The sequence below is a fragment of the Acomys minous genome (assembly GCF_964271855.1).
Source record: "Acomys minous genome assembly, chromosome: 2".
Taxonomy (NCBI): domain Eukaryota; kingdom Metazoa; phylum Chordata; class Mammalia; order Rodentia; family Muridae; genus Acomys; species Acomys minous.
This window is the reverse complement of record NC_140484.1, coordinates 136673555-136734502: the sequence shown is the minus strand read 5'-3', so window position 1 is coordinate 136734502 and position 60948 is coordinate 136673555. Positions and strand designations below refer to the sequence as shown.

At 42.5% G+C, this 60948-nt stretch overlaps 5 protein-coding genes across 13 annotated transcripts; 3 read left to right on the top strand and 2 right to left on the bottom strand.

Moving 5' to 3' along the window:
* The first annotated feature begins 557 nt into the window (after positions 1-557).
* On the top strand, positions 558-22972 carry FHIP1B (FHF complex subunit HOOK interacting protein 1B). Of its 8 annotated transcripts, none has more exons than XM_084752183.1 (13): positions 559-720; positions 5298-5355; positions 11254-11582; positions 11714-12352; positions 12666-12824; positions 13004-13090; positions 13287-13454; positions 16157-16236; positions 16428-16591; positions 17011-17802; positions 19981-20159; positions 20318-20480; positions 22453-22972. In XM_084752183.1, the coding sequence occupies exons 3-13, from the start codon at positions 11445-11447 to the stop codon at positions 22809-22811; spliced, it is 2928 nt and encodes a 975-aa protein (XP_084608309.1). In that variant the 5' UTR covers positions 559-720; positions 5298-5355; positions 11254-11444; the 3' UTR covers positions 22812-22972. The 8 variants fall into 8 exon arrangements, with proteins under 8 accessions (XP_084608310.1, XP_084608309.1, XP_084608311.1 ...); XM_084752185.1 differs by having other exon boundaries at positions 16428-16633; positions 17011-17208; XM_084752178.1 differs by having other exon boundaries at positions 16428-16633.
* A 115-nt stretch (positions 22973-23087) lies between these two features.
* LOC311580779 (uncharacterized protein C11orf42) lies at positions 23088-30407 on the bottom strand. 2 transcript variants are annotated; one of them, XM_084752479.1, is made up of 3 exons: positions 26705-30407; positions 23630-24521; positions 23088-23323 (listed from the first exon to the last, which is right to left on the bottom strand). In XM_084752479.1, the coding sequence occupies exons 1-3, from the start codon at positions 26774-26776 to the stop codon at positions 23169-23171; spliced, it is 1119 nt and encodes a 372-aa protein (XP_084608605.1). In that variant the 5' UTR covers positions 26777-30407; the 3' UTR covers positions 23088-23168. The 2 variants fall into 2 exon arrangements, with proteins under 2 accessions (XP_084608605.1, XP_084608606.1); XM_084752480.1 differs by having other exon boundaries at positions 23148-23424; positions 23684-24521; positions 26705-30402.
* Positions 30408-30529: 122 nt separating this feature from the next.
* OR52W1 (olfactory receptor family 52 subfamily W member 1) lies at positions 30530-33912 on the bottom strand. The gene has a single exon (XM_084752503.1). It carries the CDS (start codon positions 32323-32325, stop codon positions 31270-31272), a length of 1056 nt encoding a protein of 351 aa, XP_084608629.1. The 5' UTR covers positions 32326-33912; the 3' UTR covers positions 30530-31269.
* A 13939-nt stretch (positions 33913-47851) lies between these two features.
* On the top strand, positions 47852-48820 carry OR52B2 (olfactory receptor family 52 subfamily B member 2; the record flags this gene model as incomplete). Its single annotated transcript, XM_084752591.1, has 1 exon — positions 47852-48820. The coding sequence occupies one exon, from the start codon at positions 47852-47854 to the stop codon at positions 48818-48820; it is 969 nt and encodes a 322-aa protein (XP_084608717.1).
* A 10164-nt stretch (positions 48821-58984) lies between these two features.
* On the top strand, positions 58985-59948 carry LOC311581124 (olfactory receptor 52B2-like; the record flags this gene model as incomplete). Its single annotated transcript, XM_084753152.1, has 1 exon — positions 58985-59948. One exon carries the CDS (start codon positions 58985-58987, stop codon positions 59930-59932), a length of 948 nt encoding a protein of 315 aa, XP_084609278.1. The 3' UTR covers positions 59933-59948.
* Between the last annotated feature and the right edge of the window lie 1000 nt (positions 59949-60948).

Genomic DNA, 60948 nt, shown 5'->3' with positions numbered 1-60948 from the left:
AGGTATAATCCAAGCTGCGTGCACCCGCCTGGCGAAAATAAAGTACGTAGCTGGGGGCAGTCAGCTTTTCCACAGGCTCTGCTCACAGACTGCCTCTTGGCCTAGCCTTCAGTGAAAGCCCCGCCCACTTGACGCTATAAGCACCGCCCAGGACCTGTGGTCCCCGCCCCAGCGCTCTTCAGCCCGGTGCCTTGCAAGCCCAGTCTTTCCCAGCCTCAGAGCCTTGTCCCCTCGTTGGTGGAGTAACCTTCTGCCTTCAGGTTCGAATTTCTCTCCTTAGGCCCCGCCCCGGACCGCAGGCCTCCTCCTCTTCTCAGGTCGGCCCCTATGAAACCCCAAAATCCTCAGTAGGGCGGAGTCTGCGGCGCGAAGGGGCGGAGCCTGGGAGTGTGGCGCCGCTCCTTCCTTGGAATGCGGACGGCGACCCCGCCCCTGCGCTCGGCCGTTGCCAGGAGACGAGCGTCGACGCTCCTGCTGGGGCCTTGGCCTGGCCAATGAGCTGGCACGCCGCTGGCCAGCAGTGCGTCGCTGGGCGGTTGCGTGAGGTGCGCGGGGGCGCGGGCTGCGTGTGGCGCGGGGCGGGGCGCGGCTGGTGCGCCTGAGGAGCGATGGCGGCGGCCTGAACTCAACCTAGCCCGGCCGCCGACAGGCCCGGGCAGGGCGGCGTGGTGCACAAGCGAAAGCGACGCGTGGGCCGCGGCGCGCGCGCAGTGGCGCAAGGTGCCGAGGGGGACTCGGGATGACGGCACCGGGTTTGGGAATTGCTGGCGTGAGGGGACATTGGTGAGGGGTTGGCAGGTGGTGAGGGACTTGCGAGCGTCTGAGGTAGGGGGGGCCAGGGTGCTGTGCACCAGGGAGAGACCGGTTAGAGGAGATTCTGGGATGCATTCTGAAAGGACAAGTTGGAGGAACTCATGTGCACCGTTTGCAAAGGGTGTGGGTTCGCTGAGCTTGCAAAGGTGAGGGACGTCCTGGGACAAGAGTTCAGGGGGGTAAGGCCTGTGCGAGGATGGGGGAGCGTTAAAGGCCAAGGCGGGAACCTTGGGTGGGTGGGTGGTGGGTGGTGGGTGGGGGCATGGCTGGGCCTTGATGGAGTAGTCGAAGGCAGAGCAAAGGAGAAAAGAGGCTGAGGGTTGTGAGACTTGGATAAGAGATGATGTTGCTTGTGGGGCCTCCTTGGATGTCCTGTCCTGTCCAGGGAGAGAAATAGTTTTAGTGCAAGTAAGGACAGTACAGGTCCAAGTGTTGTGCACTTGGCCACCTTGTGCCCATGGATATTTTAGGAGGGGGGGAGAGAGAGGAGAGGGGTGGTGGTGGTGATGGGGGGGGGGAGAGAGAGAGAGAGAAAGAAAAAGAAAGAGAAAGAAAGAAAGAAACACACACCACACCCACCACACACACAACACAGCATCATGAGCAGTAGTAACTATGATAATGAAAATGTTCGGGGTTTAGTCATCCACAGAGCAGTAACCGAACCACAGTTTCCTCAGGTTCTGCTTTTGTAAGGCAAGCTTTAAGATGAGAACGTCATGATTTTTTTTTTTTTTAAGAGGTAGAGAGAAGAGATCTACTTGCATTTTCTCTCTGCTTGCTTTTGGACACCCTTACTCCATACCTCCTTACCTATGGTTGTCATCTGTATTGGACTATCAGTTGCTGGTTCTACTTTCATGGAAATCATATGACTTGTCACATGCACCACTGTATTTAGGTTTGCTCTCCTTAGGGGTCTGAAAAGCAAAAACAAAGCATGGCTTTATGGAGATAAATTTTGTGCAGTAGACTGCTCATACTTTAAGTTTACACGTTTTGACATCTGTGCATATTTGTGAAATCAAGATGCCAACCACTTCTATTACCCTGAAAAGTTTTCTCAGTTTTTTTTTGCAGTTCACCCCCCTAATGTACCATGTAATTAAATTAATTTTATTTGTATTTTACAAGCCTGTCTTTTTACGTAACTCACACAGACATAAATTTTGGAAAGTTAAGTTAGCCTCACTCAGTGATATGGCCGTTTTCACATCACTGGGGATCTTCTCTACTGACAGTCTGCTGTGTAGCTGAGGCATCCTGAGCCTCCTTAACCATAGCAATGTTGAGGTTTTTCCTATGAAGATTATCCCTTGAGAATTCAAGGCAGCCTCAGTCCTTATTCTGTTTCAGAGTCTCAGCTTCAGAGCTAGTTATTTCATCCCGTGGTATATTTTCTTCTCTCTGGAGACCAAAGAGGCCATTTTTTCATAATGATAAAACCTTTGGCTGCCTGACTTGGTAATCAGAACTTTATAGGACTTAGAAGCATAACAGGTTGTAGTAGTGACCCCTAAACACTGAGCTATGGATCCATATAGTGTTCACCCATATAAGATAGGAAGAAAGAATGTAAAGATAAAGTTATTATGTGTGTGTGTGTGGGGGGGGGTGTAGCTCAGTGGAAGAGTGTCATGCCATGTTCAAGGCGCCAAGTTTGGCTTATTTCAAGATTATTATTCTTATTCCTTTGGCGTTAAGATGCACTTTGTTTTTTTCTTTTTGGTTTTTTGAGACAGGGTTTCTCTGTGTAGCCTTGGCTGTCCTGGACTAACTTTGTAGACCAGCCTGGCCTCAAACAAACAGCGACCCGCCTGCCTCTGCCTCCTGAGTGCTGGGATTAAAGGTGTGTGCCGCCACGCCCGGCTCTGTTTTTTCACTGAAAAAAATAATTACTGGTAAAGAAGATGGTAAGTTGAAAGAAAGCCATGAAAAAAAAAGTGACCCCCTCTTTTTTTACATAGTATTTTGACTGTATGTGAGCCAGCAGGCCAGAAGAGGGCACCAGATCTCATTATAGACAGCTGTGAGCCACCATGTGGTTGCTGGGAACTGAACTCAGGACCTTTGGAAGAGCAGCCACTGCTCTTAGCCTCTGAGCCATCTCTCTAGCCCCAACCACCTCTTTTTAAAAAATAATTCTACTGGTTCATGGCTCCTGACATTTAGAACGATAGTAGGGTGTGTGTGTGTGTGTGTGTGTGTGTGTGTGTTTAGATTGTAGAAGCACATACTTATATAGTAATCTTATGTAACTTCAGATTTCTGAGTAGTATTCATTCTTACAGCATAATTCATTATAAAATCAAAGTTTCATACTTTACATAGCAACCTCAGAATTTGCTGAAATTATGTTGATACCTTGTGAAGTAGGCAAAGGAAGAATTTTAGAGATGAATCAGATTCAGAAGCTAGAGGTCACACAGGGATATAGTGACAAAACAACTCAAAATTTGGCATCTTCATAGTGCTAGTTACTTGAAGGAAGATTTGTAATAGAAAGTAAAGGTGATGTGGGCAAAAGGCACATCATGTTTAGGAAAAGTTGTGATGAAATACAGGACCTTATACTGGCAAGAAGTATTTATTTCTTTGTGATTTGTAATTGTTCTACTTGTAAAAGATTAAGAGGACTGAGAATTTCATATGAATGAGGGCTTTGTTTAATGTTGTGTCAGTGACATGAAATAGATACGTGTAGTATCTGATGCATATTCATGATGATGTTAATCACACATTAGAGAATTTCCATGTGTGTGTGTGTGTGTGTGTGTGTGTTTGTTTTCACTCTGTTGCCTTAGCTGGCCTGAAACTCACCGAGATCTGTCTACCAAGTGCTAGGATAAAAGATGTTTACATCTATGGCTGGCATGTTAGAGCATTCTCAGGATCTAAGTTCTTGGTTGTACTAGAGAAGGCACAGAATTTGGAAAGCTTTTTGTTTGCTATACTAAACTCTTCATTGTCACAGTACCACATTAATTAAAATGGATTTTGACTTCTGATATATAGAGGAATGGTAGGCCTGAGAGGATGAAATGTGGATGAGGATTCTATAGCGATAAGAACATTTTAATCTCTTATTCTATATCCTTCATGTGTCAGGTACTCTTACTAAAGGCTAGGAAAACAAATTTATTTCATTTATTCACTCAACAAATTCTTATTAAGAATACAGCCCCACAAGATAACAATAGAATTAAGTCCTGGTTCTATGAAGTTGCATAGAGTTCTCATTCTTGTTATGAGAGAAAAAGACAGTTTTAGTTTAGAGGGAGAGTGTGAAAATATAAAAAATACATCACAATGATGTGATTATTTTTCCGTGTCTGTCTCAATCTGTCCCTGTGTACTAAAGATAAATAAGCAGTTATGCATGTATCTCCACAGGGATCTCTGAATTAAATGCTTGAAACAGAACTTAGCCTTTTTGCCCTGAAGACCTGTTTTTGCACCCATGTGCCTTTTATCAATCCAGAGGACGACTTTGCTGTCGTCTTCTTTCTGTCCTCCTCCTAAATTGAGTCAGTCACTAAGAAATGTACTATACTTTCCCCTCTGTTATCTCCATTGCCAACTTTAACCTGGCTCTTCAGCTCCTTAGCACTTACCTAATTTTTTTTTAAAGTCTATTGCTTTAAAAGTTGATCTTTCTTGCCCATTCCTAGAATTATATTTCTAAAAATACAAATTCGATCATGGAACTATACTGCTTAAAAACTTTGGCTCTTTGTAGCCTGTAGGACAACATCCAAATTCCTTAATATGGCCTCAACTCACCTCTTCATGCCTTTCTGCTGCCACTACCTCCTCTGTGTTCTAGCTTGAATAAATTATTCACAGTTCTCTAACAAACATGTTATTTTTTTTAGCCTTGGAATCTTTCTAAAGGCTGCTTCCTCTTCTAGGAATATCTTTTCTTCTCTGCCCAGTGAACTTTCGTACCTTTTAGGATCAATTTCACCCAGTCTTTGACATCCTCTTTGTCACACTCAAACAACAGGGGTAGAGATAACCATGTGTGAGACTGAGGAGTTCACTGTTGTAAAGGCAGTCACTGTGTGCTAGAAGTTTCCGTCATGCCTGTGAGGATGCACTCAGATGAAGAGATGCCTGTAAGAGGTCTAGGGATAGGGGGAGGTGGGCTGTATCTTCATAGTCCATGTCTCGGACATGGAAATGCAGGGAGGGTATATGTGAGTTAAGCTCCATATAGGAGCTATTAGGAGCCCCTCCTTCCACTTTCAGTGTTTGGGGCAACTGCCTTATGCCAATAATCAGTCTTGGCTTAGAAGAGGTCTGTTCCTAGAAGATCATTTGAGTTTTCCTTGCCTAGTAAAGTTTTATATATACATGTCCCTTTATATATACATATATATGTGTGTATATGTATGTGTGATCCGATATATGTATATCACTTTATATATGTGTATACATAATACATGTATCCCTTCCTGCTTTTTTCTGTTTGCCTCTCCCAGGGCAAAGGTTCTTAAGAGAGGCTGAAGCTGAGCCACTTCCTGTCTCTGCTGTTTTGAGGTTGGTTGACACCTATTGCTGTGTGGGCCAGTAAAACTGTATTGTATTGAACCCTGAGGTGAGTGCCTGACCCTGACCATGTATGGATCGGAGAAATCAACTTGCTTCTTCCCTGTTACATGTGATTGAGCATGCTGGTAAATCACGGAAGAGAAAGGAATCTGTCGTTTTCTTTGGACTTTGCTGTGGCACAAAGGGCATTATAACTATATGGCAGTTCTGCCCTTTTTTGTCTTGTTTTGAACTTTGCCAAGAGTTTAAGAAGATGGCAGGAATTTTTTCAGCATGTGAAGAGGGCCTAGATTAAGTGTCCAGTTTTACTTCTGAGATGCTGACTCCAGGTGGTGCTTTTCCAGAGCCTGCAGGAGGTAGTGAGAAAAGGCCTGGAGGTCAGTCTTAACATTTGTGTTGTAGTTGTTAAGTGAGGGAGCAAGAGTGTATATTTGCAAGATAGGAGGAGTTTATTAGTCTTCCAAAACCTGGAAGAGGTTTTGTTTTGGACACAAGAAGGGCTTATTTTGCTGAGCTTACTAAGGCTTGAGTGTGAGGAACACATATTAGAACAGGTTAGATTTCTTATTTCAGAGATGTGAACATCCTGGTCAAACAGAATCAGAAAGGAAAAGAACAAAGAAACAGTTTACAGAGAATTTGCTTTATGCCCAGATGGCTGTTATCTCATTTAATTCTTAAAAAGAAGAGTTAACTTTGGAAGGATGTTTTTGACAAGGAAACAGGCTCCAATTTGTGATTTATTTAAGATCGCACAGCTGAAAAATGGTGCACTGAGGTTTAGACTTTTCTTTGCGGAATCTCAGAGCTCAAGCCTTACCTACTATTTGTGTTACTCTTTTCCAAGCATAAGGTTTTGATTTGTTTTTAGCCCTCAAATGAGATATGCTTTAGAGAGCACTCTGTAAACAGTGATATTCTTGTATCAGTCGAGCTCCTTGGCAGGTGGCAGGTGGCAGATGGCTCAGGCTGGGTTTCACAAGAATTTAATTAATAATGGGAGTATATTTACAAAGGTATAGGCAGTGATTAAAGAAACCAACAGAGACTGATAGAATATGGCAAGGCTAGTAGCATTAAGAGAGGAGAGTTCTTATCATTTAACTGTGGGTTTTGCATTTCTCAACCTGTGCCTGCTTGGTACCTCAAATTCTTGGGACATTGGGTAACTACTTTGTTCAGTGCATCCTTTCTGTTTATAGCCCCTAAGGTATGCAGTTGTTAGATGGCTTTTAGGATGCTGTGTATGAAGGAGTGAACATCCATTCTGTGGCTTTTCTCCTTTCTCACTTCTCCTTTCTCCCCTTCTGTTACTTTCCTGGGTGGGGGGGGCAGGCTGGGGATGTGAGGTGGTAGATGGCTCCTTCTGCCGTTGCTTTGTATTTATTTGAGGTGGCACTCATCCTGGACTACTGTTTTCCTTTCCTCTCAAAAAGGCAGTATATGCCCCTGTTCCTCAGATATCTTATTCCTTATTTTTGTCTATTATGCCTAGCTTATTCATACCAATTTTTTTTCTTCAGACTTATTTTCTTACTTGACAAACACCCTTGAGGCTTTCCACCTAAAACCCAAACAGAAGTTCCTCCCCCTTTTCTTGACACAGACTTTTATTTTGTACATAGGCTGGCCTGGAATGCACTGTGATTTTCTTGCTTCAGCCTCCTAGGTGCTGGGAGTACAGCCTGGACAGCATTCAGTTCAGAACCATATGAACTCTTGACTCCCACCTCCCCATTTTATTACACAAACTGTTCTATTTTCGTCCTTCTCTGCATCACTAAATTTTGTTAGAGTACATTTTATACTTCTTTGACTCTCAGTCATTCTTTAACTATTTTTCTAAGGTTATATAAAAAAAAAAACCTCAATAAAATAATACCAATGAACAGTTTTTCATCTTCATTCTGCTTTTTCTTTCTATGAGATTATGGGCAGTCTCCAATCTCTTGAACTATCCATTCCTTGGTTTCTAGATAATTATTTCTTGGGTTGCTCCTTTAATTTCTGACTACCTTCACGTGTGTGTATGTGTGTGTGTCTGTGTGTGTGTTGGTGGGGGCAGGGGAAGGCGCTGTTTCAGTATGTATCTCTGACTGGTCTGGAGCTCTCTGTGTAGATAGTTCCAGACCTCTGGGGATTAAAGGCATATACTGCCATGCCTGGTATTTGCGTTGTTTCTCTTTTTTCTTTCTTTGAGAAATTATTTTGTTATATAACTCAGGCTGGCCTCAAACTGACAGTCTTTCTGCCTCAGCTCCTCAAGTGTTAGGATTGTAGGCAAGCACTGTTACATCTGGCTAAACCCTTGTTAGTGAATTCTCTTTGTGTCTTAGTTATGGTTTCTGTTGCTGTGAAGAGACGCCATGGCCACAGCAACTCTTATAAAGAAAAACATTTAATTGGGACTGGCTTACAGGTTCAGAGGTTTAGTCCATTATCAATTGTCATAGTTGGTACACAGACCGATACAGAGCTGAGAATGAAAGTTCTACATCTGGATCTGCAGTCAGCAGGGAGAGAGAGACACTGGTCCTGGCTTGAGCATTGAAAAATCTCAAAGCCTACTTCCGGTGACATACTTTCTCCAACAAGACCACACCCTCCTAATAGTGCCACTCCATAGGAACCTGTGGCCGTTTTATTCAAACCAGCAGACTTTGCTTTCCTAAATCTTGGTGCTTTTTAAGATTTTGCCTTCAGCATCTTTCATGAGAACATTAACAGCTTCATTTATTGCTTATGGACTGCAACTCCTAAATTTATAGCTCTAGTTTACTTTCATGCTTGAACTTAAGTATGCTATTTTTCTTGTTTTCTTATTTTATGTTTTGCCAGCCTCATAGCCCAGGCTGGTTTTAAACTCGTTTCTGTAGTTGAAGATAATGTAGGATGTCTTCCCTGTCTCACCACCTCCAAGTGCTAGGATTGTAGTTTTGCATTGTCATTTTTGGTTCATGTGGTTCTGGGATTTGAACCCAGGGCCTTGTTCATGTTGGACAAGCACTCTACCAATAGGGCTATATTCCTAGCCCATTTTCCGGATATTACAAGTGTTCTTTATCTCAAAATTCAACACACTGAAAATTGTTGTTGTCTGTCCTCCGCTTCTTTGTATCCTCTTCTTTCTCCATCTTATTCTTTTCCCTCTGAGGAAGTTTTTTGCTATTTAGTCTGGGCTAATTGAGGACCTGCTATGTAGCTCAGGCTGGCCTTGAACTGGTTGTCTTTCTGCTTTAGTCTGAGTGCTGGGATTTCAGATGTACACTATACCTGATCTCATCACCTTTTGTGAAGCACAATTACCCTATGTGTTATACGGTCTTTTTGTTTTTATCTTTTGATTTAAATCCAGAGGCAGATTATCTTCAGTTATATTCTAGACAGGCTGTTTACCAGCTGGCTAATTTGAGGCAGTTTGTCCAGCCTCTCTGAGTTTTGATTTTCTCATTTGTAAAATGAGGATATTAATAAGTAGTGCCTTTTGAGCAGAGTTTGGTATGTGTGTGTATATATATATAAATTATATTGAACTAGTGTTTCACTAACATTTTTAAGTGCTGTGTTGGCACTGAGTTTTCAAAGAATGAATTATTTGACTACCTGCAGAAAGAGAAGACACAGTATAAATAATTTGCAAAGATACAGATATGAATACTTATTGAAAAGGACATGTTTAGATAGAGATAAATCTAAGATTTTTGCCTTTTCTTGGTACTTTTGCTACCTTAGTTTATACCATTGCTTTTTAAAAAAAGAGACCATTGAAATAATTTCTTATAACTTGTCTACTGACATCTGTCTATCTCTGCTCTACCTTATAGTGCTCTCTGAAGTATTTGATAGGTAAATCTGATCTTATCATGTCTTTGCTAAAAACATTTTTGCCTTTAGGATGTCAATAGTTGAAATTGAAATTCTTGTAGCATGACATTCAGTGGTTATTTTGTAGCCTTCACTCTTTCTTTTCAGCTCAGTACCATGCCTCTGTTTTCTCAGTAGTGATTGCCACACTGAGCCTGTAGTCTCACTTCGGATTTGTCATCCCCTCACCCCTTTGGTGCTCTATTCTTTGTTAGACTTTTTATTTTGTTAGTTTTTAAAACTTTGTTTTAGCTTATATATCTCAGGCTGTACTAGAACTTGTGATCTTCTTGCCTGAGTCTCCCAAGTGCTGAGATTATAGGTCTGAGCCATTCTGCCTGGCATTATTGTTTTTGCTATGAGTAAAGCTCCATATGTAACTAGTGTGTCATCCTTAAAGACCTAGGTCCAGACACTATCTCCGTGGAACCCTCTTATAGCACCATAGGCAGAGGTAGTTGCTTTTCTTTACTCTTCTATTACAGTTTTGCAAATATTTCTAGGTATTTTGTCCACCCCACCCCACTTTTGTTTTACCTGTATTTCCAGTGCTTACTTAGCACAGTGCCCAGTACTTTATCAGTATCGTTATACATTGAGTTAATGGTTGACTATCCCTTTCCTCATCTTTAGGACTGGCTTTTCCCTTTATAAGATCACATCTACAGAAGGTGTCCTTCAGCACAGTTGCTTCCTTCCTTTAGTTGTGATGTGGCAATTGTGGGAGAAAGAATGAAAAGGAGGAGTTGGCTAATGTAACTTGAGATCAGATTTCTGGGTTATTTCAGCTCCTTTTGAATCTAAAGAGGAAACATGGCTGAACCACATAATTCCTGTCAAGAGTTTTTGCTCTTTAGAGACAATACTGATGAGGAGATATTAGGTGTGATGGTGAAGGAACTGTGGATTATAGCCTGGGCCAGTAGCTAGTTTAGTATGCATTATTCATTGGTTCATTCACTGAGCAGGTAGTTATTCAAGCATTCAACAAATAGATACTATTCTGGCCACTGAGGATACAAAAGTAAATAAGATAGGCAGATCCTGCCCTCAAAGAGCTAATTTCTTGAGGGAGAAGATAGATAAGAGATAGATTTTAGATAATAGAAACTGTTTAATAAGGGATTGAGAACTAGAAAGTAAAGGTAGAAAGGTAAGCTATTTAGATAAGACTAAGTAGGGCGGGCTTCTCTGAGAAGATGGCTTTTAAATGTAAGCACGGGGACTAAAGTTAAGGAAGAGGCTGACAGAGCTTATTACAATGTATCGGCTTCTATAGGATAAAATAAAGAATTAGGACTTACTAGTGTGATGGGGAGCCATTGGGGGCTGTTAAACAGAGAAGAGATGTAATAAAATCTAGGTTTAAAAGCAATATGGTTGCTGAATGGAGACTAGACTCTCAGGATGGCAAGGATGAAACTCTAAGCCAGGCATGGTGGCATACATCTCTAATCATAGCATTTGCAAAGGTTAGGCTGTGAGGCAAGAAAGTGGTGAATTTGAGGCCAGCCTGGGTTACATATTGCGTTCAAAGCTAGCCTGTTCAATATATTGAGAGCCTGTCTCAAAGAAAGCTAAGTTAGAAGCTATTATAATGGACATAATTTTTTTTTTTATTATCCCTGTTATTTTCTTTTTAAGACAGTCTTAACAATGTAGCCTGAGTTTGCCTTGAACTTTACGTAGCCCAAGCTGGCTTTGAACTCATAATCCTAGGGAATGACACTATTTGCTGATGAATTATATAATGGAAGGAAAAGGATAAACAAGGACCATGCCCAGGCTTTTGATCTAAGCATATAGGTGAATGTTGGTGACATTTACTAAGATAGAAAAGGTTGAGAAAGCTATAGGTTTGGCAGTAGAAATTGTGCATTCTATTTTGGGCATGCACGTTTCATGTAGTGGCTGTGTGGAATTGTGTAATTTGGGTAATTTTCAGTGGAGTGCATCTGAGTTATTCTTTCAGGGAAGTTGATGTAAGCTTCTGTTTATCCTTTTCATCTCCTTTTGAATTAGTTTTGCAACTCTGGACTGAGCAGTGAATTCTGGGATTGCTACTCCAGTTTGGTATAATCTGTGGCTCCATGGCCAGCTACTGGCTCTTACAGACCGGATGAAGCAGATTGGAGACAGAAGTGGAGAAAGCCTCCAGTTGGTTCATTCTCAGAGTGTAGTCCTCTGTCTGCTGGCCCTGTCCAGCCTGCCTCATGGAGAAGATGAACTGGCTGAGCAGGCTGGCCTCCCGGGTCCCTGGGCACCGTGTACCTCAAGGGGCCAGTCTGCAGGCCCCTGTCATGGCTGACCCTGAAACATGCCTCATGGTCTTCAAGAATCACTGGTCCCAGGTAGGAGATCCCGTGACAAAAGACCGAGTCTGTTACTTGCCCCAGTAGCCCTGACCTTCTGAGTTTGTATTCTTATGACTTCACTCAGTTACCTATCATAGCTTCTTCCTATTCCTTGACCTTTGCCTCAGGTGGTACGAATTCTGGAGCGGCAAGGCCCTCGGGCAGCTTCTGGAGGTGCAGATGATCTCAGTGCTGTGAGAAACCACACGTACCAAATGCTGACATTGCTGGCAGAGGATCGAGCAGTCCCTTCAGCCCCCTCAGGTCCTGGGCCCCTGCTAGAGTTTGCTCTGCGTGAGGATCTGTTGAGCAGAGTGTTGACCTGGCAGCTGCAATGGGATGAACTTGGGGATGGGGTCGAGGAGCGGCGGGCTGAGCAGCTGAAATTATTCGAGATGCTAGTAAGTGAAGCTCGCCAGCCTCTTTTGCGGCATGGGCCAGTCCGTGAAGCTCTACTTGCCCTGCTGGATGCCTGTGGCCGCCCTGTGCCCAGTAGCCCAGTACTGGATGAAGGCCTGGTGCTACTTCTTAGCCAACTGTGTGTGTGTGTTGCTCGGGAGCCTTCATTGCTGGAGTTCTTCTTACAGCCACCTCCTGAGCCTGGAGCTGCTCCACGTCTTCTCCTCTTTTCTCGCCTTGTCCCTTTTGTCCATCGAGAAGGCACCCTGGGCCAGCAGGCTCGTGATGCTCTACTTCTGCTCATGGCTCTGTCAGATGGGATCCCCACTGTGGGCCGCTACATCGCGGATCACTCTTACTTCTGCCCGGTTAGCAATCTCTGGGATGGGGGTAGGGTGTGGCATGTGAAAATTAGACAGCATCTTCCTATCTAGGAGATGCTAGACTAGGTATGGGGGAGGGCCGTTTACTCAGAGTTGACAGCAGCTCCTTGGGATTGGAATGGGGGTGAAATATGAGCATAACTAGAGAGGGCAGGTATTGCAGGTGAAGCCCTGGTACATAGCAACTCAGCACTTGACTTGGTACTAGTTTTTATTTGTATTCCCATCAAATCTTATGATTAGTTAGTTCCCAAAGCCCTCTCATTATATTATTTGAGCCTTTGGTAACCCTCCTTAGGTGCTGGCCACGGGGCTGAGTGCCCTGTATTCCTCACTGCCCCGAAAGATTGAGGTTCCAGGGGATGATTGGCACTGCTTACGACGGGAAGACTGGATAGGAGTGCCAGCCCTTGCACTCTTCATGAGTTCCCTAGAGTTCTGCAATGCAGTCATACAGGTAGGAATAGGGTTGCTAAGGGTTGTGACACTTGGTGATTCTGGGAAGTGGGGTAAGAGGCTCTATTTCCTAGAGTTCTACAATAGAACTTGGGGTTATAATACCTATGTTATATTGTTCTGGGCCCTTCTAGGCAGTGGACTCTTGATAATCCACTTCTTCTCTCTTGTTCCATCTAGGTAGCTCACCCCCTGGTGCAAAAGCAGCTGGTTGATTATATCCATAATGGTTTCCTGGTGCCTGTCATGGGCCCTGCCCTGCACAAGGTGAGGGGGATATGTGGAGAGGTAGAGGAGGAACTTGGACTACAGGGTGGTTGACCAATGAAAGGACTAATATGGGAGGTGCTCTCCTTCCCTATTCCTTTTCTGATACTTCTTGTGCCCTAGAACACAGAGACTGTGAATCATTGCATAGGCAAGGAAACCCCAAGTCTCCACACTTTCCTTTCCCTTCATCCAGACCTCTGTGGAGGAGATGATTGCGAGCACCGCCTACCTAGAACTTTTCCTGCGGAGCATCTCAGAGCCTGCCTTGCTCCGTACCTTCCTGCGTTTCCTGTTGCTACATCGGCATGACACCCACACCATCCTTGACACCCTCGTTGCCCGTATTGGCAGCAACTCCCGGGTATGGCTCTTAAACTCTGTCCTGGCTTACTACCTGGGTGAGCCATCTTTCTGTGGTCTCTATTGTCAAAGGGTGTTCCTGAAGTGGCAGTCACTCCAAGGTGCCACTTTGTTATACTAAACTTACAGCCATTTTGATTAAAGAGTTTAGTTTACTTCCCTGTTTTCATACTGTGTGCATCTGCAGGACAGTTAGCCTTCAGGGCTCTAGGCTTTGCCATGGTGCAGTGCTTGTAATGTAGTATTGCTTTATAGTTCCTTTAAGCTGTTTGTCACTCTCTCAGTTCCTGTAGGTGATGTAAGAGTGCTTTGGGCTTTGCACCTACTAAGAAATGCTCTAGCTCTTTCTTGAAGGCTTGCTATCTCTCTTGGATTGACTGCATTTGAACTGTAGTCAGGGTACAATTCAACCTGCTTGCCCACTTAAAATTCCCTCTACCTGCACATTTGTATTGATAGTGTCATTCTTTTGGGTCACTGTTGCTGATGTGTTTGTTAGAGCTTATTTTGTAGGGAATATCCATAACAAACTAAGTTACTAAAATAGTTGAAAACTGAGGTTACTGTTTGTGGGGAAAAAAAAAAAGAAAAAAAATTATTTTTTATAAAAGAATGAATTGGCCAGAGAAGACATCTCAGAGGACATTATGCCCAAGATGATGGAGTTACCTTTTGAATATTAAGTAAGAAGAACAGTTTAGGAAGAGGGAGCAACATGCAAAGAGCATGTAATAAGAATGAGTATAATGTGTTTTAGGAATGAAAGATCATTGTGACTAGAAATGGACTGAGCAAGATTGAGAAGGAATGAGAGGAATGAGTGTTGAGAAGATTCTAATCATACATTCTAGAAAGGAGAGAGAAGAGAAAGTGGATATGTTCTGTTATCAAACACTTAATTTTATAAAGGTACAAACCATTTATCCTTATTTTGAAGGTAGGGTATGCCATGGTCTTAGGTCTGGGTAATCTCTTTAGTTGCCCTGACAGTTAATTTCCTTCTCGGGGCTTATTTCCTTATCTTCCTTGTGTTTATCTTAATCTTTTTATTTTTTATTTTCTCAGTGTTCTTAGTCTCTACCACTTACTTCTATTAGTCTCTAAGGGTTTTTAGGAGCTTTTCATGTTCTTGAGTTGCCACTTTTGGTTTCTGGTTCTTACAAGACCCAGGTCTCTTGTGATTGCAGGGTACCCATGATAAACATGCAGATGCTTTCATTTTCACCTTCCTGTCCTTTTATGATAGTGTTGGCCAGACTTTGGTACCTGTAAGTGAACCATTGTGGCTAACTTGTCTGTGGGCCTGATTATTTGTGTTAGTTTCTAATTGCTGTCAAAACAAATGACCACAAATTAGTGACTTAAAACATATTTATCATATCTTAGTTCTGGAGTACATATTTGGGCGGTACTTGCTGTTTGTTAAAGATCATCTCCAGCCTGATTGCTTTTTTTCATCTTCAGAGCCAACAATGATGGGTCACATCCCTGCTATGTTTTGAGCCTCCTTCCTAATTGTTCTTTTCTTTACAAAATTTTCTTATAAACAGTGCTGGGAGCTAAACCCAGGGCCTTGTGTGTGCTAGGCAAGCAATCTACCACCGAGCTACACTCTCAAGGCTTCTTTCTTTTTCTTTGAGACAGTCTCACCATGTATTCTAGACTATGATACTGTGTATCATAACAGGACCTCATACATACTAAATAAGTACTCATCACTGAGCTACACTGGAAGCCCCACAAGGTCCATACTTTTAATCACATCTGTAAAATGTCTTCTGGACGATAAAGTAAAATGTTTATAAGTTCAGGCAATCAGGTCTTTGAAGAACTACTTTCCTGCTTACCGTACTATTCTAGAGTGAGTCTGAATTCTCCCTGCTAGTTAAAGTGGCCATTGAGGATATGCATGTTGCCCCAAGTGTGAACTTTTCCTACTGTTGATCCACTTGGCCATTTAGCAGGCAATGCCAAGACTATACAAGACCAAGATGTCTGATACACTTGCCAGCAAAAAATGCCTTAGGAATTCAGAGCAGTGAGAGTTAGCTTATTGTATGTCTGTTATTTTTGTCTAGCTGGAAATGAATAAGGCTTCTTCCGTTTCTAAAACAAAAGGTTTTCCTGCTCTTGACCTACCCACTTTTTCCTTTTCCTGTCAGTTGCCCTGAGCTCTTTATCATACCTCTTGAGATTCACTGGGGTTGAGAGATGACTCAGACTCCATACTCAGGATTTCACCTACTTCCCAGTGGGGATTCTTCCAGGTTCCCTCTGATTCCTTATAAGTAGCCATTCAATTACTGTGTGACTACAGTCTCTTCTAGCTGTCATATATTGTGTAGTTTCCTCGGAATCATTTATTTGTTATAGTCTTTCTTAGTGTCTGTTTTCTTGGAGTCTCACTGGAGCATTGATGGAATCAATATGTTGGCAGGTAGTCTTCAGTTATGTATATGGCGTATAGAATTCCAGTGGATCTGACGCGTGATTATGTTCTCTGAATAGTGAAGTCTTGTTCACAAAGATTATGTGTTTTTCTAGTTAATATGTGCGTACTGATTATGTACCAGGTGTTGGCACATAGGCTGTTCTAGGACTGTTTGGTTGGGCCTGCGCCTGAGGGAATGGGAGTTGCTACTGGTGAATATTTGGAGGGTAGAGGGCTCTTATGGTGACTCCCTCCCTCCCCTTCCCCCTCAGCTCTGCATGGTCTCTCTGAGTCTCTTCAGGACCCTTCTGAACCTCAGCTGTGAGGATGTTCTGCTGCAGCTGGTTCTCAGGTACCTGTGGGGGCAGGGCTGAGGGATGGTTGACCCTCAGGGCCCAGTATTTTGTTGGGGTGATGCGGCTGTATTGGGGTTGCTTATGAGTCTCTCTTGGAGCCTGGGTTTAGCAATGTAGTTCACTTGGCCTGTTCTTCCAGGTGCTTTCTTTCCTCATCCCCTCATGTCCCCTTTTTGCTATCTCCCAGGTATCTTGTCCCGTGTAACCATGTGATGCTGAGCCAGAAGCCAGCTGTGCGCGATGTGGATCTTTATGGACGAGCAGCTGACAAGTTTCTCTCCCTAATCCCACGCTGCTGTCGGCACCATGCTTCTAGCCCACCTCGTCCAGAGCATGCCTCATGGGCACGAGGTGGGCCTAGCAGAGAGGCAGGGAGAAGGGAGGACATCACTGGTATGGCCTGGGTTCTGAGGAAGCCTAGAGAGAAAATCAGGGCTTGGGTGAGGGGAGGAAGGTGACAGTGAGGGGAGGAAGGTGGAATTCCTTCTCTAGGGAGATTGATGAGTGGTCTTACAGAGGGGATATTTAGCCTTCCCAGAAATTTTTACGGTAAACTTCTGGGAAGAAATAGTCCCCATCTTTATTTCAGTCGTGTGTTCTGTTTGCATTTTTTTCAGTTGGTGGAGGTGGTGAGGGGGGTGATGAAGTAGGATAAATTGTCTGGAGATTGGAGTGTCAGCTATCCCTCCTCACTTCTGTCCCTCTTAGTTTCTAGATCTCTTGTCTCTGTCTGTCTCCTTGATTTCGGTTACATTTTTTCCCCTCTAAAGGCCCTGGAAGCCCAAGCGTTGATTCTTCTTCAGTGGTAACAGTGCCTCGCCCCTCCACGCCATCTCGTCTGGCTCTGTTTCTTAGGCAGCAGAGCCTAGGTGGCTCTGAGTCCCCAGGTCCGGCTCCTCGCTCACCAGGGCTTACTGCATCCCCATCCTCCAGCCCTGGCCGAAGACCCAGCCCTGCAGAGGAGCCTGGTGAGCTAGAAGACAATTACCTGGAGTATCTGCGTGAGGCACGCCATGGTGTAGACCGCTGTGTCCGAGCCTGCCGAACCTGGTCTGCCCCTTATGATGGCGAGCGGCCCCCTCCTGAGCCTAACCCTTTTGGCTCCCGGACTAAGAAACGCAGCCTACTGCCAGAGGAAGATAGGGACAACATGGGGGGAGGGGAAGAGGAAAACCTAGGGAATCGGGGGCTAGCTGTGGATGTAGGGGGTACCCCTGGCCACCTATCCCCACCTCAGCTCAATGGGGTACCAGGGCCATGGCCAGAGGGAACCAAGAAGGTTCGTCTGGTGCCACGATTGGTGCCACAGGAAAGAGTTAAGGAATTACTAGAGGGTACCTCAGAGGGCATGGCAGGACTAGAGAGCTTTGGGCAAGAGCTCCGGGAGCTGGAGGTGGCGTTGAGCAATGGTGGAGCTAGCTCAGAGCCTCCCTTAGAGCCTCCACTACCTCCTGAGGAGGAGGAGGCCTACGAGAGCTTCACCTGCCCTCCTGAGCCCCCTGGCCCCTTCCTCAGCAGCCCTTTGCGGACTCTCCACCAGCTGCCAAGCCAGCCCTTCACTGGTAAGCTATTTAACCTAAGCTTTCTCCTGTGTACTCTTGCATGTTCTCGACATGTTCTCGCTGATTTCTAAGAGTTTGGCTATGTCATTTCTGTGTGTTTGCCTAGTCCTCATCTATTTTGCATGAGTCCTTTCTTCATACATACCATCTCATACCATGCCCTCATGTTTGTTGATATGTCTTTCCATGCTTGTGCTGGTTTGGATATTTACTTAGATCTGAGCCTTATATATCCTTATATGCATGTTCCTCCTTTTCCTTTAGTCTGGCCAGTTCCTGGGATATTAAATAGGATGCTCTGTGCTTGTCAAAAAATACATCTAAACCACATGGACGATGTTTGTACTGTCCTGTGTGAAAGACATGTGTGCACCTGTGTTTTGTGCCATCCCTACTAGTTTGTGTATTTGGGTTTTGAGTCATCTGCTAGGTGTCTGATGGCCGTGGAGTCAACTCTTTGTGTTTTTCCTCCTGCTCAGCACCTTCCTGTCTCTTCAAAGAAGGTCCTGATTTCATTTCTCCCATCTACTGTCTCGTACTTTGTTGGTTGCCATGACTGTCCAATATAGCTATATTAAGGACTATAAGGATTTAGGGGTGGGTGATACTTCTTTTGGGAGGCAAATGACAAGGCATGGTTCTAAGTGTACCTGGTAGGCCCTTTAGGATTGATAGTCCTGGAACTAGACCCAACCTGAGATTTTGGCCTGGCTCTTCTTTGTTTTGTTCATGAGCAAGACAAGCCTTATCAGGCTCTAGTGTCCATCTCAGCATGGGAAAACAAAACAAAACAAAACAATCTCCGGGAAGTACTGCAGTCACTAAGGTTAAGACCACAGACTTTGGATTAAGCACTCCTTTAGTTAGCATTTTACCTACCACTGGTACATGGAAATCATTTAATATAACATTAACACATTGTGAAAACTCAACAAATGGTAGCTTTCCACTGGGGTTATCATCAGTAAGTCATGGAAGATTTAAGTCGACTAAGGCACTACCTATCCTAGTTGTTGGAAGTCAAGTTTATATGCTGTATAACTGGGTAAGCTTGGGACAATCTTGATATGGCACTAGGGCTTCTGTCTGCAGCCATTTTCTTCTCTTGCAGACTATGGAAACTTTGTTCCTGTTCATTTAGCCTCTGCTCCACTCCTTTCCCGCTCAGTACCTCTAGGAGGTGGTGTGGTTTTTCCAGTCTTGATGCTTCTTTCCCTGGAAAGTTATTTGTGCTCTTTGCAGTATCTCTTACAAGATACTCCCGGGGAATGAAAAGAAGGATAAAGTTAGAGATTTAGTTTACTGCTAAGGTAGTACTAGTTGTGTGGACAGTTCAAGCAGATGGTAGTGCAGAATCTGTCAGGATTCACTACCTCTTGTTCAACATTTTTCTATCATAGTTGATAGAACAGTTTCATTTTTTCTCCAAAAAGCCTTCATCAGAGATACAGTCATGGCTTTAGTAGTCTAGTGTCATGTTATGTCTTAAGGCATTTCTCCCAGGACAGAATGCTGATCCTTCTTGTTATCCTGAATCACCTTTCTGTGACTTGAACTAGCTATTCTTTTCCTACAGGGTCTAGTTTACCTCTATTCCCTGTTCCTGAAGGACTTGATTTGAAGTTCCTAGTTTCTTTTTCTTTTTACATCTCTTTATTTTCTTTGTGACCAGTTTCATGTAACTCTGTCTTACGTGGAACCTGATCTGTGTTTTGGCTCCCCGTGTATTCTTCTGTTGTGTCCTTGAGTGAAACTTCTTAAAAACTGAGAAATACAGAGTAGTAGGTTATGATTATAGTCAAATGAAAAATTTGTCAGATCTTGTACTTTATTTGACATTGATATCTCGTTGGTCCTTTTAATTATCTTATGGGGTAGGTATATTTATTTTACCACAAATAGGAAAATAAATTTTGGTGAGCCTTCAGCTTATCCAGTCTCTGGGCACATCTAAAATCTGAGATGAGATCTTTGGTTCTAGAGTCCAAGATCTGACAGTCATAGTGTCTATAATGCTGGCATCTGGCTTACTTTAATTGTCTAGACTGGTCACAGGCCATTTATACACTCAGATACTTACATATAATTTTCCTCTAGTGCAGCTCTTGCTTGGGGGAGGAATGCGTGCAATGGGCATTGTGTTCAGGCCTTGTATCCTTGTGCCTACCCCCTTCCCAGGCCCCTTCATGGCTGTGCTCTTTGCCAAACTCGAGAACATGCTGCAGAACTCCGTCTATGTCAACTTCCTGCTGACGGGGCTGGTGGCCCAGCTGGCCTGTCACCCCCAGCCCCTGCTCCGCTCTTTCCTGCTCAACACCAACATGGTCTTCCAGCCCAGTGTCAAGTCCCTGCTGCAGGTGTGCGATGCATGCATGCATGGGTGCGTCCAGGCTCAGTGGTGGGCCAGGCCCACAGCTCAAGTTACCTTGGGTGGGCTGGGGACAGGTACAGTGGGACTAGAAAGGCTTGTGCAAATATGAGACCACCAGAAATGTCATAAAGTTGTGCTTCATAGGTGCTGGGCTCTGTGAAGAATAAGATTGAGAGCTTTGCAGCTTCCCAGGAGGACTTTCCTGCTCTGCTATCCAAAGCCAAGAAGTACCTCATTGCCCGTGGCAAGCTGGACTGGGCTGAGGGTTCTACAGCAGGACCTGCCCCCCGCCGTTCTGATTCCCTAGGTGAGAACCTACTGACTACCCTCCTTTATTCCCCCTCATTAGCCAATGTCAGTTAAGATCCAGATATTGAAGAGTTACTGAAAAGCTAGTCTTCATATTGTTAGTCTTTGGGTCAGAGAATAGAGTTGTTTTATTAAAAGAGCCGAATTGGGAACATCAACAAAAACTACATAAAGGTCTAAAGACAGGAAGGAGAAAGAAGTTCTTGGGTTGAGATATTGTGAGAACTTGATGTAGCATGTGGCCTTGAGTAATGAGTAGGGATTAGGTATACATAGAACTGTTCTGTTCTTTTATTCAGGAGACATCTTGGATTTTAGTTGAAATAGGGTTTTACAAGGCTGTGGAACAATTGGTGGTCAGGCAGGAAAGATTTGGACGGAGTAGGAGGTTCTTAAGATTCAAAGTCAGACTGAGCAGGAGTTCGGATCAACTAAGAAATCAGGAGAGGTTTTAAAATCTGGGTGTGGTGAGTAAGTACAGATGAATTGGAGCTAAGAGAAGGGATTCAGGAAGAGCAGTCAGGGCCAGTGAGGTTTGCATTTGATTAGTGGAAAAGAAAGGAAGCACATAGAGATGCCAAGGAAGTTGTTGTGGAATTGGTCAGTGGTTGAGGGGACAAAGAAGCATTAACTACGACAGGATTTGTTAGTGGTTGAAGAGATAAGGAAGCGTTAGATGTGAGTCTAAGTTCCTGAGTTCGTAGGTCAATGCATGCGATAGAAGCCTTGGCAAGAAGTTACTGATGCTGAGTTAGTGATAGTAGAACAGGAAGCCAGTATAGGAAAAACTGCAGAGGCCTTTTCAGGGTTCTCCCAGTGGAGGTAACTACGTTAGAAAAGATGAAAACGTAGGAGGACAGACTGTAGCTAGAGGAAGCTACAGATAGGTGTAGGTGCCTGTCAGATTTCATGAAGGTAGGTATTGGTACAGAAAAGTGTGTGGGGTTTCGAGGGTTTGAGAAGAGGTTGGTGAGTGAGATTGTGGTTATGAAGGGCTCTGAATGCAAGGTTAGTAGTCTGTATGGTGTCTCTGAAACCAGTATTAGAGGTGGTGACTAGAAACATTTATCATGATCTAGCCTCCATAGTGCTGAGGTCCAGAAAGTTAGAGGACAGTATTTTAGATAGCTTAGCTGAGTATGAAGTTGTCTGGGCACACCCAGTGGGAGGGTGGTCTTGGTAGGTGTAGGACTGATAGTGATGAAGTAGTAATGTAGGGAAGCTGGTTTTTGATGGGCACGGGAGTGTGAAGAAGTAAAGCACTCCTAAACTACAGTGGTACATAAAAGTATTGAAGGAGCAGAGGATGGGTCAGCTATAGGTAGGCAGAACAAAGTGGACGTAGTTGACTGTATATGTAGTTCTAGAGCAGTGGTTCTCAACCTGTGGGTCCTGACCCCTCTGGGGATCACATATCAGGTATTGTGCAGATTAGCTATTTACATTATAATTCATAACAGTAGCAATATTAGTTAGGAAGTAACAACAAAATAATTTTATGTTCAGGGTCACCACAACATGAAGAACTGTGTTAAAGGGTCTCAGCAATAGGAAGATTGAGACCTGCTGCTCTAGAGGGTGTTAGGAAATGCAAAACTAGGCCATGTTGTGGGCTGAGGAGTGTGATATTGTTAGTGGTAGAATAGTGATTAGAATGAATTCTTTAGGGTGAGGGGTCATGGAGATGTAAGGAAGTGTATCTGCAAATGAGGTAGTTTAAATATTGGCTGTTGAGAGGACGGAATAGAGGGGAAAAGCTGAACAGGCAGGGTTTTGGTGTGAAAACGAGAAAAAGCACCTCTTCTCTTCAGTCATCTTGAGACGAGATAAGAAATGAACTTCATATCTTGTCCTTCTTCCAGAACCCCAGGGGAGAAGTTCAAGAACCTAAGGGGATTGGGGAATCTCTTCTCCATACTAGGCAGGTTCCCTGATCCCAGCACCTTCTTGATACTCCTGTTTATTCCCAGTGAGGAGCCGGAGGCCATCCTTGGGGGAGTTACTCCTGCGGCACGCACACAGTCCAACCAGGGCCCGGCAGGCGGCACAGGTTCTTCAGCCTGGGCGAGATGGAACAGGACTTGGACTAGGTGGGGGCTCTCCAGGGGCTTCAACTCCAATTCTACTCCCCCGGGGCGGGGCTTCTGAGCGCCAAGGTGAGGCTCTTCGAGTCAAGAATGCTGTCTACTGTGCAGTCATTTTCCCTGAGTTTCTCAAGGAGTTGGCTGCCATCTCCCAGGCCCATGCTGTCACCTCGCCTTTCTTGTTGGATACTTCAGAGGAGGTATCTGTTCCTCCCATCTCAGGCTTTGGGCCCCTCAATCCTTAATTTTCTTCCATGGACAATCAGGGCCTTCTGTGGCCTGGGCTGAAATCCAGGACACGGGCTCCTTTTTATGTTTGGAGGCAGTGGCAAATGGACTTTTTAATTTATTTCAGATGAATGTTTTATGAGAACTTGTTGCAATATGTATAAAAGGGAAATCTCTATTCTGTGCTCATTCTTCTTTGCCACCCTTTATTTGGGGCTGTGGCCCTAAAAAGGTTGTTTGTATATGGGTGGGAATCATCAGGGCCATTTTCTCTTTGGTGATAACACTGATGATAGGGTTTCAAGATAGTCCCTTTACTGTTAGAAGGTGAGAGGACTTGATGATTAGCGGGGAATGGAGACTTTTTCTCGACCTTAGAGGGAAGAAGCACACAGGCCTAGGGTAGTTTGGGGGTGCAGCAGCTGATGTTTATTGGGGACCAGTATCCCTATGGCAGATCTTAGGGGCCTTGCCCCCTGCATCTCTTGCCTCAGCTTTATTCGTCGCTGTCGAACTCCGAGGACAGACCCTGCAGCAGGGGCAGGGACATGGAGTGCCGGTCGGGGTCCCCGGGGCCCCCACCCTGGGCTCCTGGTGGGGGGTTGCGGGGACTGAAGAGCCAGTTCTCTGCTAGGGTTAGGGATAGTCACAGCTTGACTCATGCCCTGGTCTTCCTCCCTAGTCCCTCCCTCTGATTTTCTTTGCTGCCCACCCTCCCGCCCCCTTACCGGGGCTGTGCTTCCACCTCACCCTCCCTTGGCTCCCTCAGTCTTTCATGAGGGTCCAATACAAACTCCAGGCTGCTGAACCCATTCCTGGGATGTATTGCCTGTACCTGCTCCCTCCAGTGGTATTTCCCATTCCTCATCTTCATTTCCCCCAGCAGTACCTGAAAGCACATAGGGGCCCCTCCGAAACGGGTTTCGACCCTTATAGGAGAATCTGGTGGGTCTGCCTTCTGGCCCTTCTTGGGGAGGTGGTGTAGGTGGGGCTAGGACAGGTGGAGCTGGGACAAGTGGAGCTGGGACAGGTGGAGGTACATCATCAGCAACTTCAGGGTTATCAGCAGGTAATGATACAGATATGGGGGCCAGAGTTGATATGATGCTAAGGCTAGGTCTAACCCAGTTGGCCCCTTGGGGCAGTGGATCTTTGGTCAGAGACTTCTGTGGTCCCAGTACACCCTTGGGCTGCAGTGAAAACTTGAGGCAGGAAAAAGCAATAGGTAGTGACCGCTGTATCCGGAGCAGCTGGGGCTCATGGGCTGTAGGCAGCAGCCCTAGCTGTAGCCAGGTGCAGGAGAAGACCTGGTAGATGACGTAGATGCTGTGGGTGCTTCGGAGCCAGGGAAGATTCTGTTGTAGGCTCACTTGTCCTGGTGGTAGCAGAAAGAAGGCAACCTTCTTGCGCAGACCTCCCATATGTAGGCGGATCCGACAGGGCTGTCCATCCAGCATTCGCATTTCTTCATAGGCTATCTCGGCCCGGCCATTTGGTGAGTATTCTCGAGTGCAGTGGGCAAAGACACGCTCAGACCCTGTCTGATCTAGAAGATTTGGTAGTAGCCCTACTGATTTCAGTGCCCTTCGGCCCTGCCGACCTGGCAGAGTCAGGCGCGTGTGGGCTGGACGGGACTGTTTCACCAGCACGCCCAGTAGATCATAGCAGGCTGCATCCGACAGGAAAGGTACTGCCACTACATTGGACCCAAAACGCTCCTCGATGACCTGCAGGTGGCCAGTTTATAAGTCAGGGGCTGAGTTAAGGTCAGAGAGTACTTGTGTTGTCTAAATCGACCTTCCCACCATTGCTCACTGTTCAAGTACATTGCTACAGTACACACAGATCCACATTTCTTATTTCCAAGTTCCCTTCTGTAGTAAAACCTGAGTGTCTCATTTTGTGCCAAATTATGGTCTAAACTTGGATACATGAAATAATGGGACTTTGTTTTTATCCTAATGTAGCTTGGGCTAATGGAGGGGACAAAAATGTGAACAGCAATTAGTTAAGTAAAATAATAGCAGGATGTGACAAGGACAAGTGATTTAACAGCCTTGGTCTTTGATAGAAAGATGATCAAAGAATTTTCTAGGTGGCAATATTTGAGCTTTGGAGGAATTAACAGGTTGGGCAGTAGTCATTCCTGACAGAAGGGACAGCCAGGGAAAAATCTCTGAACTTGTAAATCATGCACAATTAGGAACACCTAACTTCATATTGCTTGCATTTACGGTAGGAAGAGGAAAGGCACACAGGAACAAGGATATGGAAAGTCATGAGTGTATATTTTTCATAAGTGACTGCTGTTTTATTTGGGCGAATGGGAAGCCACTTGTAGGTCCTGAGTAGGAATATGGGACCAAGGGGAAAAAAAAGCTGATTTTTTAATACATCAGGAAAGAGAAATAACTTAAGACAGCAATAATTGCAAGCAAAACACGATTTTAGTTGCTGAACTACATGATAAGAAATAGTTGAGGTCACAGAATTGGTAGAACTTGGTCTCTTCATGAGTGTGGAAAAAAGGAATCTTCAAAGATCATGCCTAGGTGATGAGTTATATGAGTAATATTAGTGAACTAGGTACACAAATGTAGGCTTATAATGCCTTTGATGGATGGGGAGAGGAGGGGCTGTCAGTTTCCTCTTACATGCTTTATGCCCTAGCTGTGAAGATAGTGTGTTCTCTCTCTCTCTCTCTCTCTCTCTCTCTCTCTCTCTCTCTCTCTCTCTCTCTCTCTGTGTGTGTGTGTGTGTGTGTGTGCGCGCGCGTGCTTGTGTGTGATGCCTAATCTTTGTACTGTTCCAGTATCTTTTTAGGGTTTCCTGTTTCTGAGATTTGTCCTTATTTCTTGTTTTTCTTTGAGTTACATGTGTTTGGTGACTAGTTCTAGAGAGTACCTGGGAACCCTATAAGATCCTCCGTAGTATTAGTAACTTAGCCGTTATAATTTTGACCCATTCAAAGTTTCATTGGCTGAGCCTTCTAGCTCTCAGTTAATGCTAGAGAGCAAGGCCACACAAAAGTTCCATGGGATCTACCTTTTATCCCCCAGGTCCCATATATCTATGCTCCTACACTGAATTCACCCAATGACCCTGAAGCTGCTCTTCTCTTATTTTGTAACATAATGCAGTTTTTGAAGTGTTGCCCTGTATGTAGTATTAAAAGAAAGAAATCAGGACATTCAAAGGTGCCCTGTTCTGCTTGAATTTGCTGCGTTTATCCTGTGTATCTCTGCCCTGAGTTACTCACTGAGATAATATAAGGAGAGTTTTCTTTTTTCTTTTCTATAGTAGAAGACCTCATTTATGTTTACTGTAATTTTAGCAGGTCGAGTGTAGGTAGAGACTTCAGTACTGTTGAAACCAAGTATTCCTAACCTTGTGGAAATCCTTTGTTCTCAGTTCTGCCTCCCTTGTTTCTGTGGTGAACGTATTCCCAAGTAATGGGAGTTAATGCTGTTAAGGTTGCTTCAAGTGTGCTTGATGCCTCTCCAATAGGTTGGTTTAAAATTGGAAATATACAGCTGGGTGTGGTGGTGCATGCCTTTAATCCCAGCACTCAGGAGGCAGAGGCAGGTGGATCACTGTGAGTTCGAGGCCAGTCTGGTCTAGAAAGTGAGTCCAGGACAGCCAAGGCTACACAGAGAAGCCCTGCCTCAAGAAACAAACAGACAAACAAACAAACAAAAATCGGAAATACACATTTTTTTTTTCTTTCATGGATTTTGGTGTTTGTTTTAAATTAATTGCTGTTCATTCACCCATCATTCACTCATTTAAGTGCTTGTTTTGTGGCTTTTATATGTCAGTTGCCACTGCTAGTATTGTCTAAGATTCCTCATCTAAGACCCAGCCTGGTCACACTTTGCCACTTCCTCTTTAGCCTCCTTACTTTACCTACCTTATCCTTGATGAGGGCCCAAGTGGCATCTGCTTCATCCAGTGTTAGCAGGTGGGGGGTACTGACCAACATGGTGGGGAGAGGGAGGGGTTGGGCAAGGTATGGCTGCTGCAGGAACCCCCAAGCTGCCCAGGGAGGTAAGGCCCACCTACCTTGGCCTGTGACCTACTTCAGCATGAGGTCATAGAGGTTCTGCTAGGTGACAGAGCCTTGGATACAGAAAGCACAGTAACTCTACTAGCTTCATTACAGCTCGTGGCTCACAACACCTATAAAATTTTATTTCCTTTCCCCATTTCTTTCGTTCTATTACTCTTTGCCCTTTTATTTTTCCCTCTAATCCTATCCTGTCCTTGAACAGCACAAACATGCTCTCCTCTTTCCTCTTTTTCTTTCTTCTATACAGTCTTGCCTCATGGTCTCATGGTCTAATGCCTCAACCTAGACTGGTCATTCTATTCCTTTGGGGGAGGAAAATGCAACACATTCTTCCTGCTTCAGTCTTTCCTTATCTGCAGATCTTGGTTTGACTTGAAGGAAACAGGGTAAGACCACTCTCTTTTTGGCTGCTTTACTAGAGTACCTGCCATCTAGTCAGCTATAGATTACTTCACTGATGTTTCATTGGGTTCAGGAAGGACATGGAAGTATAGATCAAGACTTACACTGAGAAACAAATACATAAACAAGAACAGTGTCAACAACAACAAAACCCTAGGGATTATTAACCTATAAATTACCTGAGAGATTTAAAGATTACTAATACCTGTCTATTTAATTCATCTAGGGTATGCTTGAGAATCCTAACTTGTAAAAGCTCCTAGGTGGAAGCCAGTTATTAATGAGTGGGTTATAAACGCAGTAGAAAGCAGGTGTGTGTAGGAGGGTGTAAGGTTGGCAATGGCAGTGTGGCGAGTAAGATCTAAATGGGATTATGTTTCCTTAGTAACTGGCAAGCGTTTTCAGGAATCCAGAATTACCCAGGTAAACAGGAAGATTTTCTTATGTTCCATTCCTGTTGTAGGCTGGCTTGTGTATAGTCGTTTTCTCCCCCACTCCAGTTATTACTCTTCTTCTCCCTTGTGTCTTTGTCCAGATATCTCACCTAGTATTTTGCTGGAGAAGAATGACTCTTCAAAAGAAATCACTTTAGAGCTTTTTAGTAATCATTATCCCACTCCATACCTTGTCTGTACTATTGCTGAGGTCCCCTGGAGGTCCCCAGGAGGTGTCCTGTTGCAGGGTGACATAGAGGGAAGTGCTACCTGAAAAGCTGGCTATCACTGAGCCAGCTTCAGGTGGTATGTGTCATACAGAGGGGTACTGCCATGACGGGAAAGTGTTATCAGGAAACCTTTCTGGATGGGAAGGCACATCTCCTCAGACAGTACTAATATACAGGTGCCAGGTCTTTGAGCAAACGGTTGACAGTAGGCTTGGTCCTGTTTCCTGGAGAGGAGTTAATGCCAGATATTTGTTACCGTGCTAGGCTGTGTGTCCAATATTGAATGTATTATCTTAGATGATCCTTTTAGGAATCTCTTGTTTTTGTTTTGTGTTTGTTTTTGAGACAGGGCTTCACTGTGTAGTCCAGAATGGGCCTGAACTCATTATGCAGCTGTAAACTGGCTGGACCTCACAGCAATCTTCTTGTCTCAGCCTTCTGAATGCTGGGATTACGGTGTGTACCACTGTGCCCAGCTTCTTCTCTGGAGTAGGTATTTTTTTCATTTTATAGTGAAGGAAAGGTTCAGGAAAATTAATTAGCCAGCAACATACAGGGAGTAGTTAACAATAGATCTAGGGGTCTAGCTCTTATAATTGGACAGTAGTAGCTCCTTTTGGTATTGTTGCACTGCTCGCTTCAGTATGTAATGAGAGAAATACATGTGGCTTAGTGAGAAGGAAGTGGGCAAGATGGAAGAGAAGCCACAACAGTCCATGTGAGAAACCTCAGGTTTCTTAAGACAGCTGAAACCAACTTTCTTCTTTTTTTGTGCCTATTTGGCAAGCCCCTCACACAATACCATTTTTGGTATTAGGGCTCTAATTTTTAATGTTTATGGGTGTTTTGCCTACTTGTATGTCTGTATATAATGTGTGTGTGCCTGATGCAACTTGGGGCCAGAAGAGGACGTCAGATTCCTTTGGCTTTAAACATCAGCATTCCTTTCAGTTAAATATGTGAACATTTAAACTAAAGGCTATAAATAGGATCATAATGGTTGGGGTTAGGGTTTGGGCCAAAGTTATGGAAAAATGTTTCTACAGAGATTATTTATTTTGAAAGTATAGGTGATGGGCTGTGGGCATATAGTTAATTCTCAGGTTATTATGAAGAATGAAGATATGCTGGTAAAGCTTTCTGAACATATAATGTGGTAGGTATGTATGAAACACCAACAAAACACAAATGCGTTAGATTTTTGCTTGAAGAAAAAAGCGTTCTCAGCACACAGCTTTGGAACAAGCAACCTTGGGAGAACTGTGCACAGCTAAGAGTTGAAGGTGCCTTATCTTCCCGTGATGGGATGGTAACAGACTCATTGCTCATGTACATTGATTACACATGATTTCCCTTTCCATGTATCAGAGGGGAAAATGGTGTGTGTGTATGTATGTGTGACATGGGATTATCACCCAGGAATTCCTTTATATTTCTTATAATAATGTAATAAATATCCTACTGCCATACAAATTTGTTTATATCTCAGTTATTTTTTTCAGAATAGATCACTCAAAGGGAAATCGCTTAAGAAAAGGATCTTAGCTGTTGATCCATCAGAGTCAGTATGTCTTTGTGTATGCACACGTGCACGGAGGAGCCAGAGTTGAAGTTGGGTGTCTCCCTCTATCACTCTCCACCTTATCTTTTGATACAGTCTCTCGCTGAACTTGGAGCTCACTGATTGGCCAAGGGGCTCCAGGGATCTACCTGATTGTCCTTGGTCCTCCTTTTCAGTACTGGACTTAGAGACTTGCACCTGGCTTTTATGTGGATGCAGAGAATCTAAATCGAGGTTGTCATGCTTGCACTCAAGGAGTTTTTCCTCTAAGCCATCTCTTCCAGCTCCAGGATTAGTATTTTGTTAGTTTTCCACTAAATCATTTTGTGGAGGGCTTTAAACTTAGAACGGGCATGAAAAGATTGGTTTTGAGAATGACTGAACTCATAACAGATCAGGGTTCTCACTTGTGAGTCATGACCCCTTTGGCAAACTTCTTATCTCCAAAGATATTTACATTACGATTCATAACAGTAGCAAAATTACAGTTCTGAAGTAGCAACAGATATAATTTTGTGGTTGGGAGCATTTATAACAAGAGGAACTGTATTAAAGGGTAGCAGTATTAGGAAGGCCGAGAACCACTTTACTCAGTCAAATTTAGAGTGATCTTAACTTGAAATCATGCAGACATTTTGACAGACCTCTTCCTTGTTTATAGGGCTCTAATGAGACCCCATTTGGCCCTGGAGATGACAAATGTCCTTCAGTTCTGGAGCTATCTCTGTGTGGTGTCCCATGGTGCTTGGTCCAGTCCTATGAGCAACTGGGTTGGGTTGTTGTTGCTTCAGGTATCCATAACTACACCAAGGCAGTGGCTTTTACTTTAATTTTCTTTGACCTTACAACTGTGACTTCCTGCCTATTATACGTTATTCCTTCCATTGTCCAGCCTTAACTGAAAATAAATTAGCCCACTGGGCAGCAACCATGCTGCTTCCTGTTGAGTATCTCTGGACAGCTGCTGCAGCAGCATATTCCCATTTCATCATATTGTACCACTATCTAGTGGTATCATAATGCATCACTATCTAGCTAGTGACATCGAGCAAGACAGAAAAGGGTGCTGATGGGGATTTCATTGGGGGAATTTGACATTCTTGGATGAGGGCACACAAAAGGTCAGGTTGACAAGTGATCATAATGACTTGACCTTGGAGATATCAGCTTTATTTTTTACTTAGACCCTTTACTCCCAAAGTCTCAGACCCAGAGACTTGTTGTTGGGGTCTTTGTTGGAACTGAAGGAAGACGAAGTAGTGATTACACACAAGACCAAGATAATTCTTTGGTGGGGAGTGTCTTAAGTGCCACATTCTGGCTTAATCAGCACTATAGGGCACATTTCTCAAAGTTTATATAACAACCTTTAGACCAGGCTGGAAATAGAATCTGGCTCCAGGTACAGAGGGCTGCAACTCCAGACAAGTACTTACACATTTAAGAAGCATAGCTCTGGGTTAAAATGGGGTCAGGGCAGGAAAGGGACTTTCTCACTTAGACTAGATCTTAGGATCTCAACTAGTTCTCCATCTTATTATTATCCCTGCATGGTAATGTGCAGCCCCTGCTTTTGCCTTCTTTCAAGCAAGACATAAGGCTGGATAGGCCAAAGTCTACAGATGCCAACGGTATACACACTTAGGACTTAACAGCTAATTACCTTTTGAGTCATCACAGCTTTATGCACATATAGGACAAAGAATGTAACCCACACTCCCAGACTTGAGAGTTTGCTCCAAGGGAATTCCTCTACCCTCTTTACCCAAGAGTTGTCCATTAAAACTGCTTTTTTCTGAATCTGAACATTTCTAAGAATCGGTCCCTTATCTGCTTGGTGCGGACTCCATAGATGAGGGGATTGAGGGCAGGTGGCAGCAGCAAATAGATGTTGGACAAAAGGATATGCACTGGCTTTGGAACAGTGTGACGACCAAAGCGGTGTGTGAGGAAGGAGAAGAGACCAGGCACATAGAAGGCCAGGATGACACAGATATGAGAACTACATGTACCAAAGGCCTTTGTCCGGGCTTCCCAGGTAGGTAGCTGAAGCACAGCATGGGCAATAAGCCCATAAGACCCAGCAATACCCAGAATATCTACACCAGACACAGCCAGTGAAAGTGCTAGTCCATACAAGTTGTTAACCCATGTGTCACCCACCACCAGCTCTACGACTGCCATGTGTGCACAATAGGCATGGTGTATGATCTTGGCACGGAAGTGCTCAAACCGTGCCACCAGCAGAGGAAAAGGCACCACAACAGCCACAACTTTCAACGTTAGTGCCAAGACCGCATAGCCCACTCGGGCTTTAGTAACTAAGATAGAGTAGTGTAGTGGACGCCCTACTGCCACAGCACGATCACAAGCCATGGCCAAAAGCACACCAGATTCCATAGCAGTCAGTGCATGTACAAAAAACATCTGGCTTAGGCAGACAGTATATTGTACAGGTTGAGGTCCAAGCCACAGCACAGCCAGCAACCCTGGGGCTATAGATGTGGCTAAGCCCAGGTCGGTAACTGCCAGTGTGGCCAGGAGTAGAAACATGGGCTGGTGCAGGGTAGAGTCTATTCGGATCACTGTCAGAAGTGTTGCATTGCACAGTAGGGCCAGCAGATACATAGGCCCAAACACTAGTGTCAGCCAGGCCTGGCCATCTCCCAACCCTGGGATGCCAGTCAATATGAAGAAAGCTGGGCATTGGAAGGTGGAGTTGGACTGTGGAGTTTCTGCCATCCTGTAAGGATGAAGTTTGGGTCTCGTCGTTTCTGGTGGGGGAAGGACAAGAGGAGGAGAGATTCTAGGGATGTCACAGTGGCACAAGTCCATCTGTGGACTAGCAAAGGGCCTGGAATATTACAGGACCATAATCTTTGCTTGGGATAGGGGCTGGATGGATAATTATGGAGAATCCTTTGCTCCTAGTTATGAGTGTCATAAGGAGAGCAGAGGTAGAAATGAAGGGTTAAGGAAGTGGGTGATGAGGTGACTTAAATAGTGAAGAGTCCTCCCGTGTGAGGTCATCTGAGGAGGTAGAGCTAAGGTGACTGCTTTCTCCCTCAGAGTCCAAGGACAGCCAGCCTCTGTGTTTGGGGAGAAAACTAGTGACCAGATTATCTCATCTTGACTATATTTTTGAGAGGGACATTGAAACTCAATGTTTTTGATTCTGTAGTAGGGCTAGACACCGTGATTTTAAGTGTTTACTTGAATAGTCGAGGTACCAATACAATAGGAAGCGAGGAGGCAGGAAAGAAAGACTAGGGGAAATTATAATGGGGCACAAGTAGGATTTGGAGTGAAGCTGGGAGCCTGGGATGACAGGAGGAAATTCGGTAGGCTCAAGGGATGCTTACATATTCTGGATGTGGTGCTGAAGTTGTAATCTTGAACATCAGGTGGAGAGGGAGCATTGGAGAGAGAGAGAGAGATGGCAGCAAAGAAAGAAACCTTTCTTCTTGGTATCCTTTCATTCTTCTGGATTCAGAGGTGGGTTCCACTAGAGTTGTATTCCTGGAATGCCTCAGAGGAATGGTAGGAATCCCAGAGTACCAACTATATGAAAAATCACCTCTGATGCAGTAGGCAGGTCGAGTAGATGGAGTCCCTCCAAGAAGCTTAAATGCTGAGTGAAGACAAAACTAGCGGAAGATTTGACCAGGGAGTGCCCCTGAACGCTGAGTGCTGGCAGTCTTTTTACCTTGACCAGTGCCTCTTGGGGCCTTTAATGAGCTGTTCTACCTGCGTCCCTCAGGGCCCTTATCCCTCCCACCTGTGCCATATGAACTCTTTTTTTTTTTTCCGCACGGTATCCTTCAGTGATCACAGACTTGTTAGCCTCAAAGCCTAGGGTGACAAGTACACCTGTTACTGAAGTTTAGGAGTTAGGTATCCATGGAAAAGAGAAAGTGTTGTTCACCATCTACCAGAAGATCACTGAGTGCTGCTGTAGAGAAGCATCCTTAAAATGACCACACTATGCACAAGACACAGTGAAAACTGGTGGGGTTATTGGGAAAATGGAATTAAGGAATAGCACCCCAAAATATCAGTGACACATCAAAACGGTAGGAGTGGGGACCAGGGAGATATCTCATTGGATAAAGTATGTGCCACACAAGTATGGAGACGACTTTGGATCCGTAGCACCTATATAAAAGCTCAGTGGATGTGGTGACGTACCTGTAATCCCAGCAATTAGGAAACAGACAGGGGTTCCCTGGTAAAAGTCAGTTAGAGTATATCTAGGCCAGCAAGAGACCCTGCCTCCATAAATAAATGGGGAGCATTTATTTGTCAGCCTCTGGCCTTTACACGCACGCGCGCGCGCACACACACACACACACACACACACACGTGTGCGCACGCGCAAACAAAAATAAGCAACAGGATTGTCTTGGGCATTATGTAGTTAGAAAGTATACAAACACTACAATAAATCTGGCAGTTTATCTTGTGAAAAAAAAAAACCTTGAGTTTCATAGAAAGGCTTGTCAGAATTGGGTTGAAAGTCATAGTAAGCTGAAGTAGCTGACAGATGTTTGAAAGAGTACATGCTGAGTTTTCCTGCTCAGCCAGGATCATCTGGGTGAAAGTCTCCATATCTAGTCTCTAAAATGCAGAATCACGGATAAGTGTGTGTTTCCTGGTAGTCAGTTGTGTTTGAATGAATTTGCATTTCAAAACCAGCACTGTTCAGAACTGACTGAACCTTGTTTGTTCCTGGTCCTTTGGCACATGGGGGAAGATGTAGTGGCTCTAACAAGACCTGCTGCCTTCCAGGAGTTTTTACTCTCATGTGCCCAAAGGTATACAGGGTTGTTAGAGGGCTACTATAGCAGTTAGTTGCACTAACCAAGGTCAGTACTTGATACAATGGCCACACACAGAAAAAGAAACGTCTTATTCTCCCTGGAGGTGTCCGAAAATCTCTGCATCAGTGGTAACAGCCCCATTGTGTTTCCTTCATGCATGTACTGATGTAAGCCCTCACCTCTCAATCTTTCCTTTGTTTTACCGAACAACAACAACAACAACAACAATAACAACAACAACAACAGAAAATAACCCAAGGCACAAGATGAAATAATCCGCCAATAGTCACAGTCAATAGCAAAGTTAATACACAGCTCAAATAGTTTTGGCTTTAGTGTACTTGCCCTTAGCCACCACTAAGTTCTTCTGTTGAAATTTAGCACATAGGTAGAAATTTAATATAATGGCTAGGGACAATGGCTATGTTTTCCTTGGACAAATAATTCAGTAGGCTTTCATTTTGGGGGATGGTCCCAGTTTGGTACAATTAGTAGGCAGTGAGTGGTGATTGTTTGAGAGTGGAGGGGAATGCTCAGGAGCTAGGAACTGTACACAAACTTGAGACAGGAGATACTTAGAATAGAATAAACATCACAATGCAATATCTCAATTGAAACCAGATAGTGGGGTAGAGAAATCACCATTTGAATGAACAAGGGTAAACTGTACATAGTCCACGAGAACATTATGCCAACAAGATTCAGAGATTTTTGGGCCGTACATCAGAGATGGCTCATAAGATAAACCATAGACCTCTTAGATCCAACAAATCTAGAAATGAAGAAATTGATTTCTTGGTAACCTGCTAATTTTGAATTTACAAGATGCATCAGACTTGTTTTTAGAAAATTTCTGTGTTGTATCCTAGACACTAGGTCATATTTATAGAAGTTCTCTGAGTGCACATTGGGGCCACCTGACTTAAGAGGGTGATTTGATGGGGCTGGAAGAGATGGCTCAGCGGTTAAGGGCACTGACTGCTCTTCCAGAGGTCCTGAGTTCAATTCCCACAACCACATGGCAGCTCACGACCCCCTATAATGTGATATGATGCTCTCTTCTGGCCTGCAGGGGCACGTGCAGCAGAGCACTGTGTACATAATAATAAATAAATCTTTTTTAAAAAAAGGAGATTTGAGAATATCCCTATGATCTTATAGGACTAATATGGCAGAGCCTGCCTCCCATAGGAGGATGCGAGACCTAGGTTTGTGGGTAGTGGCGTGAGAAGTGTTGAGAGCACAAAGGCTCTTGTGTTCACAGCAGTAGGGAAACAAGGGATGTTAAACATACTGGGTTGTCTTTTCAAAGGAAAAAAAAATGTATTATTACCTGTTTTCTGCCCAGAGGCAAACTACCTATCACTGAGCTGTATTTCTACTCTCTTAATTTTTTTTTCTTGAGATATGAACTCAGTAATTTACCCAACTAGTACTGGAACTCAGTAAATAAACCAGACTGTTCTCAGACTAATGGTTCCTCCTCCTCCTCTTCTCTTATTCTTCTCTCTTCTTTTCTCCTCCTTTTCCACCTTCTCCTCCTCTTTCCCTTCCTCCTCCTCTTTCTCTTTTCTATTCTTCTTTCCTCCTCGTTCTCCTCCTCGTCATCAATCTTCCTCCTCCTTCTGTTCCTCCTCCTCCTCCTCCCCCTGTTCCTCCCCCCTCCTCCTCCTCCTTGTTTTTTGAGACAGGGTTTCTCTGGCTGTCGTTCTGGCCATTCTGGAACTCTCTCTGTAGACCAGGCTAGCCTTAAACCCACAGAGACCCACCTGCCTCTGCCTACCAAGCACTTTATCTGTTCTCCCTACATATTTGTTCTTCCTCTGCAACAGAATTGCTCTTTTTAACCATAGAATTCTGGGACTGACATCGTTGTTGACGGGGCCTGCCTCCCGTAGTTACTAACACTATCCTGTATGCTGATTACACTGTCTTTTAGTTCACACTATATCTGTGAGACTGGATCAGGGCACCGAGGAACCCCTCTAACATACAGAATATTTTTTTTTCTTTCCAGGAAAGGCATAGAAGAGGTTGTTGTTGTTGTTGTTGTTGTTGTTATTATTATTATTATTATTATTAATTATTTTATTTATACTATACTAGCTGAAGACATAGGCCTGTACTGGGTGTTTCTTTCAAAGATTTTCTTATAGAAGATGTGAGTTCTTGTAAATGTTCTCTAGCTTTTAGAAGAAGGCTCCTGAAGTGACTTCCTTTGTTGGAATTCAGCTGAAACCAACAAGAAATTTCTTCCCATGCAGACATGGTGGCTCATGCCTGTAATCCTAGCACTTGGGAGGTGGAAGCAGGGGGTTGCTATTAGTTTAAGGCTAACCTGGACTGCAGAGTGAGACTATTTCAAACTACAAACAAAATTTCTCTGAGGTACTGTACAGTACTTTTATTGTTCCTACCAGGATTCCCTTCCCTCTGAACTCACACTGTGTGGGTGACTCATAAACAGGAAAAGTTAGATGTAGAATTCATCAGATATTATTAAGAATTCATTATATATATTGAGCACAGTACTGTAGATGGATAAATAATTTTATTTTGTTTATTAGGGGAATGTATATTTATACTCTCAATTCATATGTTGTTGCAACCTCCACTGTGCTATTTGTTGATGTGGCTTTGGAAGGTAATTAAGCTTAGCTGAGACCATAAGATCCTCTGAAAGAAATTAGCATCCTTACAAGAATGGGGAAAATGAGCTTATTTTCTCCCTATCTTTTCACATCTTCTGTGGGGCCCAGGGAGAAGGCAGCTAACTGACTCTAAATCAGGGGCAGAGCTCCCACAAGGAGCCTCCTCAACAGGCTCCTTGATTTTGGACTTCTCAGTCTGCAGAAATGTGAGATAGAAACGTTGTTTAAGTCACATAACCTGTCATACTTTATCACTGCAGCCTGGATGTACTAACACAACACTCAACACCATCGAGGCCATCTCAGCAGGACCTTGGCCCTCTGAGTCCTCCCTGTCACCACTGGCACGTGTCCTTTTTAAAAAATGTCTCACGCCTTCTGGAATATTGTAGTGGTCTCATTACTGATCTTCTTGTCTCTAGTATGTTTTTTGTATTTTACTTTTAAAAAAATCGTGCTTTTATCTTAGAAGTAGCCAACATATAAAAGTACAAAGAGTGAGAATATGCACAAGCATTAATGAGCTCAAATTTGTAAATTGTTAATGTTTTATCCCACTTGCTTTTAGCTATTTTTAATACAGGCAATAAAAATTAAAGATACTAAAGTCTCTTTTATCCCTTATGATGTCCTGTTCTCTCATGTTAAAGTAATTACAATGAATTTCTAATGTTTTTCTTAGTTGGTGCTTTTGTATGCTTACATGAAGTAATTCTATTATATGTAGAAATTATGTTTTTAAGTTCTTATTATATAGGTAAGCAGATTTTTATCACCCTTTTAAATTGCTATATAGTTTTATAGCCTATGATTATATCAAATATGTATTTTAAAATATATTTAAAATTGCTTCTGGCTATTTTGCTATGTATACTATTATTGACAACTTTGTGCACATCTTCTGTATGAATGGAGATGTGAAAATTTTGTATGTCTTTCTCTAGAGCATATATCTTCCTGTGGATTGTAGATTATAAGATACGCATATTTCTTCTTTAGCACAGTATGGTAAAATTGTTCTAATTTGGCTTTTCCATAGCAACTTTATTCAAGATCTTTTTTTAAAAAAACACCATTGACAACTTTATATTATTAGACTGATCTTTTTATAACTATAATTAATAATATTATTTTGTTTTACTGTACATTTTACATGTATTTATTGGTTATTTAGGACTTCTCTGCTGTAAATTCCCCAGTCATTTCTAGCGAGCTCTTTTCCTTCCTGTGTAAGTATGTAGATGGCTGTAAGTGTTCTTGACAGCAACTCGTCATTTTGCATTAGGAACATAACCTTCCAGGCTCTTGCCTTCTAGTTTTGTTTATGGTCTCATATGTCTTGTAGGAAATTTGAATTTTAATAAAAACATGTCTAAGACATATGCTTTTTGTATATGGTTTATTATGTGCTTTCCTCCCCTGAGGTTGTAAAGACACTGCCATTCACTGAAGTGCACAGATTCAACAACTCTCAAGTCATATGAGTTAGCAAACACTTTCTACAAATCAGGTGTAGGCTAAGCATTGTGCGTATATCTTTTTAGTGTGGAGTTACATGCTGTTATTTCTAATTACGTATGATATAATTGACGAGTGGGTATCTTAATCATAACAACCAAACACCTAATGAATCTGAATTTGAATTCAGGTCAGTATGAGTCCAGAATGGATTCTCTTAATGACCGCATGTTTCAGGGTTATATGGGTTTAATAAAACAAATCAGCTTGGGTCTCATCATGTGTTCCTGGAGTAATTTCATTTCTCCTCAGCTTGCACTTCCTCTCCTCAGAACAACACCTATTTAAGATTTGAAGGAGCAGCCCCAAGTGCTTTGTTTGCCATCAGTTGGCAAACGAATGGCCTTTCTTCTATCCTCTGTGTTGACTTGATTGTCCTCACATCCACTCAAATTATCTTTTAGAGAACTGTCTTCATTATGGCTTCTGTCTATGAGACACCGCACTTTCTGTCTAAACCCTGGGGTCGCTCTTTGGAATTTGATGATGTTATGCAGTTTCCCCTGTTGAAGTCACACAAATGTGTCTTCCAGATTTTCTAAAAATTCATTTAGTGACCACCACCCCTTATTAACCCCTCTCCTTGAGTACTGAGCAGTGTTAGCTATTCCGTGGACCTGGCTGTGCTGAAAGCATAGTTGTTGGTGCTGAGTGAGATTCATTGAAAAATGCCTTTTTCTCCATTTTCACCTTACTCAAACACTTATCTTTTTCAGTCTGCTTTTTCCATTTCCGTGTTGCCCAGCTAGTCCTGTGTGTGCCAAGCTGTCCTCCATTTCTGTGGGGGGGGTACAGAGTCCCAGAGCTGTGTGGTAGCTGTGGAGCTTGAGCACAGACAGTCCTTGAGTCCCTCGGAGTTACCTTCCTCAGACTGCTGATTGCTTTTTTGTTCAGTCTTTTGTCACAAAACCTTCCCACTTCCTTTCCTCTTGAGGCCTTCATCACAGGAAGGCCCATGAAAATAAGGATTGCATTTGTCTCATTTTAAAACCTTTTGTTACTTGACCATAACTGTATTCAGGCTGTCTTGTCACATTCACGCCACCAACAGTGTTTCTTTTTGTTTTTCTAGGCTGTTTGCTTTTTATAAACCATCCAACTATATTTAAAAATATTGTTTATTAATTTTCTTTACTTAAAACAAGTTTCACAAGTACTTATTAAATAAAAATAAGGACATGTAGAGGCTGAATTAACAATAACTTCTTTCCATCTTGTCCTCTGTGCCGAAGGTGTTTTGTTAACATCTCACACCGTTCTGTTCCTCATTCAGTGACTACTAATGCCTGCTGTCTTTAGGCCAGGTACAACTCTTATGTGCCTGACAACAAGAACACATTACAGACCATCTTCAGGCCAATAGATAGGACTTTTATTTTATTTTACTTTTGAGGGAAGCTTTTTTACTTTATTTTAAAGAGAAGACGTCCTCACATGGTCAGTAAATACAAGACTGATCTTGATCATTTTGCTTTTCCTATGAGTTACTGCTGCTCAAACAGCCAGTGAGAATTGTCTCAGTTCATGTCTTAAAGTCCTTCCATACTCACTTGGGTACACATTTGTACATACATACCTTTATTCGTATGTTCAAAGATTTTTAAAATGTGCACATTTGTCATAAAATCATGATGAAGAGTATTTTGTTCATCATGAAAATAAGAAGCTCAGCAACAAGAACCCCGGAAGCCACCAGACTCTATGGTAATCTCTCCTGCATCGTCATATTCTTGCAATAAGTCTGGTGAAACTGCCTTTCTAAACCAGAAGAGGAAGAATCATGAAGGAAGTAGACCTTGTTCATCTTGCAAAGGAAATATAAGGAGGATCTTTACCCCAAAGTGCACAAACGTTTGTTACTTTATTACCAGTAATGCTCTAATGAATGACGCAAATTTTGTCGTTGAGTCAATATCATTGACTTCTTTTTAAAAAAGGTTTATTAGGGGGCTGGAGAGATGGCTCAGAGGTTAACAGCACTGTATGCTCTTCCAAAGGTCCTGAGTTCAATTCCTAGTAACCACACGGTAGCTCACAACCATCTGCAATGAGATCCGGTGCCCTCTTCTGGCATGCAGGTGTTTGTTATATGGAGGCAGAACACTGAATATATAGTAAATACATTTTTAAAAGGTTTATTAATTTTTAAATTTATGTTTGCCCGTACATGTATATACAGAATCCAGAAGAGAGCATTGGATCCCCCGGAACTGGAGTTACAGACATCTGTGAGCCTCCATGTGGATGCTGGGAATCAAACCCAGGTTCTCTGCAAGAGCAGTAAATGCCCTTAATTGCTGAACCTTCTCTCCACCCCCCCCCCAATTTCTGTTCTTAATGATATAATATTTTGCTTATGTTTACTTCTATTAATTTTTAAAAGTAGTTCTCATAATGGTACACAGTTTAGTTTTTCATTTTACTCCTAGCTTTCTCGGATTGGGAACTTGGATTGCTGATCTGGGACCTTTCCTTTTCTCATGTAGGTGTGTGGTGCTGTAAGAGTTCTTTTAGAACTGCTTTAAGCTACTGCCCCCCACACCTTCCTGTGTTATGTTTTCATCTCTATTTATTCAGTCTTTGGATGTCTACATAAGAATGAATAGCTGGGTCATGTAGTTACTATTTTCAGCAGATTTCCATAGTGTACACCACTTTACACTTTCACCAGCAAGAAACAGAATCCAGTCTTCCATATCCTCATCAGCACTTGGTGGCATTTGTTTCTCTAAGTGTCATCATTTTGACCGGGGTGAAACAGTCTCAAAATAGCTTTAAGTTGGCCATTTGCATTTTTTAGAGAACTGGCCATTCAACTAATTAGCCCTCATCGATCGGAAGCCTTGGATCTTCAGTGTTTACCTCTAGCATTTTTTCCCCCCAAGACATGGTTTCTTTGTACAGAACTGGAACTCACTCTGTAGACCTCGAATTCAGAGCTCAGAGATCCACGTGCCTTTCATCCCCAAGTGCTGGATCAAAGATAGGAGTTGCCACTGCATGCTGCAGTTCATTTTTTTGATCTTTGTTTCTCTCTCTCTCTCTCTCTCTCTCTCTCTCTCTCTCTCTCTCTCTCTCTCTCTCTCTCTCTGAGTCTCCGAGACAGGCTCTCATGTAATCCTGGCTAACTTTGATCTTCAGATTTATATTGTAACCAAGGCTGGTCTTGAATTCCTGATTTTCCTGCCTTTACCTCTCAAGTATTGGGATTACAGGCACGCACGTTGCTTGTATTGCAGTTCCTTACATATTCCAGATATTGACCCTCCCCCAGTTTTATGTATAGTTAGGAATGATTTTTCATTTCTCTATTCTTTACAATAAAATTTGTGTGTGATGCACATACATACCAAGGGGTGTGTGTGTGTGTTTGTGTGTAGGTCAGAAGACAACCTCAGGTGTTGGTCCCACTTTTCCCCTTGTTTGCGACAGCATCTCTTGTTCAGAGCTGCACATGCCAGGCTCACTCACAAGCATTTGGTGATTTCTGTTTCCCTGACATCTCACTGTAGTGTGTTCTAGGGGTAGGAAATGAGATCTTTATGCTTGTGTGGAAAAGATTTTTCCCTGTCTCCCTTTTCCCCATCCTTCAGGCTGCCTTTTCAGTCTCGGGATGATTTCTGTGTAGGATATTTTAATTGTAATACAATATATTTGTCAATTCTTGAGATATTTATATGCTGTCCTGTTTTCAGTGATTTTTGGTATGTGCCAAGAAATGGAGTTGCTAGGTCATATTACAATTTAACTTTTGAAGACCCAGTATCCTGGGTCATATAGTAATTTTACCTTTTGAGGAATTGACATGCTGATTCCACAGCAGTTGTGCTATTTGAGAATGACATCAACAAAGCATAGCCTCTTAACACCCGGGCCAGAACGTCTTATTTTCTGTTCTTTTAATCTTAATTTAAATTTTTAATGGTAGCTCTCCTAATGAGTACACAGTGGTATCTCACTGTGGTTTTGATTTGTATTTCCCTGGTAATGATCATGAACTTGTACATTTTGCTTTTAATGATGCAAGAAATTTAACCAGATTTTCCTTAGTTCTGTCCATTTTTTTTTTTTGAGATTACCTTGAGGTATTGGCCCTCCAGGGTTGCTCATAATTAGTTGGGGACTGAGTTTATGACTGAGTCTGAACACTTTTATGTATTCAGTTTTAGGATTTTATATTTTTCTCTTGATGACCTATTTAGTGTTTCAGCCTCTATTTTTTAAACCCAAAAAAATGGATATAATAATAGTGAGTAATAGTGCCTTTTATCATTGATTTATTTTGAGAATTAAATGATACAATTTGTGCTAAAAACTCAAAACAGTGACAGGGATATTGTAAAGACTTAACACGTCTGCATGTTACTATGTTCTTTTGTTACTAGGATATCCAATTCGGCTCCTATGTTGTGTCTTTTTTCTGGGGTTACTAATTATCCATAGAGTTAGTGTTCCTGCTGGCACCAGTGAAAAGGTTTCCATTTCCCCTGAGGTTCACTGGACGCACGCTTGGGGAATCCCAAGTGTGGTGCTGACACACCTGCCTCCAGGAGGAGGATGCCCGTGGCCTCTCAGTATCTAGCTATAAAGGTCTTACACAGATCCAGAGCAGTGGTACTCACACAAGCCAACATGATCAGCCTGCAGCCTTTCCCTCTGCTGTTCCTCTCTTCTCTGAATGAGTTGTTTTTAAGTTTTTCTCAGTCCCTCAGCTGATACTGTGATGTGATAGGTGAGTTTGAGAACACTGGTGTGTGTGTGTGTGTCTGCAAAGGATAAAGGCTGAAGCTGGGAGAGGAAATGCATATATGGGACAAAGTAAAGGAGTTAAATAGACAAACTCTATGAGAGAAGGATCATCCCGTGTCAGAACATGAATGGGGGGACATCACTGGAACTTATGGTGGACACTGGGAAAGATAGAAATGAGGAATTGAGAGTCCGAAGAGAGGGCTAGAAAGTACCAGGGGGATGCGATGAGGATACAGCTTGATTCAAGCTGTAAGAGGAAAAAGGTGCCAGTGGACTACTCATAGAAATAGCCAAGATTTGACCATCATCTCCTTTTGGTAGAATAAAGAAAATGCTAGGTAAATATTAATGTACTCGTCTCATAGCTCGTTTGTTCAAGTGTTTCTTAAATGATAGTGTGACAGACTCTTTGCTTAGTGTTATGAACTCCTGTACGAAAGTGAGTGTAATTCTTTAAATGGTTTTGTTTTATTTACTATTGCTATCTGTATGTATGTGGCACATATATGTCATGGGTGCTGCATGTATGGAGATCACAGGGCAACTTTTGGGAGTTGGTTCTCTCTTGTGAGTTCTGCAGATCTAAACCAGGCCCTCAGGCTTACGTGGCAAGTGCTTTTCCCTGCTCAGCCATGCCGTTAGCCCAAGGGAGAACTGTTCAGGCCATTTTTTTTCTTGGTAATCTGGGTGTCATGTTTATTCAACCTGGAAAGTCCACCTCATCTTGTCCTCTGTCGTGCATGTAGAGCAGATGTGGACACTGGGAGAAAGGTTGCTTATGAAACTGGGACTTGCCATAATTTTTCAATATCATAAGAGCACAGAGATGACCATCATACTGGGTCATTTCAATTTGGACGCAGCACTCAAAGTCTTTATAAAAAGTTAAACCAATAGGAGGTGAGCATTTTCTTGAACTACTTATTCATTAAAAAAATATGAGTTATGCTGAGTAGCAGAGGCTGTGAGGTCTAGGGCTTAGAGAGACATCAGTAAGAACATGTAAATTTTTATTAGGCAGGGGAAATAAATTCCAGAGACCTATTTTTCACCCTATTGACTGTGGTTAATAAAATCATATTTTGTTTTTAAATTTGCTCAGAAAGTAGATTTTACATGTCACCACTGAAAATGATACGAAATAACACAAATAATATTTCACTTTATTACATATGCTACAGTGATTATATGTGTGTCTTTGTAGAATGTTGTATACCATATATACATTTTTATTTGTTAATTAAAAATGTCTTACCAATTCGCTGAAGATGTGATCATGAGCCAGAGGACTCTGCCTGTGCAGCATAGCTAAGGCTGGCTTCAGATTGTGAAAACGTGGGACACGCTGGCTGAGTGCCTGCGAGTAGGAATGAGGACTAAATCTGAATTTGTACCAATGTGTTAAAAGGTAAACATTCTATAAATGGAAACTGCACCCCTTTATTATGTCCAATGAATGTATGTTAATGAGAAAGGTTAAAGAGAAATGGTGTTCTTGTGACATTGCTGACAGTAAACCCGTTTTACCGTGTGCCATTGTTTCTCCCAGGTGCATGGCTTCCGTGTAGAGACTAGAGGGTCTGAATGGTGCAAAGCACTTGAAGATGGCAAAGTGGAATTAATATTTGCGTTAATAAGTGTCTAGATAATTCTGCTAGGCAAAAAAAAAAAAAAAAAAGCAGCTCATAGAGTCATCTAGCAGTTACGCAGGATGGGATTTATGAGTGCAGTCTTCCAATTCAGACTGTAGAGGTACAAAGGCCCTTTGTGTAGCTCCAGTCAGAAGGAATGGACAATTTAGCAAACTCTCTATCTAGATAGGGCTTGGCAGAGAGAGGGAAAAGAACAGAGTTGGGCCAGGAGCCATGAGGAAGCACTGGTTCCTAGCCTGGCCGTCTTCCCTATGGTTCCCGTTCCAGCTTCTCTGTGGCTACCCTCGTCATGTCACCAGGTCCCAGGAACTCGTGTAGATCACAGAGACAATCTCTCTTTGTTTCTGCTGAGACAGATGGGTGTTTTTTTTTTTCCCCAAGCACTTGAACGAAGTCAGCTGGGTGCTTCTGAACCAGGCTAAATCTGGGTCTGAGTCTAAGCTTGGGTTCTGAAACATAAGATCCACCTGAGAGACCTGCTTGTGGGTGACTCTGTTCTCACTGCTGTTCCTTCTAGTCAGTTTCCTTCTCTTTCCTCCTGGGAAAGGCGTTTCATTTGGTCCTACCCGGGTGAAGAACAGGGTCTCAGTATGGTGTTCACTCTAGCACGGAGCTCAGGTGTTTTGCTTCCAGGAAAAGTGCAGTAAGATGATAGCGCAGCAAACAATGATGATGAGAAAACAGCCCCCGCGTTCACTGTTTCAGCACACTGTCTGTGTGAGCTCCTTTACGCTTACAGCTGCCTCGCAAGGTTGATTATTGACATCTCATCACTGAGGAGAAAAGAGAGGCATGCAGAAGTACAGTGACGTAGCCGGGCTTGGCTCTGAAGGTCAGCGTCCCCATCCACCGGACAGTCTCCTTCTCACTGCTCTTGGCCTCTTCTCTACCATTCTGGCTCTCTGCCTCTTTTGTAAAGTCGCTCTAATATCCCTTTCTGTGGGACCACATGTGCCTCTTTGTGACCCTTATTCCCAGCCACGTGAGGCAAGAACCCTTCAGTGCTGTTTGCTAGAGAAACAGCGGGTGTGAGAATGGAGCACTTAGTGATATGACAGGCCTCTCCAGTCAGTAGCATTCTCTGAAGAACTCCATCAACAGCTTCTGAGGCCCTTGGCATCTCATCGTGGTTATACCAAATAGTTGCAAGCAAAAAGCAGGGATTAATTGAGGATGTGTATCCAGAAATACTGCTTAATTTATTTTTTTTTTAAAAAGGATAGATTAGTAAATAACAGAGTTGGGAGAAGTAGTAAAGATTTAAATACCAATATCTTTTATTCTAAGGAAAACAGATTCATTGTCTGTCATGGCTTTTGTTTCTATAGACTTGAGAGTGGTACTTTAAAACAGAGGCAGTCCCGCCAGCTCCCCCTCCTTCAGTGCTTATTCAAATGAAGCTCAGTTTGAGAAAATGTTCAAGAGATCTGGATTGAGAGGTGTTTTACGATGAGTCTGCCTGGGCTTTACCTGATGGGATCTGGTTCTGCTCTCTTCCTACTGTCCACTTGGAGTCCCATTGTTTCTTCCTTTCCAGAGGCAGGGGAAGATGGACTCCTGAACTGAGGATTTTATTCCTTTGCATGGCTTCTTCCATAGGGCTCCTGGAAGAACATGTTTATCAGGATATCTGTCTAGTTTTTTATGGGATGCCTTTATCGTTTTCATTTTTTCTTTACTATCTCATGGTATGTATGTATGTATGTATGTATGTATGTATGTATGTATGTATATATGTTTGTATGTATTTATTTGAGATAAGAACCCATTCTCCAGCTCTGGTCTACCTGGAGCTCATTGTGTACCCCAGGCTAGCCTCAAATTTGTGCCCGTCCCCCTGCTCCAGCTTCCTAAGTGCTTGGATTATAGGTACGTGTCACCGTGCCTAGCCCATGGAGTCTTCATCTGGATCTAGGTCCTGTCTAGATCACGAATGACTAACCATTTTCATAGTCCAAATAGCTGACAGACAATTTAGAGTCAGAGACAAACATCCCATGTGTGTTGGACAGCTAAGACAAGTAGGATTTGCAACACTTTTTAGTAACAGGGAGACTTGGTTACTTTGGAGTGAAGGGAGAAAGCAGGACTCTGTTGGAGCTAATAAAGGTCGGAGGGACAGAATACACTGATTCTCTGTTGTCAGTTTCTTCAGAAGAGGGATCCATGGGCTTCAGGAATATGTGCCTAAGGAGATGTAGAATGGATCAGAAGGAGTTTGTATGGAACTTTCAGAAGCACAGGTTCATGAAGAGGGTGATGAAAATTGCTCCTTCAGATTCACTGGCTGACCCCTGCTTACTGCCTCCAGGGAGACTGTGAATCTGGGTCAGAGTAGACAAATATATCCCTTAGCTGCCTTCCAATTTCCACCTGGCTTTCCATGTCTGTCACAGGCAGTCAGGAGGGCAGCTGTCCCGAGAAATGCTCAAGGTAATAAGCAGATAAGCAATATGATTACGCACAATCAAATTTAAAGACAGTTTAGTTACAATGTCTTCAGGAAGGAGATGTGTTAAGAACACATTACAGAGTGGTGTGTCTTGAGGAGCTACTTTAAGGATAAGATTTGGGCAAACAAAAGGAAGGGGAGAGAAATTTAGGGAAACACAGACCAAAAATGTTAGGTATGGAACAAGTGCAAACTAGGTAGTGGGCAATTTGTAGTTATGTGGAAATGGTAGGATGAATCTTAAAAGATGGGGTGGGTCACAATGCTGGGGACAGCGTGAAAGGAGGCAGGTGCAATTTATATTGGTTCTTAAAGCACGTTGCCACAGAAAGTGGGCAAATGAAACACTCAGGCCCAGAAGCCATTTCCACACCCCAGCCACTACCCTCGAAATGAACTTTCTCTTGGGAGTGCAGCCGTCCACACGTTCACATCTGTCTTTGTGCCTCTGCACACATTCAAGAGTCCTTTCTGTTCCTTCACTTCCAGGGACTCATCGGCACTGTAGTGAGCATCATGAGTCACAGCAACGTCACTGTCTTTCACCCTGCAGTTTTTGTGCTACTTGGCATCCCTGGCTTGGAGGCTTATCACACCTGGCTGTCTATACCCCTGTGCCTCATGTATGTCACCGCAGTCCTTGGGAACAGTATCCTGATAGTGGTCATCATTACAGAACGGAGCCTTCATGAGCCCATGTATTTTTTTCTCTCCATGTTGGCCATCACAGACATCTTACTGTCCACCACTACTGTGCCCAAGGCCCTCGCCATATTTTGGCTCCATGCCCGCAACATTGCCTTTGATGCCTGTGTCACCCAAGTGTTCTTTGTCCACACGATGTTTGTGGGGGAGTCAGCCATCTTGCTAGCCATGGCCTTTGACCGCTTTGTGGCCATCTGTGCCCCACTGAGATATACAACAGTGCTAACATGGCCAACGGTGGGGAGGATGGCTCTAGCCATTGTCATCAGAAGCGTCTGTATTATCTTTCCCGTGATTTTCTTGCTGAAGCGACTGCCGTTCTGCCGAACTAACATCATCCCCCATTCCTACTGTGAGCACATTGGGGTGGCCCGCTTAGCTTGTGCTGACATCACCGTTAACATCTGGTATGGCTTCTCAGTGCCCATCGTCATGGTCATCCTGGATGTGATCCTCATTGCTGTGTCTTATTCACTCATTCTCCGGGCAGTGTTTCGTTTGCCTTCCCAGGATGCTCGGCACAAGTCTCTCAGCACTTGTGGGTCACACCTCTGCGTCATCCTCATGTTTTACGTTCCATCCTTCTTTACTTTACTGACCCACCGCTTTGGGCGAAACATTCCCCGGCACGTGCATATTTTGCTGGCCAATCTTTATGTGGTGGTGCCACCAATGCTGAACCCCATTGTATATGGGGTGAAGACTAAGCAGATCCGGGAGGGTGTAGTCCACTGGTTCTTGGGCATCAAGACTCACTGTTGTTCCTTTCCTTTGGGATGATTGGTCCCTGTGAATCTTTACATCCGGCTTCATCAAGGAAGCTAGCCAAGGAGCACAGATCTGGATAGAAAGGATTTTCCTTCTTCTGCTTTACCCTTCTCCTCTTCCCACATTTCCATTATCTAATTTGTCCTCCTCATCTCTTTCTCTTGTTACATATTTGCTACCAACATTTGTCCTTAAAAACCGGAAATGATAACTAAATGTACATTTCTCTGATATGAGCATTTGACTTTCTCAGTAATTGGACATATCACAAGACATAAGGTTATCACAAGAAGTAAGGTTATAGATGAATATAGTTAAGCATTTAATATATGAAACTGCTATGATATTTTAAAGTCCTTAATTTTTTTTTTTGGTATAGAATCAAGTAAGCTTGGCTTGGTGATGGTTCATGCCTTTAATACCAGCAGTCAGGAAACTGAGGCAGGAGGATTGATCTGCGTTTGAGAGCAACCTGGCTAATATAGTCAGTTCAAGACCAACCTGAATTATAAAGCGAAACTCTGCCACAAACAAACACTAAACAACAACAAATAAAACTTCTCCAATAACTTCTGTGGTCTCAGTGGTTTTGAAAGAAAAAAAAACAAACAAACCCCCAAAATACCACATATGTCTTTCGGCCTTCTGGGAAATTGTCTCATTCTTTACATTTCAACTCAAGAACTACTTTGTCAGCAGGGTGGTGGTAGAACACACCTTTAATCTTAGCCCTGGCAGAGGTGGGGGGCAGGAGGGAGAACTACATTCTCTGCCAAGTCTTTCTCGTTTTCTCCAGGCAAGCCATGGCTCCTACCTCTGCATACCTAGTTCATCTCATGAAAATGTCTACAGGCTCAGAATTAGTCGTAGTAAGTTGCTCATTTCTTTGTAACCAGAAATGACTGTAAATGCCTTGAAACCAGGAGAGTATGTATCTTTCATATTTCTACCATTACGTGTGAAACACATCTGGCATTTAATCAATGTTTGGGAAGTAAGTGAAAGTACGATGACCATTCTGAGCTCAGAACATGAGTCTCTAGGACACGTTGGAATGGCCAATGGCATCAGTCGACAAAACCAGTGATGGTTTAACATCACCGAGGCAAGTCAGCCCTTACTTCTCATCCCTTGGCTCTAACTCAGGCACTAGGAAGAGACAAGTCAGGGAGGCATAGGACACTCTTGACAGCCCCAACGTTGAGAGATATGGAATGGTATTCGTGATCAGATTAGCAGAATTTTGGTACTCTCTTAGGATTCATGTTCTTGATCCTCACTCCTTCATACTTACCTAGGAAAGGTCAAGTCCATTTCTTCAACTACTATCTACACGGGTGAGCCCTAAATCCATGTCTACTCTAGAATTTGTATGTGAATGCACTTTGTGTGTGTGTGTGTGTGTGTGTGTGTGTGTGTGTGTGTGTGTGTTTAGACACACACATTTTCCTACTCACTGGATGTCACCTCTGGAGCAGAATTTCGATCCAAGCCAGATTGTTTTTTTGTATTCCTTTTCTTGGAGAATAAATTAGGGCAATCTCACCAGCTTGACCAAGCAGGGAAGCCTAGAGTTCTCTCAACATCTTCCTCTGAGGCCTGCTTTTCAATAAGTAATTATCTATCAATACTACTAGTGATGAAACTTCTTGCATAGTCATGTAGTGGAGTCATATAAAATTTCATTTGAGTATTTTTTCCATTATTTTCTGTGTATACAAACCTGGAAAATCATTTAACATTCTTTTTAGTTTTCACCTATAAAATGAATACTTTGTGGTAACTATGGGCAGTTTCTTAGAGTTATGGATAAGGTTAATGAGATAATCCATAAACATGCACACACATGTCATTTATATAATCATTAGCTCATACTATGCAGCCAATATTTTACTAATACTGAGTTATTTGTTTAATTATAGTCTTATTTTTAATACTGCCCCTGCAAATTACTGATGAACTAAAGATAGCATTATTTCACCTCATAGTTTTAATTAGTTTGTTCTTTATTAAATTCTTACTTTTTAGCTTTTTTTTTTTTAAAGACAGATTCTCTGTGTAGCTCTGGCTGTCCTGGAAATCACTTGTAGAACAGGCTGGCCTTGAACTCAGAGATCCACCTGCCTCTGCTTCCTGAGTGCTGGGATTAAAGGTGTGCACCAGCATGTCCAGCTATAGTTTCCTAACTGGATGTTTTAAAGTTTTTATCCTAATTACAAGTGGCTCTGTGTTCAGCAGAGTTGTAAAAGGCTGAACACACTGAGCTGCTAGTTTCTGTCAGATACTAAGAGGATCATTCAATTACAGAATGTTTTCCATAGACTATTCTGTAGATGTAGGCATAAAATGCTAATTTATATTTTGTAGTTTGATGTTCCTTGGTTAAATAAGAGTAGAACAACACTGTCAAGAGAACAAAGCGACAGCCTACAGACTGGGAAAAGATCTTCACCAAGCCTACATCTGACAAAGGCCTAATATCCAAAATATATAAAGAACTCAAGAAATTAAACACCACCAAACCAAATAACCCAATTGAGAAATGGGGTTCAGAATTAAACAGAGAATTCTCAACAGAGGAATATCGAATGGCTGAGAAACACTTAAAGAAATGCTCAACCTCCTTAATCATCAGGGAAATGCAAATCAAAACAACTCTGAGATTCCATCTTACACCCATCAGAATGGCTAAGATCAAAAATTCAAGTGACAGCACATGCTCGCAAAGATGTGGAGAAAGGGGAGCACTCCTGCATTGCTGGGGGGAGGGCAAACTTGTACAACCACTTTGGAATTCAATCTGGAATTTTCTCAGAAAAATGGGAATAGGGCTTCCTCAAGACCCAGCTATTCCACTCCTTGGAATATACCCAGAAAATGCTCCACCACACAACAGGGACATATGCTCAACCATGTTCATAGCAGCCTTATTCATAATAGCCAGAACATGGAAGCAACCTAAATGTTCTTCAGCAGAAGAATGGATAAAGAAACTGTGATACATTTAGTCTATGAAAAACTACTCAGCTATTAAAAAACAAGAAAAAATTGAAATTTGCAGGCAGATGGATGGAACTAGAAATGATCATCCTGAGTGAGTTAACCCAGACCCAGAAAGACACACATGGTATCTACTCACTTATGATTGGACACTAGCCCACCAGGAATGTCCCCTGAGAGCCTTCATTCAGCTAGGGATTGGGACAGATGCTGAGACTCGCTATTGGGACTCCAGGTGAGAGAGGTATGAGAGAATAGGGGGATAGAAGGACCCAGAGGGTCCTAGAACCCCACAAGAAGACCATCGAGGTTGCCAGATTTGGACCCAGGGGGGCCCTGCACAAACTACTGTACATCCAAGGACAAAACCTACACCCTCTATTCAGTTCTATCCAATGGACAGTGCATTCTTCACAGTTGGGTGAAGAGTGGAACTGACTCTGACATGAACTCTGGGCCCTCCCCCCCCCATTTTACCATTTCCCCTTGATAAGGAGGCCTGGTGGCACTCAGAGGAAGGGGAAACAGGCTATCTGGATGAGACCTGGTAGGCTGTGATCATATGGTGGGGGAGGAGGTCCCCTTCTGTTACAGTCCTAGGGTAGGGGAATAGGGTGAAAGAGGGAGGGAGAGGGGAATGGGAAGATACAAGTGAGGAGATAACAATTGCCATGTAATCTGAGTAAATTATTTAAATAAAAATACAATTAAATAAAAAAGTGGAACATATGGACATCTTTTGAATTGTACACATGACCATCCAAGAGAATATGGCACTCAGTTTTTATTCATTCTTGTGACCTTTGATACCTTTCCCATGTTCACATAATTATTGTTGATTACACAGCAATTCACATTTATAATATAATCTAGTTTGCATTAGTGAAAGCCTGGAAATTAGGGTCATAATTAGGGCTATAAAGTAAGCATTAGTTTAATAATATGGTCCCGACTTAATCTGACTTTATTTTAGAACATGTCACTGACAATAACTTATTGATGTATAACATAATAAATGGTATTCATGATAGTAATAATGATTATTATGATGTAGATATAAAGTGGTCCCCACAAAAGGCTCATGTGATCAAGACTTGGTCCCAGTGCAGCATACTTTGCTGGGACATTTTAAAAATTTGAGTTAAGTTAGATGAATTCTTATTTTTTCAAATTATAAAGAGGACTCATTTATTTACTTTTATGTGTATGAGTGTTTTGCCTGCATGCATGTATGTGCACCACATGTGTGTCTGGTGCCAACAGAGGCCAGAAGATCATCAGACCTACAGGAACTGGAGTTGCAGATGGTTGTGAGCAACCATGCGGGTGCTGGGATTCAAACCCATGTCCTCTGTAAGAGCAGCCAGAGCGCTTAACTGTTGAACCAGCCATCTCTGCAGCTCCTGCAGGTGGGAGTTCTGAGATGTACCGGATTATGGTGGCTCTGGTTTTCTCAGTGGATTCATCCACTGACGGACTTATACCTTGGTGTAACTGTTGGGAGGTTGCTGAGACCATTGTTCACCTGCAGTTTCAGCATACTAGTACAAAGGCAACATTCTCTTCATGTTCCCTCTCCCTCTCCTCCCCCCCCTCATGCTCTTGTGTACATGTTCTTAGCTCCTCCCCATCTACTGTTTCTTCTTTCTTTCTAGAAATTTCTATGTATATTGAAGAGTTGTGTGCATAGGTACACACTGAGTAACAGAAGCTCAGATTCACTTATGTTTGTGTACATCATTATCAGATGCATGTGCAGAGATTGTAGGAAGGGTTTTCTCTGGTTTCTGAGCTGGTGATCTCTGGAGATTAACTCTGCTGGGGTTTGCTTCTGTCTAACCAAGCCAGACACTCTCTATAGAATGCTGGGGAAGAAGCTGTTTCCGGACCCAAAGGATTCTAAGATGAGGTACAAATCTCACCCCACTCCACTCCAGAGCCTGCCTTCCATGTAGAGGAAGCACTTTCTCTTCAGCTGGGGTAAGCTTCTGGGCTGTTTGGGTCCTAGGATTTTTAGGTTTTCCCTGCATGATGCTGATTTTTTTTTTTTTTTTTTGGTTTTTCCAAGACAGGGTTTCTCTGTGTAGCCTTGGCTGTCCTGGACCCACTTTGTAGACCAGGCTGGCCTTGAACTCACAGTGATCCACCTGCCTCTGCCTCCTGAGTGCTGGGATTAAAGGCGTGCGCCACCACGCCCGGCTTGATGCTGATCTTGATAGGATCTTTTGTGTCCTCTGGGGAGTGAGTGGGCTATAGCAGACGCACCCTTTTGATGTCTTGAACTGCCATGTTGTGCAGGATTGGGACTAGAGTTATTTCCCTCAGAATACTAAAGTAGCTTAAATTGTTGAAATATTGGAGGCAGGCATATTAAAAATTATAACTCCAGTTTGCTTAAAACATTTTCACTGTTACAGAATTAGGATTTATTATTATTTTTCTAGCTTTAATGGAAGAAATTTACCAAAAGAATTTAAAAATTAAGTTGTATAATCAATAATAAAATTGGTTCTATCACATGGTCTAGAATTGGTCATTATTAATTCATAAAATTATGAATATGGGTTTCCTTTCATGCTTCAGATATGGCCCAGTATTGTGCTGTCACTTACTTATCTGTATTTCAAATTTTGATCCTTTGTTCATTGTAGAGTTTTACCTAGATTTTTTGTTTTTGTTTTACTAAAATATTATTTATCTTGATTAGTGACTTTTTCACAAGATACATTTCTCACTCACTTTATCTTAGGCAATTCAACACCTGGAAGCCCAAGCCATAAAGAAATGATCTTTATTATGTGTTGAATCCCTATGTAAACTTGAGACAGAAACATGGTGTGTGTACATGTGTGTGTGTGTGTGTGTGTGTTTTGGATGTGCACATGTGTGTGTGCATGTCCTTGTGCATGTGCAGAGATCAGAGGACATTCAGTAAGTACCCTGTCCTGTCACTCTCTGCCGTATTCCGTTGAAGCTGTTTCTTGCTGAATATGGAAGACAGGCTGGTGGCCAGCAAGCTTTCGTGATGCTCTTATCTCCAACCTCCATAGTGCAGGGATTACAGACGTGAATGACCATACCTGGCTTTTTCAGACAGAGCCAGTGTGTAGATTTTTATTCAGAAACAAAAGGTAAAGACAATCCTGTCTGCTCAAGCCAAAGTGGCTTTGCATTTTCTGTTGCCTATAATGTAGTGTGCCTCACAGACAGAAGCTTCAGTTGTTTTTCAAGAGTCATCCATCTTGTCTTGTGAGACAGCCTTTCACTGAGACCTGGGGCTTGTAGAGTAGTGAGGCTGGCCTCTAGCAAACCCCAGTGATTCTCCTGTCTTCACCTTCAAGCAATGGGATTGTGAGCACATGCCACCACATGCAGCTCTTTCTGTGGGTGCTGGAGCGCAAATAAGATCCTCGTGCTTACCTGAGTATGCCGGGGATGCAGGTTAGTAGCTTCCAAATGAGAGGATGACAGAGACAGTTTGCTGCCTGAACAGTCACCCAAAATTCTCTATAATGCTGGAGCATCATCTTCAGCCTTCTGGCCCAATATATCTGACAGACATATTTGTGAGGCAGGAACTATTGAGGACTTGCTTACCCTATCTTGGCAGAGTTTGGCTGTTGACTCTGTCTGCATCCAAGCTTGCCCTTTTTAAAGGAAGAATTCTGTCTGTGGTAGAAACGAGGACATTGTTTGTCACAGTTGAAGCCATCTCCATAAGGAGGTTCTCTGATGCTCATCAACCTCTTTGAGGTAGGCTGGGTATTGCCAGGAGTTATCCTGTCTCATAGTCAATGAATCTTTAAAATAATAAAAACATTTAAAATGCCATATTCTGTATGTCTCTGAGGTTTTTGAAGACCTTCTAACTATTTTACTTTGTCTTTCTATAGAATCATGTATATCTGTTGTATCTAAGATGTATATTCTTGTGATAAAAATATACTAGTAATTGATATGATCATGATTTGATCAACTAATAATTAACTTATATAACTTATTTATCTTAGACAGCCTGTAATTGCACTTTCAAGGAATTGGGAGTAAACTTTGTATTATAATTGAGTTATATGGGTATAATACCTCATACTAGAGTAGAAATATACCTAATGTTTGTGAAGAATAATCTTACATTTGAATTCTATACCACTGTATCTAAAATTAAACTTATTTTTCATCTATATATAAAATTATATATCAGTGATTTAAAAATAACCTTTTCAAGTCTCTCATGGGGTTGAAGACAAGATAGTTTAGTTTTACAACTAAGCTTAGTTGTTTAGGGGTTAAGATGCTTTTAGGTCTAGATAGTTGTTTTAAGTTGATAATGATGAGATATGATATATATATATATATATATATATATATATATATATATATATATATATATTTACATTCAGAATTTTAGACTCACCAAGATAGGGAAGATGGTTTCTTCAAGGCTGTCAAATACAAATAGCCGAAACACTAAGAATGTAACATTCATATAATTCCTGATTGTGTCATGGTTCTTCTTGTTATAGGTAGTTTGTTGTATATATGTGTAAAAATATAAATGTATAGGTAAAAAAAAGTTTCATAAAAAAGAGGAGGGAAAACAATAGATGTGAAAACAACAACAACAAAAAGAAAAAACAACAACAAAAAGATAGGGTTGTTCTTCATAATGTTTGATTTTTATTTTAACATTGGATGGATTTATTATGATGATTTAAAATACACTAACACAGTTAAAAATAAAAAGATCCTCATGCTTGTTGGGCAGGTACGTTACAGAATGTTATCATCCGTATCCTGTATCAGCTTCTATACATTAAAAAAACAAAAGCAAGACATTTCATTGCAATATAGGTACCCTAACCTATAGCCTTAGGGTAGTTATGAAGTCATACAACTAATTTGATACCGCAGGAATGTAGATGTCTGTAGATTCTCTTACTGTTGCTGTAATTTCAGAAAGTAGATGGCAGATGTTACTGAACAGAAACATCACAGAGCTAAAACTTTAAAAAGTGCCGGGCCATGGTAGAGCATCCCAGCAGCATCAGGAGGCAGAGACAGGTGAGGCTCTGAGTTTGAGGGCAACCTGGTCTACAGGGTGAGTTCTGGGACAGCCAGGGCTACACAGAGAAACCCTGTCTCAAAAACCAAAGCCAAAACCAAAGGCAAAATAAAAACCCAAAACCAAACAAACCTAAACAAAAACCCTGAATGAAACCAAACCAAGCAATCGAACAAACAGAAAACAGCAAAACCAACAAACGTTTAAAAGCTATTGTCATTGCTCTCCAAAGTGGCCTTAGGGAGTTACCTGTCTCCGTACTGGGAACTGTTTTCTTATGTTTTTAAGATGACATAGTTTTTCATTTCTTTAAATTTTATGGGATTGGACATCTGTTCGTATATATAGTCTGATTGTGTTATAGTATATGTCACCCACTTTGATTCTTTGCATGTTTGAAAATATTTATTAATGTATTTCACCAACTTTTAGTATTTCAGGACATTAATCTTTTTCCTATTGCAAGCTTCATATATATCTTTCTTCTAGAATTTTTTGATATCCTCCATTCTTTCCTTTCTTTCTTTGTTTCTTTGTTTCTTTCTCTTTTTTTAAACAAAATTGTCGGTTGGTTGCTATTTTTTAATGGGATTTGGTTCTCTTATTTTACTTAGATCTTTCAAATGCCAAAAATGTTTTACTTTGAAACACTTATTTTAATTTTAAATATTTTTATAGTTTTGCTATTTAAGCACAACACCTTATTGTCAATTTCTATTTGTTGGGAAATAATCTTATTCTCTTACAAAATGACATGGCCAAATATCTCAACGACATTAATTGAATAGATGTTTTCCCCCATTAGACTGAAATTGTAAATTCCAAATTTATTTCTATTAGTTGTTTGGATATATGTTAAGTTGTTCTGAGTCATTCACTAACAGTAATTAGTATTGACTTTGTGTTTCTCTGCTAGACACTGTGTGAGGCAGTCTGTAATGCAAATTGTATTTTATTTAATTCTGACAAGAAAAGTATGACTAACTCAAAATTATAGAACATGCCAAATTTCTAAAATGTAAAAAACTTGTATTTTGAAAATAAATTAGTAACAGAAATTTAGAAGCCTTGGATGTAAACTGAGGGGGGCTTCTTGGGTAGTAATAGATAGAACAAAACCTGGAAGGCTTTCAAGGTAGAAAAATTTGTTCTAGATCAGGAAAGTGCTTGCCAAAAGTGATGAAAACTGGCAAATGCAAGTTCTGAATGGAGCAGGTAATACTGTAAATTAGCTTTGACAATGTGTCTAAAGATGAAGAAAAAAAAAGAGTATGTAGGATTGTGGAAGGTTTTCTTTGCTTAAAGAGTGTTGGCTTTATCTTGTAGGTTGATGGGGTTATTTAAAAATAATAGGGCCTGGGGAGGGAGATGGCTCAGTGGGCAGGAGTGCTTGTGAAAGCAGGAGGACCTGGGCTTGCACCTCCAGCACCTGTGTAATTAGTTGTGCATATGTGTAGGCACCTGTAACTCCAGCATTAGGAGGCAGAACAGGAGGATCCTGTGTGTTTGGTTGCCACCCAGCTAAAACTACATGCTTCCGGTGCAGTCAGTCTCAAAAAAGTGGAGAGTGACAGAGAGGCACTGATGTCTTCTTCCTCTAGCCTTCTCATGCATATGTGTGTGCGTACACACACACACACACACACACACACACCCCCCACACACACACATACCCACACCCACACACCCACACACCCCACACTCCTGGCACCCATACCTCACACACACACCAAAACAAGCCAAACCATAAAAGCATTTTGCTTAGAGCCTGTCACCAACCCTATATCAGAGCTGCTGAGTGTAAAGGGGTGACAACAGGAAGCCTTGGCTAGCACAGCAGGCAGCTGTAATGGAACGGGTGAGTGATCGAAGTCTGGGAAAGCGTCATGTGGAAGTGAGAACACGGATGTGTATGTGGGTTCTAGACATTTCTGAGGTATGGTCTGGAATACTTGTTTCTATTTGCAATGCTAATGTGGGAAGTGGAACAGTAACAGACACTTTGAGTCACCCTGATGTTTGCTGGCCCTCTGCCAGAAGGCACAGCTGCTCTCCATACTGCCTCTCCGTTTACTTAATTGTTTGGTCTTCACAGGGCGACTTCAAAAGCAAGCATGCTTGGAGATAACTTCACCATCATCCATCCAACTGTTTTCATCCTACTTGGAATCCCAGGCCTGGAGCAGTACCACACCTGGCTTTCTATCCCTTTTTGTCTCATGTACATCACAGCAGTCTTGGGAAATGGAGCCCTCATCCTGGTTGTCCTGAGTGAACGCACTCTCCATGAGCCCATGTATGTCTTTCTATCCATGCTGGCTGGCACTGACATTCTCCTGTCGACTACCACTGTGCCCAAGGCCTTGGCTATCTTTTGGTTCCATGATGGGGAGATCCCCTTTGATGCTTGCATTGCTCAGATGTTTTTCATCCATGTTGCTTTTGTGGCAGAGTCAGGAATCCTTCTGGCCATGGCATTTGACCGCTATGTGGCTATTTGTACTCCTCTGAGATACTCAGCCATCTTAACTCCTATGGCAATTGGAAAAATGACCCTGGCCATCTGGGGACGGAGCATCGGAACCATTTTCCCTATCATATTCCTGCTAAAGAGGTTGTCGTACTGCAGGACCAATGTTATTCCACACTCATACTGTGAGCATATTGGTGTAGCCAGACTGGCTTGTGCTGACATCACCGTTAATATCTGGTATGGCTTCTCAGTGCCAATGGCTTCAGTTTTGGTAGATGTTGCACTCATCGGTATTTCTTACACTTTGATCCTCCAGGCTGTGTTTAGACTTCCTTCCCAGGATGCCAGGCACAAGGCTCTCAACACCTGTGGTTCACACATTGGGGTCATTCTCCTTTTTTTCATACCATCATTTTTTACTTTCCTTACTCATCGCTTTGGCAAGAATATCCCCCACCATGTACACATTCTTCTAGCCAACCTCTACGTGTTAGTTCCCCCCATGCTTAACCCTATCATCTATGGTGCGAAGACCAAGCAAATTAGGGATAGCATGATGCAAATGTTGTCAGCTGTGTGGAAGTCCTGAGAGCAGTCACAGTTCATAATGCCGTTGCAGTTTCTCTTACCAAAAGGAGAGAAAGAGAACTTTTCAGGAAGTCCCCATGTTCAGGAGCTGTGTTGTCTGTTGCAGAAAGCAAATTCATGGTAGAATAAAACATATATGAGTTTGAATCTTGGTTCTATTACATTCTGAGCCATGGGGAGTTAACATTTTTTGGAAATTTAGTCTTAACCTATTAAAAAAAAACTTCTACCTGGGTCCTCAGCTGAGTATTTGGACCACTTGGTTTAATGGCTGGCATTATACGGGTTCTCAATAGTGGCAATTCTATCTTTAAGTGTGTTGGCTGAAAAACATATTTTCAATTTTACTTATGTGAAATTTCTAGTGTGTCCAGAGGCCTCTCTTTCCTCTCAAGCTTGCCTTCTCAGACTATACCACAATCATCCTCTTGTCCAGCATCATGGCTGCCATCACTACACAGCTGTAGTAAATATAAAATTAGATGAAAATACCACAGAATGCCTTGAAAAACACCAGAGTGTTTAAATATGTTAAGGTTGGGATTGGTTGTATTTACATGTAAAGGAATTTGGTCATTATTATACACAAACATCTGTTTCTTTGTCTAGCAAGTGGGGCATGTGAAACAGCATAGGCACAATCCAGAGAGTGCAAAGTGTCTGGGCTGAATGCATGAGCAAAGAACAAATGTGAGCAGAGCACACTGGTAATATCAAAATGAAAAGGTATCTATACATTCTGATTCTAGGTCCATTATAGTTTTTCCCTCTAATCAGTTATCTGGCTTTAAATCTGACAAAGTCAGTTGTCTGGCTTAAAATGTCATTAAATTATGATGATTTCCAAATTAATAATTCCAGCTTAGTCTTTTCCTTTGAGATCCACATTCATATATTCAGCTTTCTTTTTTTAATAACCTAATTCCATTCTTGACAACTTTATATATTATATATAATACATTTTGATTGCTTTCTCACCCACATTTTTTTAAAAGTTAAAAGAAAACACGTGTATGG

Coding starts and splice junctions, on each gene's coding strand:
- FHIP1B (XM_084752181.1), top strand. CDS start 11,445: ATGGAGAAGATGAACTGGCTGAGCAGGCTGGCCTCCCGGGTCCCTGGG. Junction 12,353..12,665: donor ATCACTCTTACTTCTGCCCG/GTTAGCAATCTC, acceptor AACCCTCCTTAG/GTGCTGGCCACGGGGCTGAG. Junction 13,091..13,286: donor TGGGCCCTGCCCTGCACAAG/GTGAGGGGGATA, acceptor CCCTTCATCCAG/ACCTCTGTGGAGGAGATGAT.
- LOC311580779 (XM_084752479.1), bottom strand. CDS start 26,776: ATGTTGGTCAGTACCCCCCACCTGCTAACACTGGATGAAGCAGATGCC. Junction 24,522..26,704: donor GGGCCCTCATCAAGGATAAG/GTAGGTAAAGTA, acceptor GGCCACCTGCAG/GTCATCGAGGAGCGTTTTGG. Junction 23,324..23,629: donor AATACCACTGGAGGGAGCAG/GTACAGGCAATA, acceptor CCCCTGCTGCAG/GGTCTGTCCTCGGAGTTCGA.
- OR52W1 (XM_084752503.1), bottom strand. CDS start 32,325: ATGGACTTGTGCCACTGTGACATCCCTAGAATCTCTCCTCCTCTTGTC.